The sequence below is a fragment of the Melanostigma gelatinosum genome, assembly GCF_949748355.1.
Source record: "Melanostigma gelatinosum genome assembly, chromosome: 8".
Taxonomy (NCBI): Eukaryota; Metazoa; Chordata; class Actinopteri; order Perciformes; family Zoarcidae; genus Melanostigma; species Melanostigma gelatinosum.
The window spans coordinates 19,810,771-19,866,809 of NC_136641.1; the positions used below are offsets into that span (position 1 = coordinate 19,810,771).

The 56,039-nt window shown below is 40.9% G+C and overlaps 4 protein-coding genes and 1 long non-coding RNA gene across 5 annotated transcripts; 2 read left to right on the top strand and 3 right to left on the bottom strand.

Annotated features, from left to right (window-relative positions):
* Nucleotides 1-6,162: 6,162 nt before the first annotated feature.
* On the bottom strand, nt 6,163-9,506 carry znf217 (zinc finger protein 217; the record flags this gene model as incomplete). Its single annotated transcript, XM_079272948.1, has 4 exons — nt 6,163-6,302; nt 6,394-7,761; nt 7,874-7,981; nt 8,177-9,506. The coding sequence occupies 4 exons, from the start codon at nt 9,504-9,506 to the stop codon at nt 6,190-6,192; spliced, it is 2,919 nt and encodes a 972-aa protein (XP_079129074.1). The 3' UTR covers nt 6,163-6,189.
* A 6,735-nt stretch (nt 9,507-16,241) lies between these two features.
* On the bottom strand, nt 16,242-26,442 carry bcas1 (brain enriched myelin associated protein 1). The gene is made up of 14 exons (XM_079274374.1): nt 26,369-26,442; nt 23,071-23,220; nt 22,139-22,195; nt 21,700-21,735; nt 21,180-21,386; nt 20,989-21,066; nt 20,002-20,067; nt 19,781-19,822; nt 19,577-19,642; nt 19,276-19,311; nt 18,369-18,485; nt 18,185-18,265; nt 17,671-17,868; nt 16,242-17,149 (listed from the first exon to the last, which is right to left on the bottom strand). Exons 2-14 carry the CDS (start codon nt 23,089-23,091, stop codon nt 17,144-17,146), a joined length of 1,011 nt encoding a protein of 336 aa, XP_079130500.1. The 5' UTR covers nt 23,092-23,220; nt 26,369-26,442; the 3' UTR covers nt 16,242-17,143.
* A 1,544-nt stretch (nt 26,443-27,986) lies between these two features.
* LOC306780950 lies at nt 27,987-28,696 on the bottom strand. Its single transcript, XR_013772171.1, has 3 exons — nt 28,601-28,696; nt 28,338-28,429; nt 27,987-28,061 (listed from the first exon to the last, which is right to left on the bottom strand). It is a non-coding gene; the product is annotated as an uncharacterized lncRNA (long non-coding RNA).
* A 2,591-nt stretch (nt 28,697-31,287) lies between these two features.
* Nucleotides 31,288-35,569, top strand: pfdn4 (prefoldin subunit 4). Its single transcript, XM_079274252.1, has 4 exons — nt 31,288-31,372; nt 32,299-32,406; nt 33,060-33,200; nt 34,932-35,569. Exons 1-4 carry the CDS (start codon nt 31,343-31,345, stop codon nt 35,061-35,063), a joined length of 411 nt encoding a protein of 136 aa, XP_079130378.1. The 5' UTR covers nt 31,288-31,342; the 3' UTR covers nt 35,064-35,569.
* A 13,934-nt stretch (nt 35,570-49,503) lies between these two features.
* Nucleotides 49,504-52,572, top strand: LOC306780712 (putative N-acetyltransferase camello; the record flags this gene model as incomplete). Its single annotated transcript, XM_079273146.1, is given in 5 exon segments — nt 49,504-49,540; nt 51,252-51,290; nt 51,821-52,446; nt 52,450-52,467; nt 52,471-52,572. Coding segments are annotated over 5 exon segments (822 nt in total).
* Between the last annotated feature and the right edge of the window lie 3,467 nt (nt 52,573-56,039).

Genomic DNA, 56,039 nt, shown 5'->3' on the forward strand with positions numbered 1-56,039 from the left:
ATGTCTTTATGTTTGATTACAACTACACTATAATGTGTTATAAGCTATGAATTAATTGTTTATATACTGCTTATTAATGCTAAATAGATGAATACAAATAGAGCAACGCTAAGCAGTGGTGTGAGTGCAGCACAGACAAACAGAGAAATCGCTTATGTCATTTGGACCATAATAATAATTTCTTATCAACAATCGAATGGATAATGAATATGTCTTGAAAAGCATCTTATCATTGCTAATAAATACACTGTTTTCCATATAGCGGCAAAAAAGCGAATCGATAATGTCTTCGGTGACATTGCACATACTTGCTGCACTGTATCTTGTTGATGAGGAAACTCAGGGAAAAAAAACAGTTGCTTAGGAGGTGCCATGTCCTACCAATCACTCTCCCCTTCTAAAGGGGCTCCAATGGCACCTGAGGGGGAATCTCATGGCTGTCATCCCAGAAAGCCTGCCGCACCGATGCCTGCTTACCATCTGCTCCCCATATGAGCAAAAACAGGCAATTGTCTCAGAGAAGGCACCTCAATCACACTGTCATTGAACTAATATACTTAAACATGTTTTTCCGTTAGGTTTGGACAACATCTTGGTAAAAATCCGCAATGCTGGAAGTCCACATTTGGCTTGTGGAGATAGCCGCAAATGATTGTGTGTGCATGCGGTGTAGGTCGAGTGTGTTTGAAATGTATATCACAGCCCTGCCCTGTCTCAGCATGGACTTGGCATCTGACAGTGAAAAAAGCAGAACAGTGGGACCCTGTCAGTGTTACACTTCCTGTAAATAACCCCTCCATGCCTTTGGTTTTATCATTCCGCGCAAATGATTCCAGGCCCCTCCAGAGTCGACAAGAAATAGCATTATTTTATGGCATGGAAAAAAGAGGAGATAAAAAGAGGAGCCGGGGAGAGAGAAAAGGGAGATGGGGCTAAAAAAGGTCCTTCAGGGAACATGGTGTAAATGAAGTTCCAGGAATGACACGGCCGAGCAATGAGGCGTGGATGGAAAATATACGCTGCACATCATCGGATAGAGATGCCAGTGAAAATGGCTTCATTGAAGTGTCAGCCCTCATCCATCAATCAATCATCTGCGAGAAACAATAACGCTGCGGCGATGGGGCAGCTTTTATGGGGCTTACTCATGGGTATCGGAAACAGCACTTAAGTATAGTTCTGACACTGGGAGAAAAACAGAGGTGAGGTGCTCGTCTTATTCCACATGCAGGTAGAGCAGATGGGGGGGGGGGGGGGGCTAAGTATACAGTGCCCCCCCTCCCATAGCAGAGGGGTTCTGGACAGAGGAGTCTTTATCTCCACAACAGCAGTGGATTCCACCTTTTGTAACATCTTTGTTGTTGAAGCCTCATATTGACAATGACACAATAGTCTACAGCAACTCTGCAAGGCTTAACTAAGGCCCAGTCGTGCTTTGAGCTCACATCAGCATGCTTACGGTAACAATGCTAGCATGCACAGAAATGTTTATCACCGTCTTAGCTTGCTATGTTTGCAAGCTAGCATTTGCTCGAACACAAAGTACAGCTGAGCGTGTTATTCCTCTGGGGACCATGCACGTCTGTACAAAGTTGCATGGCAATCCATCCAATAGTTATTGAGATGTTTTTGTCTGTATCAAAGTGGTGCAGCCGTGCTTGCTAGTGTGGCTAAAATAGATTTGTAGAATACTACAGTCGCCTCTGTCTTGAACTAAAAATGGTATCTTTGCATCTATTTTACATATTGTCTTTTAGTTTCCCTTCAGTCCATTTTTCATTTCCAAAACGGGTTGTTCTGCTGTTGAAGTTGTATGCTACGATGTCATGTCATAAGCCTATCAATACAATCATTATTGCATTTACTTACAAATAACCTCAACGGACCAAAAGCAATGGAGGTAGAGCAGCACATTCTTTAAAGGCTTCAATATGTTCAGCACTCTCCCAACATAAAAATAAACAAAAAAATGCTAAATGGTCCAACAGTCGCTTTTGCTGTATGTGAGCCTTTTGATTTCCCCAAACCAAGTCTCTTGATGGCTTCTCGGCAACATGAAACATGACACGTCATCCATTATTCTGTACATGTGCCTTGCTATCTCAGCCCGCTCCATATGGCCCCTGTTGTCTCCAGACACCCAAATCCCTTTCCTTAGGCCAGGGGCTGTTTTTGCAGGAACCATTACATTTGCTCCTCTTCCTCAGAGGAATGGGGTGACGATGATGAGCAATCACAGCCAGAGCAGACTTTCTGCCTCAAATGTCTGACAGGATGTTCAACAATTGACCGTATCCGCTTTTGCTGGCCCAATTGCTAATTCATGCAAGTTGACAATCTGGAGGCAACAATTATGAGTGATGAAAGGACTGAAAATAAGAGAGAGCACTTAAGGGGAAGGAGAAAAACATGAAGTTTACTTTACAGGGAGAGGGGGAGGTAGGAGATTTGATTGTCGTACTACATGGAGGAAAAAGAGGGTGGAATTGCTAAACACAGTCACAGATGTATCCACAACCTCCTCTAAAACCAAACACACTGAACAGATGAATGGATGGCAATGCAGGCATGAAATGCCATTTGTGTATTGAGTTGTGCACTAAAATGGCTGCTGTCGGAATCACACAAAATCTAATGTGACGAAAGAAGCTTGACAAGGAGCTGTGAAGACCTCAGGTGTTTTATGCCAAAGTATTTTGAGGAAAAGAAAAAATATTCCCAAGTGAATTTTGCATGAAACATCTCAGGTTGTACTCGGGTTGATCTCTGTGCATAATTGGCAATGAGGCATGGTATTGGGGGAATACAACATTTCAAGATGTAGGCAAATAAATACAGTTCTAATTAGATCTATAAAATCTGTTTTCTGTAACTTGTAGAGAAAGAAATTGCTTGAGAGATGCGGAGTGTTGACAATCTATCTTTTGTTTTTTACATTACTCAATAATGACTGTAGGTCTCTTTAAGCCCAGCAATGACGCACTTTAATGAAAGGAAGGCCTGCAGTGCCATTCATCTGCAAGGAACAGACACGTAGGTGAACGTCAGGCCACATGTTTCTGGCAGAAATGCACATATTTGAATGTTTCTTGAGGCCCCGCCCCCCCCCCCCCCCCCAAATTACAGAGACAAACATAGAGAACAAGAAGTAAACAGAGTGGAAATTCAAAGTGTAAGTTTGCCTATTATAGGGACTTTTTGACATGAGAGCCCTTGCAGCATTTTGGACACGGGGATGGAGAGTAGCGCGATGCATGTCATAAGCTGTTGTCGACTTGCGTTCTCTGCCATGCCTTTGCACTAAGTTTGCCATAGTGGGGGGGGAGACATGAGGGTGATGCTAAGTGAAATGCTCATTTTGCGTTTGTGATTACCAAGGCCCATGGGCGATATGCACTAATGTGAGCTAATGCAATAGATTACACAGTGCTGGCCCAGGGGAACAGACAGCAAACAGATGTGGTCTACTCAAAAGGGGAAGGAAGAGGGGGGATGGAAATCAAAGTTTAAAGTGTTCAATGTGCTGAAGATTGTCCCTTGCAATTTGTTGTTTACAGAATGCAGCGGCGTGATAGGTTCTGTCAGTCTTCTCTGTTTATGCATGTGAGGGAATTCAACAATAGTGTGCTCATGTGTTGGAGAGGATGTGACCAAACTTCTCTCAGAAAGCTTTATTTTTCAAGGAGTATATGCCCACTGGATCACAAAAGCAGGTGTGTTGTCTTTGACTGCTGACAGGTAACACCTGTATGACATCACCAAATTAGGGCGTGGCCACAGACGCAGCATTCAGTATGTAACTTTCAGAGCAAAGAGAGCAGAACGAGCATGTTTTTGTCCTGTATGGAGAAGTGCACTTCTTCAAATGAAGACTGATGTGTGTAATTTACTCCTCTCAGTATCAAGGCTAAGGAATACTCCTGTATTTTGAATTAGTTTTGTAATTCCATTCCCAACCTGGCCACAGTGCTGACTTATAACTGTGCTACATGTGTAGGTCTGCTATTCAGACTGAACATACAAGGATTTGAAACCAGAATCTGACACGGCTCTGATCTAGACTTTGTAAATACTGCCCTCTGGTGGTCAATGTGGGTCATTGATGCAACATTTAATCTTTCGTCTAATTATTGCAGACATTTTCCATTTTTGGGATTTGTGTTGGAGTGGAGGTGTGAGGCTGATGCATGTAGACTAAATCTTTCCTGGTTCGGAACTGAAGATACTGGAGCATTACGCTGACAAACATGTTACTGCCACAGCATCCATATTGATAGGACTGAGATCTGAACTCAAAAGCTAGAAAATGTGGATGTGTTAAAAACAATCCAATTCTGAATTGATCTAAATCAGATCCAGACTAGTCTGTAGTCAGCAATTAAAGCAGTCATTGCAGGGTGTACCCTGGGAGCAGGTTTAAGGTCAAGGAACCACCATCTCTCTTAGTCTTCGGTCTTTTTCTTTAATAACTGTTAATGTATTGATGGCATCTATAGAAGCAAAACTGTGTACAGTGTAGATGTATGCGCTATGTATGTTAGAAGTATGATAAAACCATAAAATGACCTATTTTACAATTCAATAAGCATTTCAGCTCCAGGTATATGTAACCTCTACACTTGGGAAATGTCCAAGTTAAAGACAGGTTTGTCAAATGAAACGATACCAATTTCAGTTTATTTCAGTCCCTCAACCTGCAGCTACCTGTGTTCTGTCCTGAGCACACTGTGGGGGGCCAGAGTGAGGCAACACATCACACGCAGCTTTTCGTCTCACTTTATTCTTGAAACGTGTCATACAAATCTCAAACAATATTTTCATTTTTTACATAAAGTACACCAGTAACGTGAATACCCCAAAAGAAAGAAATAACTTAACCCAAGCCTTTCAAAAGTGGCAAAAATACTCAATGACACAACAGACTAAATGGCTCATGAATGCGTTAACCTGAGACTTTGTTCACAGTGTGTAATTAATCAAGCCATTAAATCAACATCGCTGCTCCAAACTACACAGTGCTGCCACTTGAAACTAAATAACACTTTCAAGGCTGCATAGTAGAGCAAAGCTCCTGAAAAGTGACTAAATGTGCAGTCTAAAAACAATACAGCATGACCATTTAATACACAAACAGAACTTTGGCACAGCGTATGGATTTGAGGCACCACTAAAGCAGATGATAGCCATTTGCCATTTCAAAAGTTGTGTTTAAAAACCGGGGCTCATCAATACAAAGCGTGTCAAAGAACTCCTCAACCCACACCGTGTTACAGTCAATCACGTGCCACAGGTCAATGTGGCCTCAGCAGCAGTTGGATCTGTACCTCGCGAGTCTGTGTTTTATGCGGTGCCTGACAAATACCCCGACACCCGAAAAACACATGTCCGTCGAGTTACACCACAAAAACATCCGTCTCTAGCCGATAGACAACTCTGTGCAGAGGCTCGGCTGACACGAGCGCTACAGCAGCTTTATAAAAATAACAGCGTGGACCACTTCAACAGACACAGGACGTGTTACTGAGGCCCGTTTGTGAACCACTGGGCCGAAGCCTTTAAGTTATTAAACAGAGAATCCCCAACCTTCAGTGCCTTGGGAAAAAAGGGGGGGGGGGGGGGGGGGGGGTATAGACTAGTGCTTAATTACTGCCTGGACATAAACAGTAAGTGAACAAAGCAGCAATTTCTCACACAAATTATATTTCTTACGTTTTTTATATAATCTCTATGTACTGAGACAGATATATTTATGTCCTCCCACATACACGTTTACCGTTATGTCACAGACACTTACAGACATCTGAACATTAGTGTGGGTCAAATGTGGATCAAGAAACAGTTCTGAATGGAAACAAATATCACAGTGCACACCAGTGGAACAGCCTTTTCAAAAAGAGAGACGATCTGCACTTTTTCATTCAAAAAAAGAAAAGAAAAAATGTACAATAAAGGCCTCAGCCGTGAAATGTCTATGAAACATAATTACCCTCTGTTGCTGTATATTGAACAAATTCTCCAAAAAGGTTAATGGATAAATAATGCAGCAGTACAGTTTTCAAGTATGACTTGATTGATTTATATCAAGCACCAGGTAAGATATTCTGGTCAGGGTTTGAAAATCAGAAAACAGGAAGCTCTAATTGTGTGTACTTCCCAAAATGTGTTTCAACCTTTTACCTCGGTGCCACTTTAGGTACTTTTGTCAGTGGTCCCATAGCGCTGATTAGGGAAAGGGCCCGACGGGTCTCTCCTCTGGTGGTTGGACAGAGTGGGTAAGTGTTGGTACAGCACGGTCCGGCCCCCTGAGAAAACACCTTTAATGTTAACTCTACAAACTGCTAGGATATGCACCTCTATATGAACCTCGGCTGAACCAGCTAACCTAATACATACCAGCTCTTGGGTTGGCCAGACCTCCGTGAGTGGGGTTGGCTGGTGAGCCGCAGAGCGACGCCAGGTCACTGGGTGTGTAGGAACGCAGAAGGTCCATCATGCTCCAGTCAGCGCCCAATCCTCCCCCGACAGCCATAGACGTCGTCTTCAAAGAACCCAAGGTGTCAGAAACTGTGGATGGAGCAGACGTTTGTGGCGCTGTTTTCACACTCCTCCCGGAGATGAGCAGCCTGTTGGACACGTTCACTGCTGGTCCTCTGAAGCCAGGCCTCTCACCGGTGTCAGCCTCCCTGCCTTTAGGTACCGCGTACTTCAACCTCTTGCTGGAAGGCTCACCGAAATCCATCTGGGGGAGGTTCCCAAATCGGCTCGACAGGCACAGCCGGGCAGCATCCGCGTGCCAAATGACGCCGCTTCTCGCCGGGTAACTCCTCTCACCGATTCCCACTCGGTCTGGGGGGGGGGCTGGTCGGTCCATGGCATACTTGATCCCCGCGTTGGATTTCCTCATGAGCGCCGTGTAACTGGAGGATTCCTGACTGGGATGCGTGTCAACGCTGTGCGTGCGACGCTGGGTCTCTTCGACAACCGCGGGTGCACGGATGGGGGACCGCTTCGGGGCATGCGGGGGTTTAATGGGCGTCTGTTCTTGTGGTTTTGCGGGTTGAGGGGGCGGGGACTTGGTTCGGCGAGGGTGGCGCCGGTCAATCATCGGAAGCGGAGTGACGTCTTTCCCTTCGAGCGCAGGGGGGCAACCTGTGTAACGTTTGTCTTTCAAACTGCCAAATCCGTTCCGTCTTGTCCCGTCTGACTTGTCTTTATGAGTGAGCTTTTTGTGCATTATCAGAACCTCTGGGTACATCGTTTTATATGCACAAAACGAACAGCCAATTGGAATTAATGCATTTCTGGGTTCCGCACTGGCGGGGATGGAGAGAGACACTTTTAAGGACAGATTTAATGGGGCCTCGGAGTTCTCGTCTTTTATATCTTTCTGTTCCATCTTCAGGTTAACAGGTTTGGGGCACTTTATGACGACATGCTCGGTCAGGGAGTAAGCAGTCGTGGCAATTAATTTCTCATACTCGGCATTCATGTGTACGAGCGGTTTGTCGAGCTCGCTACCTTTGCTGTCCTCTGGTGTTCCATTGGTCCACGATCTGGTTCCAGGAACCCAGAGTTTGGATCTATTCGGAGCAGGATTTTCACCGTCGTGTTTTCTATGGTTTGGAGAGGGCATCGAAGGCCCGGGTCTGCTGGGAACGTCCACGAAAGGTTTGTCCTTGTGACGGCGATCCAGGTGATATTTCAGCGAAGTCTTCTGGGCTGCAGCGTAGTCGCAGTAAGCACACTTGAACGGTTTTTCACCTGAAAGCAGCAAACAGGACAGTTAAGTATATGCAGAGTTTAAAATACAAGCCTGCAGCGTGCAGTCTCATATTCATGAACGATTCATTCAGGCCAAGCGTGTTGGATATACCTGTGTGGGTCCTCAGATGAACTGTGAGGTAATAGCTGGATCGGAATGATTTGCCACAGTAACTGCAGGCTTTCGAGCGGACTTTTGATCGATCAAAACCATCTTCACCTTTTTTGAAAGACACAAATACATTAATGAATACACAGAACGGAAAAGGACAAAATGTAAAATCACAAAAAACGCACGTGCTATCCTCCCTCCCATCAGCAGAGGGATCACTTGGTAACAGAGGGGTGTTTTTACATCACAATTAAGACCGTGTGTGTGAGTGAGACATGAGCGCGTGATGAGCCCTAAAGTTACCTGGAGCCAGGTTCTCAGTCAGCGCCGCTTCCTCGAAGCCCTCCTCACAGCCCTCCTCCGCTTGCTCCAGTGAGCCGGCTCTGGACAACTTCCCGTCAACGGAGAAAGTTGGACTCTCTCCGCCACCTCTGTCGCGCTTGTGGACCCTGGAGTGGAGCACTAACTGGTGGTAGGTCCTGAAGGTCCTCTGGCATGCCTCACAAGTGGTCGGCCTTTCCTTGACTTTACTCTTCTGCATTAGAGACCTCCGTGGCGGGGCCGCGTTTTCTACCACGGTCTGCTGCTGAGACCGGGGCTCTCTCCCGAGGACCCCTTTCGTAGCCGTGTCTGCTTGCCCCTCAGACCAGATGTGACTCAACTCCTCCTTATCGGAGCCGCATTCTTCATTGTCCGTGCTGGCTTCCTGGCCAATGTCTTTCATATTATTCGGACCAACTGCTATCTTGCCCTTCGTAGCGAGTTGCCAGGCCTGATACGTGTTGAAGGGATCCAGCTGGGGAATCCATTTTGATGATCTCTCATGTTGCAAACTATTTCCTGTCGAAGGTCTAGCCATGAGGTTTAGACTGTGAAGAAATGTTTCCTGCTTGGGAAGGGATTCGGTAGCGACGTCCATTTTCTCCTCGTCTTTATCTTTGCCCGGCTCCGCCTCTCGATTATGTACTTTGCTGTGTTCCGCCAGGCTGTCGTGGTCGGGGAAGAAGAACCCACACACCATGCACGTTTTGTAAACAGTGACTACTGGTTCTGGAGCAAGGTCTTGGACGACGCCATTGACCGTGACCGGGCTCTCCAGATCTTGCTGGGCTTTGCTCTTCACTCCTGGTTTAACGTGCATTTTCATGTGGTTCTTGAGGAACCACGGCTCTCTAAAGCGCCGTCCGCAGACGTTGCAGCAGTAAGTAAAGTAGTCCTTGTGCTTCCTCATGTGGGTCTCCAGCTCAGTGGCGTCATGAGACACCTGACCACACACAATACAGCCGTGGACCTCTTCTTTGTCGGTGGGGAATTGGCTCGGCTTGGGCCAGGGTCGCTCCCCTGGGATCCTGAATTCTGCTTCAACTCGGAGCACGGCGGGCTCAAATAGAGTAGTGGGATGCTGCGTCAATACGTGGGGTCCTAGCTCATCCTGATGAGTGAAAGTCTGATCACAGAACATGCACGATAGTGGTACGCTTCCTCCAGATTGCAACACGGCCTTTTCTAAGTAAATGGTGTGCGGTGTCATACTACAGCCGGGTCCTGGTACGCGTGCATTGTTACTAATAACAATATCTTGGGCAAGTCCATCTGGGCTCTCCACAAACGGTGGCAGCGAGTGAGTCGGCATTGTCCTCTGAAGGTGGAACAACAACAACGCTGTACACTCGGTCCAGATGAGGAACCTGGAAACAGTGGGGGTAAAAAAAAATGTGTTTTTAGGCTTTGAACATCAGGTAGCTGCTACCTAATACAGATACAAATCTGTAAATTTTAACAGATACAAATCTGTTAAAAATACACCACGCCAGAAAACAGGAAATGTATCTTTTTTAGCAATCAACTGCATAGACAACTCATTTCCTCTCTGTACAGGCCATTAATAAAACAAAGACAATAAACAATGTTGTTCTTACTCACCAGCACATGGTGCATTTAAATATGCGTTTGTTCAAAACTAAATTAATTTGTAAGCTACGTTGTTTACAGTAACAGTCAATATTAAAACGTTAAACAACTCACGGCAGTTGAATAGAAAGTATTCAAATACCACAAAATGTAACGTTTACTGTATTATTCAGCATTTGGCACAATACCTTTTAACTTCACCACAGTCTTGTGTTCAAAGATCACACCCTAAGTCTCAGGACTATTACATGGACTTTGTTTGATCGGCACAAACAATAGACAGCCGACACCTAACATATAAACCTGTTTGGATGTTATACTGGCCTACAATCCTCAGCTGACTCACACAGTTACATGCCATGCTCCAGACATATACCAGTTTTGTTTTACTTTTGTTTTGTGACCACTGGGACTACCTCCTTGTGGTCTCAGTATGAATGTATAATATCATAAACTATCACACTGGTTAGTTTGATTGGCACAAGGGTGGAGTGACTGGACCAAGTTCAAAGGCTTACGGCCCAGAAAAATGAAAGACTGACTACAAAGCATATAAAAAAAAACACTGTAGAGTCACAATATTTATGCATTCTTTTGTTTTACATTTACCCAAATACATTACAGTGTTAAGGCTGAGCAATGTAGTTATTCCCCTCAATAATATAACCCACTTCTACTACTTATTGCTTAACTTTGCTATAATTAGTTTGTCTTAATAAACTTCATTTAATCCAGGTGAGCACATGCAACATGCCGATAATGACTGAGCGTGGTTCGTTTGCAGCGTTAACGTTAGCCACTTTGTTATTCAAGACCAGCTCTCTGTACAATTAACGTTAGTTTGCACGTGAGGTGTGAGGTTTGGGGGTTGTAGCTTTGTTAACTTCACTAAAGTCAATGCGGCTTTTTTTAAACGGAGTGGTTATTACATGTCTATCTGTGTATAATAAGCACAACACGAGGAACTGGGTGTTACTTCGAACAGTCATATCGTGTTTGCTGGCGTTAAACCGATGGTTTCAAGTCACAAGATTCATTTTAAGTAACGTTCCATGAACCTCAACTACAAAAACACGTTTCCGAGAGCGATATAACGTTCATTTCACGGCAACACAATTGCTTCAAACAATAACCACACGTTTCTGCGTGTACTTACGTTGCTGCTTATTGATTTGTTGGAACGCCAAGATTAAAGTGAAGTAACTTAACAACACGGTAACGTTAACTCCTTTAAGTCCACACTCGCATTTCTAACGACACTAACGGCAGCTTTAACTCGCACGTTCGGTTGTCTCGACTTCGACCAAACTGTAGAAACTCACCAAACAATACCTTCCAACTGACAGTTTCCGGATAATTAATGGCACTGATACTACGGGCGAGCGAAGCAGTTTGTGTTGAGTTGCTTCTTCATTTCGCTCACACAAACACAAAAACGCGTTTTTGCAGGAGGTGCACAGCTCACCTATTCAATTGTTTGAATGTTAATCATATTTTGTTCTACTTGGCGAGTCCTCACTGTGCAGCTGTTGAATTCTGACGCGCGCTCTCTCTCTCTCCAGCGATTCTCAAGAGGGAAGATGGAGCGCGTGCACGACAACCCCCCCCTCCCAAAAAAAAACCACAGGGCAGTCACGTGGTCGCGAATAACAGATAAAAGGATTTACGCATTGTGTTGGTACACGGCAATAAAAAAAGCAACACTTGCATTTATATGAACACGTATCCTAAAATATGTTTTTATGACATGTTTTTAAGAGCCGTTTACTTACCAGATACGTCAACAGGTTTGACAGTCTTTGGCATTGAATCACTGTCGTGTGTTTTTAAACACCCAGGTTACAATTCCATAACATCACACAATCTAACATTTTTTTCTTTCTGTGTTTACTTCACTGACGTTGGACTCGCCTATATAATAACGCGCATTAAATGCTACTTTAATACATGTAAAGTGTCCCAATGCTGATTAGAGCCAGAGGCTACACAACAACAACAACTGTTTCTGATGTAGTCCCAATGCTGCACTCCACCTACCTTTAAAGAAGTAGCCCTTCTTCTACGCTCTCACGTCATGCATCAGCTACCATGTGGAGATGGGGGAGGGGTGCCTCAAACTTTTCACAGTTACATGAGGTTTTTTTTTTTTGTTGTTGTCGTTGAAGCAGAAGCAGGTTGGTTGACTCATGAGGAAATTCAAGCTTCTTCCCATTTATAAAACGTGCAAAAATAACTCAAAGCAGGCCAGTTTTATATGCAATCTGCATTTGATGAATCCATATACTCAATGCAAAATGTGTAATGTTTGAACTTGTAAAAAGGGGGATGCTTTCTCCTGTTAAAATAGGACATGTCCAAACTTATAACACTATATTATATTAATCCTAATGATACTGCTAAATGATGAACAATGGAGAGTAACTGTTTGGTTCTTTAAGAAGAATACACTGAGAAAATGAAATAAAGACCATCATCTACAGTAGCACACTGGCTAATGTGAAGTTGACTAACAGCCCCTCCTCCACCCTGAAACCCTTCCAAAGAGACACCAGGCGTTGGTGGTAACTTAAATCCATACATTGTGCAATCAATGAGGATATTCAGTAGACTTTAGGGTACACTCACTATTGAGACACAAACACCCTCCTATCCGCGAGGACGCAATGTCTGAAAAAAAAAAACTTTATCAGTAACCACTTCCAGCTAAGGAACAGTGAACAAAGAACAAACCCGTCTCTCAGACGAGGCTGGGTTGTTGCCTTATCCTCCCTCTAGACTGTTTTGCCAATATATTAAAAGTTGCCTTGAAACCCTTGTTAACAAACAGGTCAAACCAATCCAGTGTTCTCTATGTAAGGAAATCACAAGTAGATTTGCAGGTTTGACAAGCAGACTTCACTAAATGCAGTAATAAATGGGCTTATTGTGTACGTGCCAGATACCAAAAAAGAGACTTTATGCCTATCGCATGTTAGCTAATATTGTACATATAGTGAAAACAATTTCAATGTGTATTTCATCTGATTAAATCTTGGCCTGAATAAGCCATGTCTTCTCTGAGGACCTGCAGTGCAAACTAAAACAGCCTTTTGGTGTTTAAGACTCAACATGTTCTGCCCTAAATTAAAACATTTTCTTCTTTAGGTATTCTTGCCTCACCCTGAGATCCTGTTACACAAACAAGTCTAGGATGTTAATCAAAGGCACCACATGTGACACATATCGAGGGCTCCCGCTCATTTCCTATTGTTCTGTGGCCACAAAGGCTCTGTGAAAGGCTATCAATCTGGAGGAACAGTCTGATGCCTCAGAATGATGAAATTACCAGGAGATGTTATAGCCTATCATAAAAAAAAACCTCTATATGGAGGTGGTGGTAGTTTGTGTTTAACCAGACAGATCTTCTCTGGATGGCAATTGCATCATCAATTATATATCGCAATTTATTAATCAGCCTTCATTTTATGACAGCAACAGGTACGCAAACATTGTTTACTCTTACCTGATTTAATTAACTTTGTCATTTAGTTTGACTTTATGCTAATGCATTTCTCCTCCACAGTGTTGCTCTCGCTCTTTGATACAGATTGTATCTCTCAACAGCAACAAAAAGACACACACGTATGCATTCAAACCGAACGCAGTTCACTTTAATTGGAGATAAAGAGAAGAAAAAAACCAAAATGCTTGAATGAATGATTATGTGACAGACAGCCTGATAGGAGCTGGATCAGCGAATGGGGGAAAGGCTGCGGTGGGGCTTCTTTTTGTCTTGGTGTGTCAGGAGCAGCTGACTGGATTGTTCTCTTCCAGATTCACAGCCTGCCTTCTTGCATAATCCTGGTGTCGCTCCTGAGAGACACTGATAATATATCATCTCCTTTCTCATTCCTGTGTTTATTCAGTGCAAACCAGCTGTTGTGTTTTTGATCATCGGGGAAATTTCATCACCTAAAGCATTCCTTTTGTTTGAGGTCTTCACATGTTTGAAATATGTTGGCCTCTTTCCTGAGGACAAGTTGAGAGAAAGGGTGAAAGTACAATGTATAACCGTGTTTGACTGAAAGTCTTTATTCCATTATGACCCATATGGACATATCGTTATTCATATAAAACAAAACAAAAACAGCAAATAATACAATGAAGAAGAAACTTATATTAATAAACAAATGAGCAAAATACGTTTACTCTGGTCAATATTCAAAAATTACTTCACCATTATAATTTTAACAAACATGGCAAGAATGCTTCACCTCAGTTTAGACAGATTTTCTCTGTGCACAGGGTTAAAATATGACATTTTCCAAAACAAGATCAGTCCAAACTGTCTGTAGTTACGACACAACTATTTCATCATGCCCATCCTAAAGATGCATATCCATAAGTCTAAGGTCAACCCTAAAATCGTTTGTGTTCTGGAGTGATATCTCCACCATGATACGCATTCATGAAGAATGAACTTCCATCAGAAATCCATTTTGACCAATATTTACCATCGTCACACTGTTTCTGTAGCAGCACAGTAAATTATGTTTTGAGCACCAGTCATCTTAGAACTCTGTGTGGTTTATATCTCCCCAGTGCAACAGGCTGCAACACATTCTTCACGGACAACATACCAAGTACAAAAAAGAAAAATGGAAGCTTTTAGTCTCAATCTTTTTTTATTTATTTTGTATCAACACACAGCTGACCATATCATCTTTCAGTGGCGGTTAAGACATGATCACATCACTGATTTGATTATCAAGCAAACGTTCCAACACACAACACTGAATAACAGTGACGTTTCAGCCATTCATAGCATTTACATTATCAAACTACAGACACCTTTTGTCTCTCCAGCAGGGTGTAACATTCCACTGAAAAGACCCCCCAAAAACAAACCCTAAAAGTCACTTGAGAGCATCTGCATTAGAATACCTCCCCAGCACACACACACACACACACACACACACACCCGGCCTGTAGGAGTTGCTGATTCACCCTCGGTTAGAGTGACTGACACTGGCCTGTAGAAGATCACTACCATTCATTTGTTCAGAATCTGCGATTACTGTCTTTCCCCCACTGGTCCCCGGAGTTGTTTCACCCGAATGTTTCCTCACGGAACAGATCCGTTTACTAGCGAGCAGTGCCGTGATGCACATTAGTGCTGACAGCAGGCCTCCTGTCAGGCCTCCCTGCCCACTGTTCCCTTGTTCGGCCCCCCCCCCCCTCCTAGTTTGGTGCATTCACACAGTCGCATCCATTGTCCCGGGATGAACTGCAGCAACATGGTGGTCAAGCAGATCTCTTGCAGTGTGTACAATCTTTATGCACTGTTAAATCCACACCTGTAACCGTTTCAATAAGACACCCAGCTCCACTCTGTGATCGCACACAGAAGGGATTGACCAGATTATACAGAAAAGCCTTCCCTTCAAACAATCTCAAATCTGGCGTACTGCGTGTAGGGACATGCAGCTGTTTCTTCTGCGGAAAAAGGTTGAGTGAATGTCCTAATACCAGCATGAAAACATCAAGGAAGTGGTGGTGAGATGCATTGTGGGTACTATAAAGTTTTTAATTTGAAGAGAATGGTAATAAGTGGTGATTTTATGTATAGCGATGAGCACATACCAGCGATACTGTCACACATTCCTTTTAGTTTGAAACATCCACAGGGGACAAGACTGACAACGGACCACATGTCTTACACTGTGCAGGCAATACCTCACTTTTTCTCCTTACGTGCCATGGCAATTACTTTGATGTACAATTTAAAATGATCACAACGATTACAGAGGGTAATGCAAGAAGAGTGCGTCTCATTGATAATAAAGGAGCAGCGTGAGTTATGCCTTCAGGGGCCACGACTCATCACTTAATGGCGGCTGAATGGTGGGTCTCAGACATTACTATCTAAAACACATCCTTCCAAAGACTGCACACTGTCTTATCCATCATAGGAATTACATCATAAATGGTAATAGAATATTTGAGGGCCTCCTTTACCTGAAACATACAATTCCTTAGCTCTTGTTTTACATCTTTTATCTCTAAGGTGTCTCATGGACTCTAAATGTAAATTAGTATTCCATAGTGACGTACAGCAGCCATCTCTCGGGCTGTCAGAGTTACAAATGACGGTCTGCTCTGCGGTCAGTTTTCTTTTTTTACGTCAGTTAACTGTCACTCGTTTGTCCGCCAACAAAATAGACACATAGTATGACATGAGTAAGGCTGATAGTATTTTCCTCTACACCCAACATAGCGAGGTGGGACTCATGTGTCACGCCCTATTAGCTCACAAGTTTAGTGCTTTAATAAGTTGTGTGCATTCAAATAATTTGGACAGCTGTCATTTGTGATTTTTGCCAAACTTGCTGAGCCGGATATCTATGTCGATGTTGCAACACACGGTTATTGTTGATTCGGTTTCTCTGTTGCAGTTCACATGGATGAAGAACAAATGAATGGTGAACATATTTATTCATTTTGAGAAAGCTGAAGTTACACACACATGCATACTTACATGTCGGCAAACAAAAGCATGATATTAATTGCACATAATGCCAAACACAAGTGATTGACGCGAAAAAGACTTCCATTAAATTACAAAGAGCTGCAATCAAATGAAAAGCGAATCAACTGTGATTCACCACTACTACAAAACGTACCGCAAGGACACATTTGCACGACAACCTTTTTCCACCTCAGATGCATTTTTTTAGACTTACAGTCAGTTCCCCTCACAACAATAAAGATAAATGACTGTTAACTTGTATACATAGCAAAGTTAAGGAAATCTGTAAGTGCAGTTTGTTATACTAATAAGCTCCTATTATTCGCTCTTTTCAGAGCTGTTAATGTTAATGCAATGTAGATTTAAGTGTAATGCTATTTTGTATGAAGCCCTGCGCTGCCACAGCTGTGTGATTTCTTTTTGGTGTGAACTGTGAAAATAGAACTCAATATTGCTATCCTTCACAAGGCATTTACATGACCCCAAAAAAATATTTATAGATATATATATATATCTCAACGACCTCACCTTTGACCATTTCAAATCACCACTTGTTCAACTACCTGCTGTGCGTCTTTCTCACAACATGCTTTTGCCATTCCAGTCACTTTTTCTTGCATATTGTAACTTCTCAACAGAAAACAAAAAATGGAGTTAAAGCAAATCAGTAAGCGTTGAAAGGGAAAGGAGACAGAGAGAGACAGACATAAAGATTGAGTGAGAGCAGGAAAGAGAGGGCGCGTCTGTACAGGGACCCTTCACTGTTGGTTTTGGTTTCATTTGGCCTTCTCAGCTGCTGGAGCAACACTGGCTGGCTCTGTCTGGACCCCGGCATCTGTCGAGTTACGTTTCTAACCCTGAAATTTAAATAGGAAAAAAATGATCATTCCAACATCTACTGTACTAATCTGTTCTTTAAAGACCCATGTGATCCATGCCAAATCTGAACACATACACAACCCATCAGCTATTTATCTGCATTTGATTTAAGTCTCCTGTCGAAGCATTCCTCTTGATGCTGTAGTTGTGGGGGAACATTCTTAACTTGAGGGCTTTGTTTTTGGTTTGTATTTTTATAGCACCTCCTCATTTTCTCACTTGTATCGTTTCATTAAAATAAACTGCTTGCAACACTGCGTGGAATACGAGTCCCTCTGATTCAAGTCAAATGTATTAACTGGAAGTTATTAAAACCAAAGTGGGCACAAATATTCACAAATTCAAAAAAAAAAGGGCCAACACCTTCAGTTACTCAATGAGTTGCTGCTGCCATCTCGTGGCGATAAAGCTACAACATATTTGCAATGCGCAGGGCCATTCGAGGCTAAATCTGAATTAACAATCAGCAACGTCTAGGGAAACGTGACGCTCTCCTTACCAGAGTTTTAAAGAAGCTCTTCTTCTCCACTTTTTTGGGCGCATTGGCTGCATCTCCTTCAGCTTGGGCGGCCGCTGAAGCCGGTTTGTTATCGACAGCCGCCTCTGATGACTTGGCTGCTGCTTTGGGGTCCTCCTTGGCTTTGGCGGTCCCTGCGGCTGCAGCTGGGGCAGGGGTCGCCTTCTTGGGATCATCAGCCTGAAAGTGTTGCGGCGCATAATTAAAAACTGAATTATTCCAGTCCTAGAGCATGTGCTCTGCTCGTTATGATCAGATGTAACATTTTAAGTGACATTAAGATGTGCCCGCTGTTAGGATCCAGTGTGTCTTAGTGACTGCAACATTATGAGGGATGTTTAGAAGCACTGGTGTGATTTTTAAATATAATAACAAATGGAGAAAAATGCCTCTGCCAAAAAAGTTGTTTTAGAGCAGTTTTAATACCAGATGTATTCATGTAATGACTCTGGTTAACAATGCATCTATTCTCCTGAGGTAACTTCACTGTATTTACCTCTCCAGTTGTTCCCATGAGGAGCCGAACTCCACTTGTGGAGGCTGCCTGGACTTTTGTGGTCATGTGGTCTAACAGTTCCTCAAATTCACATGAACGTGTTACTTTATGTTCAGTAATCCCACCACAATTTATACTCAGAGATTTTAAAAACCCATGAAGGCTTACGTGAACAGGTCCTTACTTTAGGCCTGAAGAGAGAAAAGCGAGATAGTGTTTTCTTTAGTTCCTTAACAGGCGGTGGCGGTTCTGGCTTTGCTGCGGCATCCAAAGTGTCATCTTTTGAAAAATCCACCTTCTTCTATCAAAACGGCAGAGAAGAAAATACGTATGAGGTATTTACGCATTTAAAGGCAGGACCAGGATTGAAGCTGACAGAGTAAGGGCAGCAGCTGCCACCTGTGAAGTGAAAGAAGAGGTAAAAGGGGAGGAAGAGTCCAGGCAGGATCAGAGCAGAAAAGGAGGCAGAAAAATCTGATATGAACCAGTCCCTGTAAGCGAAGAAGCCCGCAACATCATGCACAAAAGTGTTATTGTCTGGAAGGGGAAAAAAGACAAGAAAATAGGAAAGGGAATGTCTCCACTGAAGATTCCTCCTTTGAATGAATAGTTTGACACATTGGGAAGAAAAGGTTATTTGCTTTCTTGCCAATTGATGAGAAGATTTATACCATGTTTAATACCTTTTATATACTGTATGATGCAGGAGATGGTTAGCTTAGCTTGACATAAAGAATGGAAACAGCTGGAAACAACTTGCCTGTCTGTGTAAAAGTAAGGAAATTGTACTGTTCAACAAGATAAATTATATTTTCTTTGTTAATCTAACAAAATGAAAGTGGAAAGTAAAAAGAATATATAACGTGTTAATTAGTGAGCTTTAAAGCTGCCAATCGGCGGATCTTGTTACCCTCGGACAGAGCCGTGCTGTTAGCCAGACTAGCTGTTTCAAGCCTTTATGCTAAGCTATAAGCTAACCGGCTGCTATGCCTCATACATAACATACACAGATGAGAGTGTTCTTCTCATCGAACTCTCGGCAAGAAAGCATATAAGCGTACATCCCAAAATGTTGAACTTCCTTCATTTACCTCAGCTTCTACCACAGGTGGTACCTCTTCCACCATCTGCAGGAAAGGAACATTATTTGTCTTCCCATCAATTGAAATGCAGATACAAAAAACTGGTGATGAAAATGGATAAAATCCTTTAAAAACATGATAAAATAATGATTGCAAATGCCAAATTGCATGTGTGTTGACTGACAATAAATGAAAGATTATTTTTGGTTCACATAATATTTGGTACATCTGGTACAACATCATGTCAGAGGTGCATGCAGAGCAAAGCAAATTAAGATGTAATATTCCCGAGCCCTTTCTGCTGATATACCTGCTCTTCTACAACTGGCTGTGCCACCTGCTCTGCTGTGTCTTGGGGTTCAACATTATCTTCACTCTGAGCAGATAAAAAGGAATAAGAACATGCCAATTTTCTTTTTGCAATTTAGAACATGGTGATGTGATTTAATCAGAGGATTATTCCACTCCCTAAAAAAGACCAAACCCCAACATTAAGAACTCTCCTTTGATTTACCTTGACTTCCACACTTGGCTCTGGCAGTTTCACTGGTGTCTCCTGCAGAGCAAAGCTATACTTTTTTTTATTCTGAAGAGATGCAAAATTAAGATGGACACATGCAAATGCTGTCATTTACTGTATCTGGTTTGTGTGTTGTGACTACAGCTGTAACTAATTGTAAGATGTAAGAATACCCTGAATACATCTGAGAAGACTGAGCATGCTCTCCAGTTTACCTGTACTTCTACAACTGGTTGTACCTCTACTTCTACTGCTGGCTGTGGTGGAGCATCCTTGTTTGTCTGCAGGACAGTGAGGGAATTCGTATTGTTAGTAAAAGCCAACAAAACAGAAAAGGAAATGTCTTAGTTATGAAAAGCCTCATATGTTAGCGTGACAACGAATGCTGACTAATATGAACTGGTTAAAGGACTAATTTCACATTTTGGGAAATGTTTATATTTCGTCGAAAGTTGGATGAGCAGGTCAAGCCAGGAGGTGATATACTTAGCTTAGCATAAACACTGGAAGCAAAGGGAAACAGCTAGCCTGGCTAGTACACAAATAGCCTACCAGCGCCTGTGAAGTACCCTAAATACACTGTAACTTGTTCGTTTGATTTGGTCAAAAATTGAAGTGGAAAAATGACAAGTTGTTTTGCCTGGCAAACTCAATGTGACAGACAAATGACTTAACAGCACAAACCAAACAAACAATGTGTTTATAAGTGAGCTTTGTGCTGAGCTAAGCTAATTGTCTCTTGATTCCAGCTCAATACTTAGCTGACAGAAATGAGAGTGGCATTGATCCTCTCATCTAACGCTTGGCAAGTAAGCAAGATAAGTGTATTTCCCAAAATGGCAAATCATTTTTAATTCAATGACTCACCAATGCAAGTTAAATTTTGGGAATATAATGTATCATGGAAATATGGACTGTGGTAGAAACAGATAACATGAGGCTTTTTTTTTTTTTTACAGCGAAACCTTTTGACCGAAGTCCCGCTATTACTATTATTACATGTCTAGCTGCAGACTACAACACAAACCGGATTTGTCTGGATTAGGTTCAAAGCACGTACAACCTTACACAATGGCAGCAGGTTCCAGTTTGGAAACAGCAAATTGTTCAGTTTCTGCCACCTCCAGACAAACCAGCTCTTGTTCAGTTCGTAACAGGATGAGCCATGGTCAGTTTGAGATTATAATAATGTGCCACTGTACCACTGCTGCAGACTTGGCCGGGGCATTGGCTCCACTTGCTGAAGCCTTGCCTTTGGATGCCTTGACACCTAACAGTACCTCAAATTCACATACAGTATATTTCAGACGAAGTGGACCATGCACTTACTGAAAGTCTAAATGAATAACCACAACGATCTTGTCTTGCGAGCTCCAGTTTACTGTTCATTTACCTTTAAACCAAAGAATTTGCCGAGAGAATGTTTGGCTGATTTTCCTTTTGGGGACTCGGATTCCTTTGCACCAGCTTTTGGTTCTTCTTTTGGTGAGGGTTTGGCAGCTGGTTCTGCCTTGATTTCCATTTTCGGTGGCTCTGGAGGAGGTGGCGGTGGGATAGACATTCCTATGGCTGGTCCGGCCGGCCCAGATACTTGTGCGACCTGTTCAAGAGAGAGTTAAAGTAAAAGCTTTTGGAAAGGAAACTGTCCACACCTTTAACGGCAAATGCATTTTACACAATGACATTTTTAGGTGAGGTATGATAAGATAAATGCAAAGCAGTGATTCAATTCAGTTCAGCAACTAAGTATTCATCCAACATAAAGTATTAAAAAATGAATTAGTATGTACAATGCAGCGTTAGAAAATAAAGCAGAGTTTCTGGAAGTAAACTGAATCCAACTATGTCCGGTAAACATATGCTTTCTAGGGAAATAAAAACTAATTAAAACACTTTATGGGCATTGCGCTCACAGTAGTGGTTGCCGCTGGTTGGTTCTCCTTCTGGGACTATTTGGCAACAGAAAAAAGGAAGCAGTTAGAGAAATAAACTTAAACCGAAGCAAAAAAAAAAGGCCTGCAAAAAAGCTTGTCTCTATAATTTGGGGAACCTATTGTTTTTTTGGGAATCAGAGGTAAAAATGTATGCCAGTTATGAAGCACAAACAGCCTTCAACACACAATCAATATACTGTCTGCAGAACTACCGTAGTCAAATAGTTAGCCCCTAAGATTACTGAGTTCACTGATTCGGCTTTGTCAACCAAACTAATCATGATATTAAACTGGATATTGAAAGAAAATCAAAGAAAATTAAAACTATTCTGAAGAATCCCTCGGTGGTACAGTCGCGATGAATTAATAACTGAACATGGTTTATATGTGATGTAATGCTTCATAAACATCTGGTCACCTGGTCTTTGGTGGCATCAGCAGTGCCTGTTTCCTTTTTGATTACTTTGACAGTCCCCTGTGTAACAAGGAAAGAACCATGAACTGTCTCCAATCACTTTTATTCCTGCCAGACATAAAAATAAGATGACAATGGCCACCTTCAAATGTTAAACATTAATTTCACATAGCTGGCAAGCTGCAGTGTAAAACAGAGTCAGTGTGACTACTGTAGCCGATGTAACAAGAACAGAAAAATAATTATTTTGCTTTCATGAATGCAGACATAGGCCTTTATGATAAGCTAACTGAGGGACACTGAGGTCCCCGACAGAGCACAGACAGTACATGCGCTGTCATTGTGACAGCCATTGTGCTCCGGAGATGGCGTAGGCCTTCCCTCGCTCTATCTTCACAAATCCCAACTCCCAACTGCACAGGCCTCCCTTGTGAGCTCACACTATGGGTTGAACAATAGGCCACCACATTCCCGCATGTTCAGAGACTTGATTAGCATGGGGCTAGTGCAATGGTAACTCTTTAAAACGGCTTGAATCCAAAAGACAGCACTATGAAGCGGAAATACAATAGCTGCTTGTTGTGGGCTTTTCCATCAGGCACCGTAATCATGACAGATTTTGTTATGGATACCTTTGCTGCCGTAAAAGTGGCTTTTTCATATACTTCAACAACTTACCGGTTAAATTAAACACAACATCTTCACTGTTTAATTTGTTATCGCCTTCTTTATCAGACAAATTACCAAATTTCTGCAGTAAAAATCAAAACACTCATTAACTTCATTTTTGTTGTTTGAGCAGCTGTTTGCCTTTTTTCACTTTTGACTAAAGCAATTCTTCAATATATTTCGTATCAAGCAGTCTAATTTTACAAGACATTAGAAATATTAAGTGCATATAAACCACACTTAATTTCTCAAATTGTGTCACTTACTAGTGTTTTGAAGAAGTTCATAACTGGACTCTTTTCTGGGTTACTGTCCTCTTGGTTTTCCACAGGTTGACTCTTCCCGTTGTCAGGCTCAGGAGCTTTTTCTCCCTCTGGACCCAAGACTAGAGACTCTGGCTTTAGGTTAGCTGTCTCCTACACACCATCTCAAATAATTAGCCTTTGAGATTTACGTTAGTGCAGCGTCGCTGATAATGCAAGCAGTGAGTGTCTTAATCGCAGCATTGAGATGGGAGTACACAATTCCAACCATGCCTCTGCCTACTCGGGGCATTGTCAACAATCAGCCTTTTATTAATGTGTGTCCCACCCCTCACTCATTGATATTCAACAATGTGTGAGAGTTTTGCCCTGACAAATGTCAGGAAACTCAAATACCTTGCTGTGTTATCTTTTAACTACAACACTGACTCTGATTTTAAGATCATTAGTAAATCTGCTCACTTCCACGTTCCTTCAGCGTCAACTGATTCAAATTTCATATTCCTTTCTTATACAAAGTTATTATTACCCTCATTTTTAAAGTATTATTTGTTACTTAACACCGACCAAAATACTGCAAATAGATCATGAACAAAATCCTGAATGATTAAGATGTTTTCATTTTTGATTTTATTGGAAAATGTTTCGGCACATGTGCTGATGATCTATAAACAACAGAGGCCCTTTGCATTATGATAAAACACACATCATTTTACAATCAAGTTACAATTACTACCACATGTCATTAAACAAATGATATCCTGGAGGCAGACCAATCAATTTCAAAACAAAAGTTCAGAGAATTCCTTCAACATTTCACTGCTGTTCTTGCTTCGGGGCTACATGAATAGTAACAGTAATACCGTACCCCAGTGAAGATAGAGTTGAACCACCAGGCCCATGTGTTGGTTCTTCAACAACTGATATACATGCGGACTGCAACCTGACAGCTAAAGCTTCCATGTCTGTTCTTGTGACACTTTGTGAGTCCGGTGTTGAATCTGTTGAGTTCACACTTGATTCATTCTCTGCCTCCTCTGAAGCCACAAAGTTACATTCAGCTGTAACAACATCTTCTGGAACGATTTCTTCCACAATCTGTTTCATAACTTCATCGACAAGGCTCGAACTCTCCTCCACTGGCTCCTCAGCAACAACATGATTGGAATCAGTTGGCACTTCGGCTGGGGCGACGTTCTCGTATTTGAGTTCCTCCTGGACTGAAACGCAAGGCTCAGGCTCTTCTGCGGCGTCCATCGGTGGCACATCTGCAGGTTCCTCACCTACGATTGTGGCAGCGTCCTCAACACTCTCTGGCACTGCTTCAATTTCATTTGACAACGCCCCTACAGCGTCTTCATTCGTCTCGTCAGCGACCGTCTCAACTTGCTCCTCTGGAATAGCAATGCTTGCTTCTTGTTCTCCAGAAAGGGCCGCATACTTTGTTGCAGTGCTCACCTCTTCTTCCACGAGGAAGCCATTATCCATGGCAGTCTCCTGAGGAGTGATGGTACTAGATTCAAATTCTCGAGAGAGGGCATTGATTGCTGCCTCCAGTATCAACTCAGCATCGACAAATACAGGACTTGGTTCTCCTTCTTCATATCGTTCTGCTCTCACATCAGCTTTCACATCTTCACCAGCCTCCGCCTTCTCATCTGCAGTACAATCTTCAGGAACAGACTCAGGCTTGACTGCATCCTCAACAGAGCTTAAAGTATCTTCAGTTAGCGCTTCAATGAGTGCAACAGCATCATCAGCAGTGACCTCTTCATGGGCAGATTCCACCTTAACTAGAAGTAGTGTCACAAGAGGGACAGAACGTTCCGCTCCAGGCACGTCTTGGTTTGCAGGTGTGGGATTAGGCTCCTCACAAACACCCTCAGAGATTTCCTTCATCAGCGTAGTTGCTGAGGAAGGAACGCCATTTGCTTCCTGGGCCTCAGGAGTGACGGCAGTAGACTGAGGTTCCGCTGTTTCAGTCAGCCCTACATCGACTGACATGTCTCCTGCTCCTTCACCATTGTCTTCAGTAATTACTTTATCTGCAACGATTTCATCTTCAATAATGAGTTCTTTTTGGTTAGAATCTGGTTCTGCAGCAATGTCACACCCAGTCATGCTCTCTTCTTCAGGATCATACTTTTTATTGTCAGTAGCTTCCACCCGTTCCGCTCTGAACCCTATATTCTCATACACAATAATCTTCATGACCACTTCCTCATTGATGACCACAGCTGCCTGGTTGTCAACGGGCTCCTCGTTTGCAGTTTCCTCAACAAGCTCCTCAGCAATGTCACAGGCCGACACATTCAGAGGATCTTCTTTACTTGCTGCGGTCTCCGTGTCGATTACTTCTTCAACCGGGCCCTCTGTATCGGTGGCTGTGTCGTCATCATCCTCACCAGTTTGAGTTGAAATATCTTCTTCAATTATTCTGTCTGTTTGTGTTGATATTTCAGCTTTTCGACGTGGACATTCAAAGTCCTCTCGGTGCACAGCGATGGTCACGGTGGCAGCTCCCTCTCCACTTGAGGTTGACTCCTTTATCATGAAAATTAACATTTGTGTTTGAGTAAAATACAGTTATTTTCATTATTCCGGGACAAAGACAACCATGTGCTTGATCACACTGAGACAGCAGAACAATTTTCTAAGGAATTGTTTTGTGATTACAGAAATGAATCTGTTGATGTACGACTTAAAGTACTTGACTGGCTAAATCTATGTGAGGCATGTTGGCATGCAGATTGTTCTATAGATTCGAAAACATAAAAAAAAAATAAGACTGGCATTATTCTATATTACCCTAAGTACCGGTATGAACAAAACCAACAATGCAGTCCCTTTACTCAATCAGGGCTAATTTTCCTGCCGTCCTATCTACAACACTTTTTGGCTGAAAAATATACAGTTACATTTTTAGGAAAGGGCTAAATCATTTTCTAAAAGTGCCGGGCACTGTTGTTTTTTAGGAAATGCTACTCAAACAGGAGTAAATACTGGATTTGTTGAGGACTTTTTCAGTCGTGGATAAACACACATTTGTCAGTAGGACAATGTATGTAGGAGTGAGTCAAAATAAAGTGCACTAATCCAAAATAAAGGAACATGTCACGCAGTGCAACAGTGTCACCATTTTTGTTTTTGATCATTTTGAACAACATTGCAGCCCTGTGGCACAGAGGAATAAGAAATATCAAGTTTTGGCAAAACTTGTTTTTCTGTCTTTTCATGAAATTAGTTGACAATGAGAAGAATACAGAATTTCACCTTTAAAAAAAAAACAAAGTGCACTCACTGTCTGTGGATCGCTGGCAGGAAGACTAACATCTTCATGATTTTCCTTGACGTCTTCTGTCAATAAGGAATAAGTTTCAAGGATTTGAGAAACAACTGCAGCATCTGATTCGACAATCACAAAATCATTTGATTCAGTGGCAAGGTTTAAAGAGAAAGGCTTGCTATTTTGATGGACTGTGGTCTCACCGGGAACTGCAAAAAAAGAAAGAAAAGAATCCATTATAAGAAAATGTGAAATAAATGGTTGGCCCACGGCACCAAATTTCAAAATATAAGATTTGATTCCAATGTTTGGAACCTGCAATAACCAAACTAGCACAAGAAAATAGTGTTGTTGTTTTTCATTTACAAATCAAAATATATTATAGTTCTTTAAATTGTCAAAATGTAACAAACTGGGACTAAATTTAGATTTCTGTAATGTGAAGTCCATGTTGCAATAATTCGTCTTATCGAATAATTACTCATGCGTGTACATCTGCTTTACCAAAGAAAGTCACAGCTGTCACCACTATTACATGTTAAGCTCTTTGCATACAACATTAAACTCATGCACGATATCTCCGCGTGCAATGCTCCATGAAGAAACATGGGCTAATTGACATCATTATCTCCAGCGTCAACATTAGCTCTTTGACAAAGTCAGGTCCCTATGGGAATCCTACAGCATAATTGTTACAGCAAAGACACACAACCACATCATGACAGGACAAATAGTGGCTCCTGACATCTGAGACTACGCCTATAGTTTACACTGGAAGCCTCAAGACAAAGGTCAGCTGTGAGTCACTGTGTTGACAGGGCCTTATAAAAGTCCAAAGGACTAACCCAACACACACACATGAAAAGGTCTGCTGATGTCCAGTATTTTACCACAGAGCAAGATACAATGAAACAGATAACAGAATAAAGATTAGCAAAAGACAAATCTTCTCTCATTTTTGGATTATCCTAGAGCAGGGGTCTTCAACCTTTTTCAGGCCAAGGACCCCCAAACTGATGGAGATGGAGCAGGGACCCCCGACTATATATATTGTATAAAATTGTGTTTTATATTAAATGGGCCTCGTGCCATGTATAAACATACCTCTTTATTGTGCATTCAATACTAAGCTATTCAAATGATAAACAGATTCATATGTTCATGTTTTTATTTTAAACGTGTACAAGGTACAGTGGGTAGGGTGGCCGTGCCACTGCCTTTGATAAACAGCTGATACCAATGCCAATATCAACATTGTCTGTCAATTGCATGATAATCATGCATACAAGCTATTCAAATTGATGTTTTCATTTTAAACATGAATCTAGAAACAAAAAATGAGTGATGGCCTATTAGTGCCACTGCCATGCATAAATATACCTGTTATTTTGCAAACAATACTGAGCTATTCAAACAATGGACAGATTCATGTTTAGAGAAAAATAAATATATATTATTATATTTTTATTGTCCAATCAACCAAAAAATTTCGCGGACCCCCTGTTGAAGACCTCTGTCCTAGAGTATACATTTTGCCACTATTGCACAGTTAAACATTATCATGTTTTACTTTTCAATTATTTAACTTAACGAGAAGAAATATAAAAAAAATAAGAATAATACTCGCGCACTCACCAGTAATCTCATGAGATGAGATGTTTGCAGCGCTGTCCTCCGCCTTTTCAAGCAGCCCAGGAATTGTCACAATCTATAAAAGATAATAAAGAAATATGGGCCTGTGTTAGCTCCACAGCTCATGAGACAGTATCTACAGAGGGTTCAAATTCAACAGAAACAGTGGTTTTGACTGAAAATGAACCTATGACCAATCCAGCATTTTTTTTTAAACTTGCGGCTTCACACCTTCGGTTCAAGAGGCAACTAGAATCAATTGTTCCATGTGAATCTCACCACTGATTTAGAGGCAGCAAAGTTATTTATACTGCAGGTATAGCCTTACAGCTTTGTTTTAGTAGAATATTACCTTGTTCAGCTGCTCAATGTTTATGGAGTGCTCGTTTCCCATGTTTCTGCCAGGAGAGACCTACAGACACAGGCTTTTTAACACAGACTCAACTGAAACAAAAAGGGAAACAAACAGAAATGTAGTTTTCTTATGTTGCAGAAACTAGCAAAAATACACGGGAAATAATGACCAATGTCTTTCTGAGTGATTAAATAATTTGTACATCTGTTCACACAGTAGTTTGGCATCTTCTTAACATCAGTGTCATTCATTTATCTTACCTTGTTACACCTCTGTAAGTCAAGCAAGTGATATCCTCCTTCAGGAAAATAAAGATGGAAAGTCTGTCACTCACACAGAGATGTTCTTCCTGCTCCTCTTCAACTGTGCACATAAGCGGTTGGTAACAGCCTATATACACAGTTGGTGTGCTTTGAAAATGGGTGGGACTGTTTTTAAGTCATCAATTGATTTCCTCCAGTGATAAGCCTCCAGTAAAAAGCCCATGTTGGTGCTTTTTAATAGGCTTATGTTAATCTCACTGTGAATTCTCTGCATTCACCCCAACATGATGACAATGTAGTTACACTCTAATCAATCACACTATGGTAATGCGGCACATTTTTGTTGACAAATGAGAAGTAACAGGATGTGTATTAAGGCCTGGCACATTTCCACACTCAAAACAAAAATAAATATCTTTGCTCTTACAACCCGGTTGTGAAGGGGACACTTTAAGCATGACGTGATTCAGGTCATTATGAGCAGTATCTTTTTCTTTATCTAAGTATAAAGTATTTCTTTCATATTATTTGAGAAAAGGCTTTTTGATTGGCAAAGAACAACTATCTGCTTCATTATTACAGTTAATCAAGAAACATAAAGAGCTCTGTAATGAAATCATCTGTCTTTAAAGACGTTCACATGGTCCTATTTAAATGTCTTTGAGGGCCTTTCAACACATCGATACAAACGGGCCTGTCTGAGACGACTTCACGGATCAAAGACAAACTGAATTTAGTCCATCAAGTGATTACTTCCTTCTTTTATTATTCTCATCATTTGGTTTGTTTACTACTTTTGAGAATAAATGTGCTGTGATCATGTTGACAAAAGCCTCTTTATGCAAATCAACCAAACGTGTCTGAGCATGTTTTGCCACAAACAACTGCAAAATAAAAATCTTAAAAAGAACTTCAAATGTGCAGTAGCCTATTTATTGAATTTATTATGACACGGCTTGGAATCCATGAACACAATGTCTCAATTGTAGCCTATGGCGTGCACATTGAGGTGGGAGTTGGATTCCCCTGTTCGGATTGTGCACTTTTGACTTCATTCAAGGCCCGCAGCCGAGAGACCTCAAGCAAAGTCTTCATGATGTACCAACGCATGGCAGCCTTCTAGTTTCAGTCGTCATGTTTCAGTGGCACTACACAACAAGAAGCTGCCTCATTAGAACTATAAAGATGTTGTCAAAACAATAGATCTCTCATGATACTGCCCGGTTGAAACATCATTTATCTATCTATGATGTGGTACACTTCCCATATCCTCTGCAGCTAGTTGAAATTGGATGAAATATAGTCTTACTGTGGTATAGCTTTGCAGGTGTATTCAGTAAATATTTGAACTTGGGTGCAGTACTGTTTGCTGTAGAGATACTAGAAAGCAGCAGTTCCGGTTGATAAAATAACTTGTTTGATATGTTTTTAGCACGTGTATTGGAGATGATTAATTACAAACCAAACAATACATTCTGCCCTATGGTGAAATTGATAAACGTGTCTTGTGTTTTATTAATTTATTTATAGAGCGCTTTTCACAGACATGACATCACAAAGTGCTTAACAGCAGAAATTTAAAAAACATAAAAAACCACAATGTGACCCTAGGGTCAATAAATTACAGACACAGAATAAAATAAAATAAAATTAAAAATTAAAATTAAAATAAGATAATAAAAATTAAAACATATTTTAAGAGCAGGTCTAGGACATGGGTTTTTACTCAAACGCCAGCCTAAAAAGGTGGGTTTTGAGCTGGTTCTTAAAAGTATTCACCGTATCTGCGAGGCGTAGGCGTAAATGAAGGGCCACGTTTGATGCCACAATATACGAGCCTACATTTTAACTTTGTAATCATCAAAGCACATATGCGATCGAGGAGAAACCAATATATGCTGTTAAATGGTGAAAAACAAGTAGAAACTGACGCCATCATCTACCTGCTGCAACGAGCTCAGTCGCACCTGGATGGAACCGGTGGCTCTGTGAGAATCACTTTCTTTGATTTCTCCAGTGCATTCAACACCATCCAACCAGTGCTGCTGAGTGAGAAGCTGCGGGTGGTGGGGGTGAACGCGTCCACCGTCTCCTGGATCACTGACTACCTCACAGGCAGACCACAGTTTGTCCGACTGGGCCGTGTGCTGTCTGATACTGGAGTCCAGTGATACTGGAGCCCCACAGGGAACTGTTCTGTCTCCCTTCCTGTCCACCTTGTACACCACTGACTTCCAGTACAACTCTGGGTCATGCCATCTGCAGAAGTTCTCTGATGACTCTGCAGTGGTCGGGTGTATAAGGGACGGACGGGGGGAGGAGTACAGGGCAGTAGTGGATGACTTTGTAGAGTGGGTCGGTATAAATCACCTGCGTCTGAACGTGGCCAAGACCAGAGCGATGGTGGTCGACTTCAGGAGGAAGATAACGGCTCCACAACCGGTGAAAGTTCTGAAAAGTTCTTGAGGAAACTTTGATCCTTCAACATGTGCAGCAAGATGCTGGAGATGTTCGACCAGTCTGTTGTGGCCAGTGCACTGTAACGTTACTTCGCCGTAGTCTGCTGGGGGAGCAGCATTGGAGCCGGAGACACCAACAGACTTAATAAACTGATTAAGAAGGGCGGCTCCATCATTGGCTGCAAACAAGACAATCTTTACCGCCATGCCGCCCCGCTAGGTGGCGGTATAGCCACATTGTTCGGTTTAGTGACACTGTCTTTGTGCAATCGAGGAAGCCATGATGGCAGCTACCATGAAGGGACCTGTAGTAAGTATTAAATAAAGATAATTGGATTTAGTCTTCGAGACACTCTGTTGCGGTCTCTTTTGAAGACTCATATGAAACAGTAGAGGTGTTTGTTGGGAAGAAAGCCACAATGGCTGCTGCCAGATATGTATTTAAAAACCGTCACACCCTCGTGTAGCTCATGTCAACGGTTGTAGTTAGCAGGCGTTAAGTGTTAGCTTGCTAGCTAACGCACCAGCTAGATATGTCATGTGTTTATGCAACCAATAGCCCTGATAATTCACCAGCATTAAGATAGTGGTGATAAGCAGCCAACCGCTGGCAGTGATATTTGGTAACGGTGACTGGCCACCAATCAAGATGTCGTCCACAGCTAGCTAGCATGCTAACCGTTACATTCATATTAATGCTAGCGAACCAACAGGGTTTGCCGTGTTGGTTTGACCGGTGTACGTTACCAGTGGGAGAAGTACTTTTAAATAACGTTAAAAGTAGCAATACCACAGTGTAGATGTAAGTTCTTCTAAAAATCCTGCATTCAAAGTTTTTAAATGAATTACGTTTTGTACGAGGATCAAAATATACTTTAGTCCCAAAAGTAAAGGTACTCATTATGCAGAGAGGCCCACTTAACAATAATGTAACATTAAATTATATATTGACTTTAAATTATTGATGCGTTTATGTGTACATCAATTAAATATTGCTGTTGTTCACAGTCGGACTAATTTTAACTTTTGTATACACAGCTAGCAATAATTTATTTGGTGTTCTCATATACATAATGCAGTGGCATAGAAGTATCAATTAGCAGAAAAGGGTATTCCTCAAGTAATGTACATTTACTTCAGAATTCCAATTTACTAGTTATTTAGTAAATTTACTGAGTAACTTTCCAACACTGACTCTTGCCACAGCTTTAACTTTTCTATCCTTTTTGTTTGCAGGCCGTTGAAGACGTGAATGTCACATTCGCAGACCAACAGAAGATCAATAAATTTGCCCGGAACACAAGTCGGATGACGGAGCTGAAAAATGAAATAGAAGCAAAGAAAGTAAGCACAGAGTGTGTTGTGAACATCACACACTCGGGGTTCACCATGTGGTCATGTATGTTTACAAAAATCATATTTCAAAATGAGTTGGACCATCATGGGGTTTAGGTTTAGTTGTGTTCAGTTCAGACCTGATACTGCGAGTCTGAACTGACATAAGAAACGTCCCGAACGCAGCAAAATAAATAAAGTACAGCCAGAGGGTAGGGTGGTCTCTGCAGATACACACACTGCCACCACTCCTAGTGGGTCATAAGTGTTGAGTGAGGGGGATTGTTTTTATCTAAACATTGTTTTTAAGGAAAACGCTGCATAATCTCCCTTTTTTAAAGGAGCTGTTCAATGAACTTAATGGCCGCTTTGGAGGCTGTAGTTTCTGGTCCTGTTCATTTGAATGTGGTTTACTGAGCAGTATTCCTAATAACTAGTCTACCCTCATGCCTACCTTGTCTACACCTCTTAAGTTGAACAAAGTACAGTCTTTAAAAACAGCCGTGAAGTTGAATCAACACTAATTCCACTGAAACTTAATTAGTTTGGATACGTTACAGTTAAGTGTGGTCTAAAAAGGTAGTGCAGCTGCTAAATTACTGATACTAATTTGTTAACGGCCCCAATTGCGACCGTAACGGTCTGCTGATGTCTCCCTTCAGAAATCGCTTCAGAACTTGCAGGATGCCAGCGATGACCTCATGATGTTAGACGACGACGCTCTATTGATCCCATATCAAATCGGCGATGTCTTTGTCAGTCACACCCAGGAAGAAACGCAAGAGCTGCTGGAGGCTGCAAAGGTAAGTTCTGTAACGTCAGACTTGTAATCATCAGTAAAATACCCTCATTAAGTCAAAGTCAGCAAGTTAAAGGACTATCGGGAGAATTCTTACAATGAGGACCGACGTAAAAAGTAAGTTGATGAGTAATTTGCCTCTAGTATGACCGTGACTAAAATTAGTTAACGCATATATTTTTTTACATTTCTCTCTTTAAACATGTTAACTTTCATCTTACTTAAAACAAGCAAATATCTGATCACAAACTGTTTTCTGTCCCATCCTGGCCAGTGAACGTTGTGTATGTATGACTTATGATTTCTTCATCATGATCATTTTTTATGTAATTGCTTTGACGCAAATGTACATCATGACCCATTCCATCGAAAGACAATGAAGCATTGCTCAGTGGCAAGTATTCTAGCAGCCTTTTATTTAAACTAATACATACAATCTGTGCTCCTGTACTGAGTTACATTGAATAATAAACACAAAAATTAGATTTTCGGACACTTCTGAAACCAGAAAATCCGTATGTTCAGATGAGTCACAGTTACAAAAATAAAAGTTCTCACATACTTCATGCGCACGCACAATATTCAATCTATTTTTGTTGTGCTTTGCTGCCTCTGCTGTTGTAGAGCGCTGTCACAATGGCCCGAAATAAAATAGTTGCGGTGTGCACAAAACCTATTTAAGCTCTCTCACTCTGCACGCGGTTTGACAAATGTGGCTGAAGTGTTGTACGTGATAACTTTTAGTGCCTTGTCAGACACCTGCATAATGCCTGTTCATTTGAATCACAAATACACAAAGATCACTCTGTAAATCTGTCGTTCAGTGTTATCCGCGATGCAGTGTGAAAACAGCTGTTTGGTCATACGCTCCCACGGGAAACAACGCCACAATGATGTTGCGTGTAAACCTTTGACACAATCTCCCAACATGGAATATCATTTTTGAGAAGCGGTTCAAAGCAGCGCTTGATATTGTTCTTGGGAGCAGAGCGTGGCTTCATCACAACCAGCTGTACAAAGGCAAGGCCTTGACCTTTTACGTTAGACCTTGTCCATCCCTCTGTCACGTCCAGGATCTCCATGTTCTGTCCTTGTATCTTGCTGCTGCTTCATCACATGACAAAAGCACACCGTGCCGGCCTGTATTCATCGACTTTGAGCATTTCGCTACAGACATTCGATGCCAAATGTGTTGAGAACCGCTCTCTTTTCAACCCGTTATGAGGGTTGTATTAACTCACCACGCGCGTTGGAGCTTTTGCCGGCGCAGGAACGTCTCCAACATCAGAAAACAATTTTTTTTTTTTTTTTTTTTCACCATATCTGAGGGAACGTTGGCTATGTGCCAGTTAAAAACACCTGATGATATGTCATGGTGGTGTTTTAATTTAGATGTTTTATTTAACGACCACCGCGGCCAGAGGCAATAGGTTTTCAGGTGGTCACTCCGTCCTCCCGGTCCATTCTTGTGATACCTCAGAAACACCACGAGCAGATTCCAGTTTATTTATGTGGCCCACTGGTTCAGAATAGCTGATTTAGTTCACATTTACGCACATCATTTTTGCGTTTTCTTTCCCCATCACATTTCCTCCTGTCTTCAGAATGTGTTTTTATTGAGTCGTCTCATAATTTATTGAAACCGATTTTTAATGGAAATGTCCATTGTTGCTCGCCTCGTGAGGGGAAGTTGCAGCGGTTTGTCGTGTAACTGGAGTTTCTGTTCTGTAATCAGGAAACCCTGGAGCAGGAGGTCAAAGGCCTCGAGGAACGAGTGTCAGCGATACTGCAAGTATTGGGTGATCTGAAGATCCAGCTCTATGCCAAGTTCGGTAACAACATTAACCTGGAGGCCGACGAAAGCTGAGCTGTGAAATGGACTTTGACAGCTGCCCCAGCACAGACTTTTTTTCATGCAGCTCTCGTATCAGATCCACAAAACATCAAGTAGGACTCGACATGAACGGCTTCCACTCGTAGCGCCTGGCTTTTGTTTTGCACCAATGTTGTATGATTCTTCGTTTTAGCTCAAACTAATTCAGGAGGATAACAAAGGGAAAGATTTGTAGATTAAATAAATGCACATCATTTCTAACGTAGTGTATTCGGTCCCTTAATTGACGTTCATGTTTTCTTTTACTTTCTGGATCAAACTAAAGTTAAAAAAAAAAAGAGAAACTAAACAGCTGTTCAGTATTTTAGCTTGTTTCATTTGTGAACTCACTCTCTGTTTGACTCTCCTGAAGGAAGAAATACATTGTCTCTGCACTGAGGGCTGATACCCTTAAACCTTTTCCCTCTGCTTGACCTTCAGCCCTGTCGTGGTTGTTGCCACATCAAATCAAGTTGATTAAATGAGTACCTGCTGTTACTGATCTACATGGTTGTTGTCTTTTACAAACTGCATAACATGAGAAGCTGAAATATTCTGAGCCAATGAATCCTCAATCATAAATGGAGTGACAGATACATCATCCAGCATTGTTTTAGAGGCTTGAGGTTTCTCTTAATCTGTGACTGTGTGTGTGTGTGTGTGTGTTTAGACCTCATTTAGCATAAACTGTGTGTCTGTGAAATGAAGGAGTTAAAGCCGGGCCATGAAATCCATCGAACTGTCTGAAATACGGAGACCAAATTGGAAGATATTGTCATTAGGAAAGGTGAAAGAAAAATAGACTTTCTTTTCAATTCAAACTGATAAGTAAGCATGTGTTGAAACCTGCTCAGATGGGAGAGCTTTAATCTATATATTACTCCAATGATGCTGCTAGTGGTTGAAGAAGTATTCAGCTTCTTTACATAGTAAACATACCATTCCAAGTAAAGGTTCCCAATTTGAAATCCTACCCAAGTAAAAGTGCAAAAATGTCATCAGCAAAATATCCAAAGTAGTTCTGCAGAGAAATGTCCCTCTACTTGCATATTATTCTATAAATAGATTAATAGATTGATACTGGTACATCAATGTGAAGTGGTTACTGCTTTACACAGTCGGGTAGTTTAGTTCAGTTGTTCCCAATTAGGAGTCGGGCCGCTCGGCAGTCACAAGATATATCTGAGATGTATTAAAAAAGAAAAGATGTCTGACACACAAATCGAAATTTCTTTTCTCTAATCTTAACTTTTTGTGAAATATTGAATAGTTTGACCTCAAAGATTTAAATGAAATACTTTGAACGGTGAACTTGTGAAACAAAGGGAAGGAAACTATTTCCTGTGCACACATTAGATAGGAAATGATCGGGGCTTGTGATCCTCGACAAAATGCAGCACATGAATGTTAGGTAATGAGTCCTCATTTTCACAAAGCAATAACGCATTCAGCAACACATTAACGGATACAATGGATGGTGCTGCTGAGCATTTTTGTATTCAACCCAAATGCTGGAAAAGAAACAAGGTGAGAAGAAGGTAAGAATATACATAATTCAAGTAGTTTGGCTCATTAATTGAGCTTTAGGCCTGAACTTGAAGTGGGCTTCAATATGATTGCGCTCATTTCATAAACAAGATCTCCTGGATCTATGACAGAGTCCAAATCTTGGAAGATTCAAATCTTTTCCACATCAGAATGTAATTACTGTTGCAAATCAAAGTAAGGTGCAACTTAACCCTTTTATTTGTCTGAATATTTTTACCTCATTTTTTCGTAGAATTCTCTGTGTATGAGAGGAATGGTTGGTGGCTCCCACAAATAACAACAATGCACAAACCTCATTAAATTGTGCCCCCAAGTGTGGCCTGCATGTGCTCATAAAATATCTGGAGAGCTTAAAGTTCTGGCAGACACCTCTGGAGGATCAAGATCTCAATTAACAAGTTTCTCTTCCCGGTAGGTTTCCTGCCAAGCATCCACAGCTATGATTAAGAAGAACTCCTCCCACGCAGACTTGTCTTTATGCACAGCTTGTTAAACCCCAGCTCAGAGGAACGCGCATGGAAATGACTGGACTTATTTCCCAGATGGCCTCTCTCTTTCTCTTTCTCTCTTGGTTTCTATCTCCCCTGCTTCCTTCTCTAATGACACAGCTGTTGGTATTTATCAACTGTGCCGTTTGGAGTGATCCTTCAGTACACCTTGACAGCTTTTCAAGTGGTGCGATATTCCACTGAAGCTGTCGGTATCGGTCATTTGTTAGAGAAGGTGGGATGCCGTTTGCAACATTAATAAGTGTTTGTCTTCAAATACAGCTTTTAAGGGCAAAAATATGACGCTCGTATGTGAAGTTCAGCTCCTAAAACATTCACGCATGATGTAAAATGTTATTAATTAAAAGGAAAAAAAAGTGTTTCTATATATATAAACATTTCAGTCTTTATTGACTATATATATATATATATATATATAGATATGTCTGTGTGTCTTATTCACTGGCTCTTTTAAGCTCAGGCTGACTGCAGTAACAGCAGAAACTGACCAGAGGGTGTCTCTGTCTCCTCAGTTATTTCACGGTGAAACCAAATAGGTTCATAGTGTCAAGATGAGCTCATTGAGTTTATTGGATGTGGCTGCACATTGTAAATATTGGAGAAACACGTGGGCTCCCAAAGAAGAATTCTGAATGAGATGTAGAAAAAAAAAAAATTCCAGAAATATGTAGAGGAACAATTGTGGGATGTTTTAAGAGTCGTACTCGGCTCACGATGAGCTTTAGGTTCAAAGAGTGATATTCCACCATTAACGTTTGATCACATCCTCCGCTACGTTCTCAATTAAGTACAATCCAGCAGTCATTGCTGGTTTTCCTGGTAGCTGTTGTCTTCCACACAAGGAGTTTGTGCACACTCCCATCATTTTCTGCACTGGTGCGACGGTGAAAAATTTGTGTTTGCTCACTGTCTCTTAATGTTAGGCTAAATGTCAGGAGCGTCGACCCAGACGGTTTGAAAAATCCATAGCAGCTCCATCCATTCTTCATCACGTACAGCTGTTCTGTCTCCGCTTTTGTTCATGACAAGTGAGGAGCAATCTCAAAAGCACAAGGCAACATGCTTCCTGTCATAGGCCATGCAATTTATATTGTGGCCATTAATACTAGTATTTGCCAAATAGAAAAGCTTGCGGACAGAATATTGTTCTCTTGCTGTCGGCATGGAGGTCTTGTCTTTTCCACACTTTGGCCTTTTTTACGAAACTAGAATTATTCTTCTCATCTCCGTCTTTATTGCTGACAGTAAAGACTGACAGGAATCAGGAGGCAAGAGAGGAAGATGACATGCCTGGTCAGAATTTTATTATTATTATTAAATCGAGCTGGAACGATTTATCGATCACCTGGAAATATATCAGCAACTATTCTGATAATCGGTTGCAGCTTCTCCAATCCCGTCTCTGTTTTATATCAATGTCAATTGTATATTTTTGGATTTTTGACTGTTTGTTGGGACAAAAGAAGGCATTATGATGGTAATTTTGTCTGTCTTTTCTGGAATGTTTATAGACCAAACAAATGGATTCATATTAAAAAAAAATATATCCGCTGATTAATCGATGGTGAACATGTAGTGCAACACATGAGAGAATGCCATTCACGCTACATCATGGGCGTCAGGAAGAGAAGCGCACAGTGAGATTGAGTTCAGTGGAGAGATGTGTCGGGGGGGCTGTGAGAGGCAGCGACACACCTGTGTGAAAAGAATGGCGCGGATCATTTAGGAAGCAGCAAATGGGCACACTGCTCTGGAGCTGGACCAACAGCCTGAAGAGAGACTTTCAAGATTTATTTCTTGATAATGAATTCCGCTCCTGCACTTCCTGTGGACGGGGAGTGTGGATTTATCTGTGGAGGCAGAGCATTACACTGGGAGAGCTTCTGTCATTCATGTCATTAATGTCTGTCAAGTTGATCAGCCACGACAATAAAGGCACAATTCCACTGCGGCAGCGAATTAATCATCTGAATGATGAAGACAAGTCTTTGTGTGGACTGATCCCTCTGTCTGTCTGTCTGTCTGTCTGTCTGTCTGTCTGTCTGTCTGTGTGTGTGTGTGTGTGTGTGTGTGTGTGTGTGTGTGTGTGTGTGTGTGTGTGTGTGTGTGTGTGTGTGTGTGTGTGTGTGTGTGTGTGTGTGTGTGTGTGTGTGTGTGAGTGAGTGTGTGTGTGTGTGTGTGTGTGTGGCATCAGTGCAGAAATCCGGACTTATAAGTGCTTTGAAAACAAATTGGTGTCCCAGGGCTAACATCTAGTGGTTTATTTAAAGATTTCTTTATCTTTCATTTATGAATTGCTGAATTGGAAATTAAAACTTTCACTCATGTATCACCAAGTCTCCGTCTAGAATGCCTAAAACGTGTAGCGTGTAGGAGTCTCAGCTAGTCAGTTTCCATCAGTTATCTCGGTGGCTATCTCAATCAGTGGCCGCTAATATGCAAAGAATATTACTTTGGAAATGTATTTCCATATCCACCACGGAACAATAGACCAGATAACTTACCATATGAAAGACAGTAGAATGCCTCTAAATGTTTCAATGAATATCATTACCAAAGTCTGAATTTATGTCGGTTATAATGCAAAGACCTTGAGGAAACTGACACATCCAAGCTGTTGGGTGACAATTTGAATTGCACAAAAACCTATTCTTGAGACGTGATGGACAACTTAAATCTTACCACATAGTTGCTTCCTATTCTATTCGTGATCATATGTGGAATTTATTACCATTACATTTAAAACTCAATCATTTTGACCTCATTACTGGTGTAAATCAAGGGTCAGTCCAGACTCAAATATCTCAACAATTACTCGACAGATTGCCATGAAATTGTGTCCAGACGTTCGTTTTCCCCAGAGGATTGAGCCCAGTGTTGTTAGTGATCCCTATGGTTTTCCTCCAACGCTACCACAAGATGGACATTTTTAGCTTTTAAAGAAATGTTTCAACAGCTATTGGATGGATTACCAAGGAATTTGGTGCAGACACTCATAGTCCCCAGATGATAAATTCCAGTAACTTTGGTGATCCCCTGACTTTCCCTATAGCTCCAACATGAGATGGATTTTTTTATTCTTGAATGAAATGTCTCTGCTGCTGTTGGATGAATTTCCATGGCGTTTTGTACAGCCATTCCTGTTCCCCAGAGGGTTAAGCCCAATTTTGTTAGCGTTCCCCTGACTTTTCCTCTGATCCTCTGGCTTTTTATCTGGCGCAATCATCTTGTCAACATTTGAATTCGTCAAATACCTTAATTTATGACTAGATACCTGCAAAACTAATGACATTCCCCAATGGCAAAGCTGAACTTAGTGTTTCGTGCTAACTAACAAATGTTAGCATGAATCAGCATGTTTACATCATTGTGAGCATATTACAGCAGAATGCTGACGTTAGCGTGTAGCTCAAACCACTTTGGTGCCTCAGTACAGAGGAGACTCTTAGTCTTGTCGCTAACAAGGTGTTAGAGCCATATTACCCCCAGAAGCAGGTGTCATTTTTTACTACAAATACCACAGGGCACGACACCCTTGGTGGTCAAGTCCCTCTCCGTAGTCTGAGCTGATGACCACTGGGGCAGCTCCAGCAGACCAATCCAATGTTCTGTGTGTTGCACAACATTACTCTAATGGCATTTACTGAAGAAGGATGAATGCTGCACATTCATTCCGGCAGGATTTTCCCCAAGTAGAGATTTAAACCAATGATCCTTCAGTCATATTAGTGTTACTCCGACTCAGCTGTACGGTCGTCCAATTAGCTTAAATTGATGGTCCAACAACAGCAAATAAAAGCACAAAAGATGGTTTTATATATTCATCCTTTAGGGTGACATTTTTCTGTGATCCATCTAATTGCTCTAGTATTCATCACACACGTGATGTATGTAGGGCAGTTATAGCTGAAGAGGTTTTTGGTAATTGTGACATCTTGTGTATTCAACATGGTTAGCAAAGCAAGATACACTTGTAGCACTGACTAAACTCCTAACTTTAAAACATTAAAAGAGTTGATCTTTGTCAAATACTTGGAAGACTTTTCATATTTTAGTATGCTAAGTATAATCCAATAATCAATGGTGTAAAATTATTGGCATTAGGATTAACAACAGGAAAATGATTATCAATATCTCTATGCAATCCTATCCACTTTTGAATACTTTATTTCAAATCTGAAAGTATTTGTCAAAAAAGTACTTTCCTCACGTTTTATTTTAACAATGAATCATAAATAATAATGTCACTACAATGAATTTAAGAGGTTATGGAACAATCTCAATTCAATACTGATGCCTATGATTTCCATAGGGTCCGTCAAAATGAAAGTTCCTTGTAAGTTTAATTATTTCTTCATACTGATTGGTGCATGGAGGTACATGACATCACCTTCTTTTACGTTTGAGCCTCTCCCTCTAGAAACCAGTGAGAAGAGCACACCACACACCAAAAAGACTACAACTAATATTTAAAAGAATTAATGGCCAAAACCCCAAACCGTGGCAAAAAAATCATGTGTTCATGGCGGATCCTCATATTAAGAAGCTGAGAAAAGTATATTCTTTAGGGATTATAAATGACTCTATTTGGCAGCTTTTCATACAATACTTAGAAAAGACTCCTTCTAAAAAATAATACAATATTAGAGTTGGGAATAACATCACTATCGTGGATAATTATATAATTTACCAGCGACAACTTACTCTGAGATAAATGCTTTACGTGGTGTTTTAATTTACAATGTATAGACATTTACTTTTAGCTGCAAGATTGACATAAAAACGGCCAGAAAACAGGAAGACATCTGTTGTTGTTTTTCTAGGAGGGCCCTGTATGGATTAAATGTTAATTGGGACTATTTTAACTAAGTGTTTAAAGATGTGGATACGTCTGCTGTCTGTCAAACTAATCCTACCAATGTAACATGCTGTGAATCTCCCGCAGGATTGTGAGCGGAATCTCTTGGGTTGCTCATGTTGCCTCTTTCTTTTCTTCCCTTGTTTAGTTTTTTTGCTTTGAAAGAAAATCGATTGAAGTCTTATTCATTGTGCATTAAACCTTCAGCCTGTGTTTATTTAATGAGGACATTTCCCACAGTAATTCAGACCGACAATGTTTAGAAATGAGCCAGTGCAAGATTTAAATATGATCTTGACTCAAATGTGAGGGCTGACTTCGCTTGCCAGAAAAGCACTGGATCAGAATTATGAACAGCAGTGCTGATGGTGTTGATTTCGCTGTAGGCGAGGTTAACGAGATATCCAAAGCTGTCATGTAGCTCATAGCTTCATGACAATTATAGTTTTACAGAATGTGGAAATGGATCGTGTCACATTTAACATCTCAAATGTGCCTTTTCTTTTTAAATGTCCACTTGTTTTACTGTATTTCAAGTTCATGCTGTTCTACCTGACAATGTTGCTGTATCCACTTGTCAGTAATGAGGCAGGCTTCCACATCCCCTGTAGTTTCATTTGCATGCAGATAACTTCTCCAGGCACTTGAATGCTTGTAAGACAGGTTGTGTTTTTGGTTCTGGAAATGAATGGTATGCTGTATGCAGATTTGTATAAATGTTCTCTCCTCTTTACCGGCTGTTGAGCCTCCAATATGGTACTGACTTTTACATCCGATGTGATGTTGTTCAGACGTTACTGTCGCTCATCTTTGGTGGAAAAAGGAGCAGTAGTCAGAGACATACAGCCGGTCTGTTGTTGTGTACGACAAGATTTATAATGCAAGTCATTTATCAACCTAAATGCACCCACAGGTAAGACAGTGATAAGGAACAGTATAAATGTATGTATAGATTGGATAAGGTAGAGAACAGCATAATTGATGCTCTGGTTAATCCTGCCAAAAAGTTGCACATGTTGCAGTAAACTTCTAAGATAATACAACTCCGTGATAATGTTTAAAATTGTATCCATGAAGTATGAAACGGTGTAACTTAAGCTAAAATGAATTGACTTAAATTAGGTACAGTAAAACCTAAGTAAAGATCTTCAGAAACAGTGTTGTATGACAGTACGGTATGAAATAAGATATGCAACAATGAGATAATATGATTCCAACTGTTCAGGAAGTCTGTAATTAGTTGACTTTGTCTCACATTTCTAGCTTTGCTTTTGTTAGAACTCAGCCCTTGTGATGAATCTACAGATGTAAAGACATCTCTGGAGCGTCGCAACATTTACACGATATTAACTAGAGTCGACCAACTTCATTTGAGGATATGGGTTAGAGCAGGGGTCTTCAACGTTTTGCAGGCCATATACCAATGCCAATATCAACATTGTCTGTCAATTGCATGATGATCATGCACACAAGCTATTCAAACTGATGTTTTCATTTTAAACGTGGAAACGAAAAATGAGTGATGGCCTATTACCGCTGCCATGCATAAAGATACCTGTTATCTTTCATACAATACTGAACGATTAAAATAATGGACAGATTCATGTTTAGAGAAAAAAAAAAAGATTTTATTTAATTTTTTTTAATTTTCTAATCAACCAAAAATTTCGCGGACCCCCTGTTGAAGACCTCTGGGTTAGAGGGTTTTCTGCCAGCAGAGGCTCTATGAAAGTATCAGAAATAATCACTTTCTCAATTTTTTTCATGGAAAAAGACCTTCAATTTCAATGTAGAATCGGGGATTAGGGGAAAAATACTTTTACATCTTCCATAATGCATCCCTGAGCTGTGGTGTGTAAAGCAAGTGTTCATTGCACACTGATGTCAAAACAAGTTTAAGTTGCCCCGTCGAGTTCTATCACAGGTGTGACAAATTTAACGACATATCAACTTGTATGTGACACTGTTAATAATAATATTTTTTTCAGAATCAGTTCTCCCTGCTGAAGTGGGGAGTGGCTGTTAACATTGTTTGCTTTCACTTAGCTTGTCTCTCTGGATATTTTTAAATGTGTTTTAAAAGTCTTTGAATAAAAACAACCTTTTTTTCTGCTATTTCTGGGTGCAGTAAGTATCAGCCCGAAATAAAAAAACCTCAGCTTCACTGCATGTTATTTCATTTTGGCTTCATACTTACTGAACAGACCCAAAAGCCAATTATTGTGTCTGTTATTTGTGTTCATAATGTTCTCACATCCATATATACATGGGAGTCATTTATTGATTGTTTATATTAATAAGAGGTTAAGTATGACTTTAATTTTACATTCCGAATAAAACCAATGAGGACATTTTTTGATGATCACAAGTAACAGTGAGTATCTGTTGTAGTAGCCCTATGATTATGTTGAACATGTGAGAGGAATATATTGAAAGTCCCCGTCCAAGACCATCCTGGTCCCACCAAATGGTGAATGTCGAGGCAATTTGATTGGTAATTTTGCATGCTATCACAACGCTGTTTATGCAATTAGCTTTTCATTTTAAGCCATGTAGGCTGTACGGACTGCGATGTGAAGCAATCCGTGTGAATGTGCTACGCTCAGAGTGACGTAGAAAAAACGACTGATGCTCAGAGCAATTGAGGAAGAGCAAATGACGTAATGTAAATAGCGAGAAAGAATGATCATGGTGGGTTAGAGTGGAAAACGACAGGTCAAACAAAGTCTTTCACCCAGAAGACCAGTGTCCGTGTCCCGTGTGAAACCATAACCTTGTTGACTTATTTGAAGTTATGTTAGTGATGATTGTTGTCCTTACCGATGTTGCGTTGTTTACATACATATTTATCTTAAGCCCAACCATGACATTTTTTCTAAACCCAACTAAGGGTTGTTGTCTAAACCATTGTCATAGTTCAGTTCCCTAAAAATAACAGCGTACATTTAACGTTAACAACGTGGCGTTAACTGTCGGAAAAGCAGTTTCACGACGTTAACGTTAAAAAGCTTGTGGAAGTTGTGGATAGTAAATAAACTACATAAGACCATTCTGCATAGAGAGAACTTTTACTTTTGATATTTTATGACATTACCGAGTATACTTGGAGGATTGTAACTGAATCTGTTTTTTTCCTCCAGTGGCCAAATGTATGCAGGTATTTAATTAATCCTAATTGAATTTCTCATGACATGACCCCAATGATCCAAACCATCTGACAACATGATGCAGCATGTTGCTGTTGCATCTGTCTCACTAATTATAATTCCACTCAGAAGTGCAGGTGTAGTGTTTAAATTGGCTGGAGGAGAGGTCACTCTACTGTACAGCTGTGATGAGAAGCAGGACGTCAGGGTGATGATGCCTGCTTTAGTTTTGTTTACTTTTTAAAATACCACCGTGTTACTGGAGCCTCTCCTAAACAGCGATGGCTAATGATATTCTCCAAAATACAGTAAATTGTATTTTCAATCTCAGAGTTTAATTTGTATTCTCAAATAGTGCTTTCACCTTGTCAATAGACAAAAAAGTTGTGCTTTTATGCATAGTGCATTATGGGAGCTGCATTTGTAATATGTTTTATCAGAGAAAAATGATTTGATGTGTAGAAAAATTTTACTCTTTCCTCCCTACATCTAATCCAATTTTGGAATGGAGTTTGACAGAGTCCATTAAAAAAAATCCTCTCAGTCACGCAGGATGCTGTTTAATTTTAAATGAGCGCTGAACACTCCCAGGTCACGGAAAAATAAATAACCGAAAGTGCCAATAACAGACTCCACTTCTCCGTCGGCAGCTGTGTAAAATTAGGGCCTACATTAAACAGGGCATTCCATCAGATTGCCTTGCATTAACCGCATATATGAAGCAGTAATGAAAATGACAATATTTAACGTTATGGGTAGAAATAACACATGAATAATAATGACGTTAAAATGGGTGAATGGTCAAAACCTTCACGTGGAGAATTTCAAGATCAGCCAGGAGCTGAGAGTCCTGTTGACTTGACAGTAATTAAATAAAGCTAAAATGCACACAGCATACTGCAGTCAAAAATAGCTGGAACACCTATTTTCATAAAATTCAAACTGTGTGAGAATCACAGCAGTCACAGTCACAGTCTTGTTTCCCCCAATTATAATTTCTGTGGTAAACCTGCTGTGATTTATCTACATATATGTGTCGTTAATTATCATCATCATATGTGTTGTTTTCTCAGAAACTTCAACCGAGAAAAGAAATCTGTCTGTTTCTGGTGTTGCTCTTCAAACTGTGGCTTGTCTGAGACAAATCAGTTGTATGCAGGGACTTTTTTTTTTTTTAGCCATGCACCCAAGTCAATAATTAACCTGAAACAATACCAGCGTCTACTAATGAAAAACAAGCCAATGGTTATTCACAGCTTTATCTTGCTGCAGAATCCCTACACATAATCCCCCAACATCTCCTGGCATATTGGTGGCTGGGTAGAGGTGGGCAGCTTTTTAAGTGTGATAGATGGAGTTTCGTTTCAGGCTGCTGCTGCTGCAGCAACTTCTTCTCTGACCCAGCCGTCCCCAGAGAGCCCGGGATGAGCCTGAGCCACAATATAGTTCTGCTTGAAAGCCTTTTGTTGTGGTTCAATCTGTATTCAGGAGAAGAGCAAACAGACCACCTTTGCTCAATGATTTCTTTATTTTTTGCATTATTTGTTGGCTTTGTGGAGTTCATTTATATTCAATTAACAATGATTTTACAAAGATGGAGCATGAAGGCAATATCCTTTATCTCATGTAGGTGCCTTGAATAGATGCATCTTCTGTGTTACCCATTGCATTGTGAAATGATACAAATACACCGAAGTAACATCATTTTAATGATAAGGTCATTTTGCTGGGTCAGCTGGGTCACACCTACCTTGCTTGATGAATTACCATGATATTTGGTGGGCATGCATGCACCCCAGAGGATGCATCGATTCAATTTTGATCACCCAGTGACCCCCTTAAATACTAATTCAGTGTAGACTGTTTAACACTTAATATTTTAGATATCTAAAGGCAGATAGCGATGGCAAAAATCTTGCACCCTGATGGTAGAAACTGTAATTTTAGTACCCTGCTAAAACACGCGCCTTTTGTCCGGCACCTCTCATGGGCCAAACTTTACATCTGATGCCTCAATGGAAAAGAATAAGGAAGATTTACTTCTTCTTTATCTATCCAACTGGCTGGTGTAGAAAGCTTCATAGGGCTATTATGGTTATTACAAGTACAATTGTGGTTTGGTTCGAGTATGAAATCCTCAGTTTTGCATACAGAGCGATGAAAATTCAGAGTATTTATAGGGCAGCTTGGTAATATACGGCACATATCACACACCATTCGTGCGTTGTCTGTAATTTACCTCATCATCACTCTCCCACACAATATGTGTCTTGACAGGTTTCAAGGGGCTTTTGTATCTGCCTGACATCGTATTATTATGAGTGTGAAAATTACCTGGGATGTTTTCACTTCGAGGCGAGACAATCAAGTGTGTCTGTTGCGTTTACAAAGTCTTGGATTGTGACAAACTAAGATTGTCATAAAACAAGATTTGAAAGAAGACCCTCCGCTGCTCTTTCTTCTGTTGTGGTTTCAGACTTTCTTTTTGATTCATTATCTCCCATAATCTAAATCAGTGTTACAAGATAACCAAATCATAATGTGTTTCCTAGGTTCTCAGTACAAACACATTGATATGTACTCATTTGTACTGTGAGAAATCCTATTTGTTTCCTGGATTATGTTCTGTGGCATCATTTTTTCGAGTGGCGAAAGTACAAATTTGTAGGTAGGATGGTGGGCACACAAAGTGCAGGACTTTGACACCAGGGACTGATGTCGAGTGCTTTAGGTCATTGTTGACTTGGTTGATTAAACCAAGTCTACAATCTTTATGGAACTTTAAAGGTCAATAGTTTGATATAGTTTGGAAATACGCATATTCACTTATTTACTACTTTACCACTCTTGTGATATACGGTGAATATGAAGTCAGCAACTTAGCTTAGCACAAAGACTGGAAACAGCCAAGAGAAAGTGCCTCAACATACTTTACTGCAAGTAGCTGGAGAAATAAAATGTTGTTAGTGAAAATGTTGCTGATTTGTTCAGCATTAAAAAATGTTTACTGACTAGATACAAATTATATCCCCAAATAGGGACAGAATTACCCCCCCCCCCCCCCCCATGGGTATATATCATTCTCACTCAAAAGTTGTTGTTTTTTACCTCAATTCAATATAGCTTTGCCACAGATACTGTATGTCCTCCACTGGGAGAAGGGGCCATTACTGTTGCACAAGCCCGAATAAGCTTCCACTCTTATGTACCGCATATGTGATCACAGTTCCAACTCAATATCCATGTTTTACTTTGACGGGGGCACTTTCAGACACAATACAAATCAAACATATATTCTATACAAGAGCAAATGCATTACTATAATAATGAAAGACGTCTGGAACTAAATGGAAAACACTGGAGAGTGTTTTAGCTCTGTATATAGACTTTGGAGGTACGCAAAGCCGCAAGGAAATTCAGATTCATTTCAGAGCTTCTGAAGAGGCAGTGGGTTGGAAATAAAGTTGGCTGAGGTGTGTTCAAATGCTGGCTAGTCGCCGGATACGCATGTGGGGGAAAACTCAATAATGTAATGGTTTAATCCCTTGATGTCGTAGCTCTATGACAAGCATACCGAACAGGCTCTTTCCCCTACAATCCTTGTGCAAGTACATGTCCATGAATAAAAATGCAATTCATTGGGCACTCGTGGGCCCATTAAGAAGTGGAGCATGCAGTTTGCCTTCAGTGGTTTGTTTCCAGGGCAACTTAACCTATTTGTCCGGTGACTTTTTCTTTCAAGGCCTCGCGCAATCAACTCTTAAGCACTCTTAGCTACTTTTATCAAGTGAAATCAATATCACCTGTGATGGAGTATTAATCATATTTGAACATGTTCATGATGTTCAAGTATGAATTGATTAAAGCAACAGCTTGTACTTTAGATTTACAAGTAATGGTCATAACTTGTTTTCTTTCAAAGTAATTGTGATGGGACAGAATGCCTTTGACATGATTGTATTATCTCAGTGTTTCCAAAAATTACCATCTATTGTTTGCTGTACTGATTTATAATTTTAGTGTTGAACGCCAAACACCTTTCAGTGATATCATAGATATATTCATCTTAATGACACCTTTATTTTCCTGCCAATAGCAAACAGTCTGTCTATAAGTCAGGATTAAGTAAAATTTGATATTTGTAAACCCATTATACATGTTAAAGAACAATTGCTGAAAACATGTAAAAAGACTGAGCTATATAATAATGAATTAGTGATTTGTGACTGTTTTTCACCATGTTTGTGTTCAGGATTACTGAGGGACATCTAATAAAACCAGCTAACGGTAACGGTTAGCAACAATGGCTGATGATACACTTTCTGAAACTAATGTTAACTTGTGACATTCAGGTACATTACATGAACCTAAAAATGGAGGGACCTCCATGCTGCATCCTGCCTTTGTCGGGTACTGCGGCACAGAGAGCTGAGCTAACAGCTAACAACAACAACATGCTAACAACAGTACGCTAATTGTGCAAAGAAATCAAAACAAGACACATGTGAATTTTACATACAGTAAGTGTTCCGAATCACTGTGTCTATAAAAAGAACCAAGTACAGACCGTATGTAGGTATACGGGTGCTTTCTCTTTTCTCTCAGGCTGCAGTATACTGATGGGTTTAAAAAGTTATTTTGTTGTTCGTTTCTTACAGAATTCTTAAGAAAGTCTGACAGTGCACAAGCATAAAGTGACAAGCCTTTAATGTTGTTTTTTAAGAAGTTCAATTATTTTGTTTATTGCCAAGATGCTGTATTTTCTATTGCTGGATGTTGTTTTAGGCTACTCTGAAAATACAAGGAGGGAGACAGCTGGTCTGATTGTTATTGAGGTTCAACAAGGTTTTTTTTAACACATTTCTTTCTCTGGCATTGGGAAAAACTGATTTCATAGACTGATTCGACTTAAAAATAATCTCCCACGTATTTCTGTTTTGTGCCTTATTTAGGCCAAAGGGATGTGCATTTTAGAGAACTGGGTTCTCCGCACATCTTCCAGCCCCATGCAGCTGAATCAGGTGTATGTAAGCTCAGGGACAGCAATCTCTCAATAGGATATAAAGGACTTTCTGACCCTGACAAACACAAAGTAGTGTTGTAACATTAGTCCGTTTGCACAGTTAAATTCTGCAAATCAATCAGCGTGCTCCAGTCCCTTTTGTGTGTTTGAAATCACTCTATGTATTGAACCTTGTTTAGCCCTCTATGTGTAAACAGAAGAAGTAATATACAAAATGTGAGTATAGTGGTTTACAAAGGGGGTTTCACTTATGGGCTGCACAATCCAGAATTACGGCTGTAAGAATGGTTTGAGAAACTTCCAGAGTTGCTTGACCTTCTATCGCTCTCAGATTCATGAGGCAGCGCTATTGATTTAAACAGGTGGAAAGGCCCTTCTGCTGTCAAGGAAATTGAATCATGTCAGAAGGGCCACCAGGTTATTGCACAAGACACTGTCACTGACGCCATAGGACGCTTTTTATGTCAGGGGGCTCGAACAATATTATATTATGTTATGTTATAATATTATATTATTTTTACTTTCACCTTATGTTCTGGGGGAAGAGGCCGTGTGGAGATCCACAGCAGTTTCCTGAGAGAACAACACCAAAACTGAAGCACCCAAAAAAGAGGTTAATAAGAACATTTTATTCTTGGAAATATCTGTATGCTCGAAAGAGCACAGGATTCTCATTCTGCTCAGTCTTCTGACTTAATATATTCAGGATCTGTGGCGCTCATCCTCCTTGAGAAATCCATGATAGAGTTCTTTACTCTGTTGACGAAGCTAATTAAGTTTTTTAATATATACTTTATGTTTCATAATCAAAGCAACACTGATTAATTTCAATTAAACTGAAAACATGCTCCCACAAATCACCGTTATTTCAATCTCACTGTTGAATTTCTATTATAATCAATCACTTTAACAATCAGAAGCAGTTGTACTTCAAAGTGGTGTAAGGTCAAATAGTTTTTTGTGTGTGTGTGTGTGTTCATGTGGTGGGTGCTCATGCTCAGACTAATGTCAACCCCTTTTGTGAATGGCTGATTATCACAATCTGTAGCTTACGTTCAGGGGGAGCAGCAGCGTTAAGTCCTTCAGAGTGAGCGAAAGACGAGGGGGAAAGAGTCGGCATGGCCCAGAAAAATAACTGTAAGTTGATGTTCTGATTATGTTAATATTTTATTCCTTTCTTTCTTTTCAAGTAGTCAAGTTGATTACGAACAAGAGATCTAATAAGACAGCTAGGTTGTTTATGAATACTTACATGTCTAGATGACACAACATATTTTCACTGAAGACCTTTCATTTGTTTCGGCAGTTTGTTCACCTTGCTCTGATTTTCATTCTTTGGCACTTTTGGGACCTAATTGTTTTGCTTCTCACTCTTGAAATCTTAAGAGAAACAATGCTTCAATAATGTGATTATGATTTTCTCCTCGGGTTCTCATGTGCAAGTGCCGGGCTTTATGCTCATGCGGAATAGAGTTAAATCAGAAATGAAAAGGTTTAGATCCTGTAAGAGGTGTATTGATTATTTCTTTTCTTCTCAACAACAAGTTATGTGAGCGTATTGAGCCCTTTGTGAAATCCAGCAGGAATTTCTTATTGCAACAAGAGGCAGATTAGTCTCACTGAGCTCTCATTCTCTCTCTTTCCGTATCTCCCTCTTAAACACACAGTTCAATTCTCCATCAGGGAATATAAACCCTCAGATCAACATGTGGTCATGTCGCTCTTTTGCGACGGGATACGTGAACATGTATACCCGGCTTTCTTCAAGGCCATGAGCCACCCAGACCACATTGGCGTTGCTCTGAGCATTTCCATGGCTGGTTATGTTCTTGGAGGCAGCTCCTACTTCAAAGCGTTGCTCTTTGGCAGTGCATGGGCTGGCCTCATTTATTACTGCTGCCACGAGATCTACGACGGCTACGTGACGAGGAAGCTGAGCGCACACATGGCTGACATTCGAGCCAACTACCTGGAAAACCCAGATAACGGTTTCTGGGTGGCAGAGGCAGACGCCAACGGCCAGTCCAAGGTGGTGGGGATGGTGGCGGTGACGGGGAAAGCGGGAGGGGAGGAAGGGGAGCGGTTCGATGGCCGGAACGGAGGAGCGATGGGAGGAGGCTCAGAGTTTGCCCAAGATGCTGGTGATGGGAGTTACGGCGAGATGTCCCACATGGTTGTGGTGTTTCCGTGGCGCCGCAAACACCTGGGTTCACAGTTGACGAGGACGGCCCTTGATTTCTGCAAAGAGCGAGTATACGGCCGCCTTGTTCTGGACGTCAGCTCGCCACAGACGTAAGCGATTTCCCTGTACCAATAATTTGGTTTTGTTCAAACTGCATCCCACAGCGACACGCACGCTAATCGCTGGTTCTCCAAACTGGCCAGAATAAATGTGATGCGAATGGAGAAGATTTTTTGATGAATGTTAGACCTCTAAACCTGACGCAACCCTCCACTGTACATGAAGAAAATATCAGTTAATTGATGCTTCTTGTCAATGCACAAATCTTTCTGTTGAGTGATATTCCGTTGCTCATATCTCCAGCTGGTTGTCATGGTAGTTTGAAAAAGATACATAAAATGTCGTGTTTCTTTTTAACAAAGCAGCATTAATCACCTCCGTTTCCTTGTATTTCTTCTTGCCTTGATGTATTATGTATCCACCTGCACCCCTGACAGTCCATTGCCCACAACCATGGAAAACAACGAGCCAATTAGTCAGCTTCTCTGGTTAGTCACAGTCACGTATGAATTGCACACAAAAGAACAATACGTCTCAATAATTATTAAATTAATTATAAGACATTAAGCAGAACAGACTGTATTCACATTCAATTGTTGTTCTGATGTCCAATAAGCAATAAAACATATATATATGTGAGAAAGGAGAAATTAAGTCATTTGGAAGCAGTAGAACTTTCTTTTTAAGCCTCTTTCCAGGGAGAAGCGGAATCCCTCTGCCTCGGAGGAATTAATGCCAGCTGACTTCTCAGACCTCACAACTCTTTGCTTAAAATACCAATGAACAATGCAATAGTATCAGGACATTGGGAGGTTTAAAATTCTTTGGAGCTGAAGGAGCTGTGTGTGTAGGTTTGTAGGTGTGTGTGTGTGGGGCATAGAAAGAGGATAAAGTGTTGAATATGTGCTATCAGGTCATCGCATACAAGGAAAAGATTATCGACACCAAACAACAGTGAAAAAGCTTAAGTGTGTCTATATTGGTGGTCTTATGACATGTGCGAGGAGGGACACAGTGGAGGTGAAAGGACCGTGGGAGTTACTCTTTTATGGCAAAGAAACTGATAGTTGGCCGCGATTTCTGAAACTGTCAACAAGCAGCTGCCTGTCAACTATACTGCCTCATGCCAGCAGGATATCTTCTCAATAAACCTTTTTGTCTGCCACAAGCACTGTGTAGCTTCAGCTAAACAACATAGATTATTGCCTAGAAAATCCCCCCAAAAGGTGATTTGAATTTCCAAAATATTATCAGAGCCACACAGTGCCTGCTTATCTTGAAAGAGTGTGTGTCCACGGTAAGCCTGTCGGGAAAACATCAAGCAACCAGTGTGTGCAAAGACAGGTGTGCTATAAATGAGTTTCAAGAGGGAGTACTATAGAGCAGTTTGGCTCTGAGACACACACACACACACACACACACCGTCAAAGGCCTTTGGCATCAATCATTCCTGCTGAGGCCGTCAGAAAAAAAAATTAGGCTGGTGGCCAGCCGGCAGGTGTTGAACTAGCCAGAGGAAGATGAGCCTTAATGCTGGCCAACCTGTTGTCATCCTCGCACAATTACCCATGCACCTGGCCTCGAGGTAACGACAGCTTGATTGTAATTCCTCTCATACACATGCTTCACGGATGAGTCAGTTGCCTTTTTCGGGGTATGTCAGAGGAAAAAGCTTTGTAAGCCCTCCAAAAAAGTCAGAATTGCTGCCGCTACAGCGCCTATAGAATGCATTCACCCCCTCAGAGGTTTCAGTGTTATACTGCCTCACAGCATTGAATCAAAGTAGATTTGATGTGGCGTTTTGACACTGATCAACAGAATAAAACCCCCTTTTGTCAAAAAAAGCTCTCTCTGCATGCAAGTGTTCACCCTGTTGTCTCAGTCAGTAATTAGCAGACGCACCTTTGGCAGCAAATACAGCACATCTGGACTCTGCAATTCTCTACAAAACTGCCCAAGGTCTGTCAGGTTACATGGGGACCATCAGTGAGCAGCCTTTTTCAAGTCAAGCCACAAATTCTCAACTGTATTGAGATCTGGCTCACATCTGATTCGGTCCCTGCATGTTAACAAAGTTGTTTTTAAGCCATTCCTGTGTAGCTTCATCATTTAAAGACGTTACAATCAACTGGAACCCCTCGACGGCACACTGTTGGTTGTACTAATGATGTGGCTTCTAAAGCTAAATGGCTGCAGCATTGATGCTTCAGGTGTGCTTATTAATAAAGGGGTTAAATTAATTTCGATCACTATCGAGATCATTTTTCACTGTGACATTGAAGAGTGGCTTTCTGTTGATCAGTGCAAAAAAAAGAAAAAGAAAGTCTCGTGAAATCGACATTCATTCAATGTTGTAAAACAATAAAGCATGAAAACGTTCAAGTGGGGGTGAACCACTGTGAAATTTCATTTTTTTTTATGGACGCATGCATGCAACAGCTGAGCGACGATTGGATTTATTTGCATAATTAATTCCTTAATTAGTGTTGTTGATAAAAAATCTTTCAGTATTTTGTTTGCTTGTGACAGTCTTACTTTCGTTTTGTGCCGCGCCGGCGACATACCACTCTTCTGACAGCAATATCTCAGGAACGCCGCGAGGGAATTTCTTTCATACTTGGACTCAAGGATGAACTGATTCGATTTCATTGGTCAAAGGTCACTGTGACATTTTGGACAAACATGGATGTAAATTGCAACTTGACATACAGCCACGAGACGGCAATTCTAGTTTTGGTATGAAAGGTAGACATGATAAAACTCATAGGGACTTTCTATCAACCTGTTATTACTGGACTAGAGCTCTTTCCCAATTTGAGATAAGATGAGATCAATGAAATGGTCAGACTCTTATCAAATGATGAGCTCAAGAAATTCAATTGGAAAACATCTCTTTGTCCTCTACTTTTAGGATGGAATGGTGTGTTCTATTTGTAATATTTGTGTGTGTGTGTGTGTACTTGCTTGTGTGTGGGCAGGGATTATCTTGAGCATTCCTGCCTTTATGTATTCTCACCATGAGGTAGGCTATATTGTATTAATCTGACTCGGATCAAGATCGAAGCCTTCTAGTTTACCCCAGGAAAAAGCTAATATATCTTACGGCAAACTTTGATGACACTTGCAAAGTAATAGCAAAGCAAGGAATCACCTAAACAAACAACACCTGTATGTAAACAAGCCTGTCTCTTTTTCTCTATTAGCACCGTCATTGAAAAAAAGCAAAGATGATGGAGATTAATTGCAGCAGGATACCAGTCGGCCGCATGTGCTGTTGTCTGAAAGCCAGAGGTAGATTTGTTTGGATCATACATCATCATGCTATTCACCTCCGCCTTGCATCATAATCACTTTTCATCTTCTTTGTTGCACCGCAGGAAGTTTCTTTTTTTTTGGCCATGCTGCTGAACTTCACTGCAAAAGACCTGGCCAGTTACTTTAGTATTAAAACACAAGGAACAGAGGCATACTACACAAACAAGATATAGCTTATACTGCAACTTCAGTCCACTGCATTTTTTGGAACCTACCATTATGCAGAATCTGCACTTCCTTTTACTTTATAATTGGTCAATTATTTGCTGCATGGTTCAAGAATGATACATATGTTTTTCTATGAGAGCAGAGTATTGGACCACAGCGCA

Coding starts and splice junctions, on each gene's coding strand:
- bcas1 (XM_079274374.1), bottom strand. CDS start 23,091: ATGAACTTCTTCAAAACACTA. Junction 19,643..19,780: donor AGCCAAGTGTGGAAGTCAAG/GTAAATCAAAGG, acceptor TTATCTGCTCAG/AGTGAAGATAATGTTGAACC. Junction 18,266..18,368: donor TTTCTCTCTTCAGGCCTAAA/GTAAGGACCTGT, acceptor TGTGAATTTGAG/GAACTGTTAGACCACATGAC.
- pfdn4 (XM_079274252.1), top strand. CDS start 31,343: ATGATGGCAGCTACCATGAAGGGACCTGTA. Junction 32,407..33,059: donor ATGAAATAGAAGCAAAGAAA/GTAAGCACAGAG, acceptor GTCTCCCTTCAG/AAATCGCTTCAGAACTTGCA. Junction 33,201..34,931: donor AGCTGCTGGAGGCTGCAAAG/GTAAGTTCTGTA, acceptor TTCTGTAATCAG/GAAACCCTGGAGCAGGAGGT.